General features: G+C 39.7%; 3 protein-coding genes across 3 annotated transcripts in view; 2 read left to right on the forward strand and 1 right to left on the reverse strand.

Annotated features, from left to right (window-relative positions):
* Positions 1–8,416: 8,416 nt before the first annotated feature.
* On the reverse strand, positions 8,417–23,731 carry LOC139736010 (MPN domain-containing protein-like). Its single transcript, XM_071646757.1, has 12 exons — positions 23,559–23,731; positions 22,225–22,371; positions 21,769–21,840; positions 20,899–21,085; positions 18,013–18,097; positions 16,148–16,244; positions 15,157–15,229; positions 13,304–13,549; positions 12,600–12,670; positions 11,080–11,169; positions 8,936–9,028; positions 8,417–8,510 (listed from the first exon to the last, which is right to left on the reverse strand). Exons 1-12 carry the CDS (start codon positions 23,724–23,726, stop codon positions 8,433–8,435), a joined length of 1,407 nt encoding a protein of 468 aa, XP_071502858.1. The 5' UTR covers positions 23,727–23,731; the 3' UTR covers positions 8,417–8,432.
* An 11,313-nt stretch (positions 23,732–35,044) lies between these two features.
* Positions 35,045–51,188, forward strand: LOC139736011 (COP9 signalosome complex subunit 8-like). Its single transcript, XM_071646758.1, has 7 exons — positions 35,045–35,127; positions 39,678–39,748; positions 40,883–40,931; positions 43,784–43,919; positions 48,341–48,448; positions 49,602–49,664; positions 51,053–51,188. Exons 1-7 carry the CDS (start codon positions 35,071–35,073, stop codon positions 51,130–51,132), a joined length of 564 nt encoding a protein of 187 aa, XP_071502859.1. The 5' UTR covers positions 35,045–35,070; the 3' UTR covers positions 51,133–51,188.
* A 4,951-nt stretch (positions 51,189–56,139) lies between these two features.
* Positions 56,140–72,089, forward strand: part of LOC139736001 (disco-interacting protein 2 homolog C-like) — a 149,799-nt gene continuing 133,849 nt past the window's right edge. Inside the window, exon 1 of the mRNA XM_071646750.1 lies at positions 56,140–56,375. Within this exon, the coding sequence (XP_071502851.1) occupies positions 56,285–56,375 (91 nt within the window). The 5' untranslated portion in view covers positions 56,140–56,284. The remainder of the gene's footprint in view (positions 56,376–72,089) is intronic.

Raw genomic sequence — 72,089 nt, forward strand, 5'->3', positions numbered from 1 at the left:
CAGAAATATTTTTTGCACCCCCCCCCCCCTTACCAGAATGCCGTTATCGGTTGTGATTGGTAGACGCTTCGGCCAATCAGAGGCCAGGACTCGTGTGCTAAATTACGACAGATTGTCGTGATTGGTCCTCTATCCTCATTCTCCTTTCCATACGTAACATCAATGAGGTGGGGACGAGTGGCACTTCCCTCTAATGAAACTTTGGGCTTCGGCGGTGGCAGTGCACCCGCGGAGACATGAGAAATATGGGTGCAAGAAGCGAAGTCGTGTGCAGTAATTTTTTCCCGTATTCAGTCTTTCCAATGCTGTTTCGTCGTGGTAGCTCATATTCTTCGTGCGCAATAGCCACTGGTAATAGCCGGAGCTCTCTATACACAACTATAGAGGGCACTGATAAAAGCCAGTGTCAATTTCATTGGAAACTCGGTATTACGAGATCCTTGGAAGCAAGAAGATGTATTCTTTATATCAGATACATGTATCTTGTTGTATCAGTAGTCAATATACAAAAAAAAAAGAGATAAAAAATGGAATTAATTGGGACCGGAGAAATTAGTTCATTATATGAGATATTTTGTTAAATCAGATCTCTTTATATCGAGTTTCCACTGTATACCGTGACCGACAAGTATGTCTAATTCCGCGAAAAACTTGTCATTTATAATAATGACATTTGCTGGGTCAGTTTTTCGCTTCATATACCATCTCAGGTATCAATGGAATTAGGAACTATGGGCATTCATAGATTCAATATCAATGCGAGAAACCAATGGTTGTTTTAATTGATATGTGATTGATAAGAATTTTTTTTTAATGAGATATTGGAATAGTGATATGAAAGTATTTGAAATCACTATTGCGTGGAAAGACCAAGGAGCTAAAGCTAATGAAAAATTAAGGCAGATTTCATTGTTTTTTAAGTTGGAAGCTGAGCAACATGGCATTCTGACAATTAGTATATGTTCAGTGATTCAGGAACTTTTGATAATGAGATATAGTTGGTCGAGAATTCATGCTTTGAATGATCCCTTAATTTGTGTGAAGTTTTGTCAATGAACAAATTGTTGACTATGACGATATAACACATAGAGCGGGGAAGTTATAACTATGCTTGCTAAAGCGGGGAAGCTCATTTTTGTTAGCAGTGAATTCTAACATTCCGTTACTTCACTTTGTTTTATATGTTGCATTTTGTGATAATTGTGTTAAGAAGCGAAAAACTGACCCAGCAAATGTCATTATTATAAATGAGAAGTTTTTCGCGGAATTAGACATACTTGTCGGTCAACTGTATACGGTAATGGTAAAAGTGTAAAAAGAGCGGCACCTCTAACCGATAATAAACAAAGCCCATTCTGAAAATACTGATGAAAGTCTTGACCAACTTATCACGATGGTTGACATCAGGGTAGCCATGAAATTGGAAAAAGGCCAAAAAGTGAGTAGAAGCTGATGATCCAGCAAGCTGTTCCTGGTAAGGTTGACTCTGTGGCAATCGGAGTTCCTTTATGGGTTATATGATTATTGTATAGAGTTAGTTTCATTTCATTTTCTTGTAATTGTTTCAATATGTTTTGTTTCGTTATAGCTTCTCTTTTCATTTCATAGCTGACTAGCCTTTTCAAGGATAGAGTCAGGGTAATTAGTCTTGACCATATTATGGAGATGGTATTCAATGTGTCAAGAAAGGCTGTGTTGAACCTGTGTTGAAATCTTACGTATGTCCAAGTTCCTAACATGATGAAACTGGCCACGACAATTAAGTGCCCAGAATAGGGACACAACTGCTGCAGATATGGGATTTGAACCTTGGACCTCCTGCTCAGTAGTGTGTGGGTTAATGGAAAAAGAAAATTGCACAAACACATGAAACAGGTCTGTAGCTGCGTGCATGTATCGGTATTTACGAGTCATGTTTCATCACTGTCACATTCACAAGACAACAGATTAGTAAGCGACACGGTAAACGCAAATCTACTTTTGTATAATTTATTTATGTTTATTCTTGCCTTGCATAGGAACACACGACATCCAGAAAGTAGTACTGTTTGACAGTAGTTTCCAGGAATGCATAATTCTACACAAAAAAAAAAATACAACAAAACTGAAATGTACCACAGTGAATTAAGAGTTCAATCTCCGCATGAATTTGTAAGAGTAGGTTTATCCTCTCATCGTATGATCACTGGACTTTCCTATTCAATGAATACTAAATCAAAATTGCGAGTTTACAATAGAAAGAATACACTGGTATTGTAGCAATGCCATACAGAAGCTTGAAACTTTGCAAACATTAAATGGAAAAAAAAAGTTCAGATGTCAAGACACTAAAAGAAAATGCAGTGATTAAGAATTTAAAAAAGCAGCTTGAAATTTGCAAGTGATTATTGGGATACACTATCCTTCAATTCAGGTTTGTTTGTTGTTGTTTTTTAAAGGGATGGTATAATATTGGTGGAGATGAGGACAGGGCTTTCAACTTTTTGCACGATACCACAAAACCACTTATGAAATAGTACAGAGCATACCATTCTAAGAGGAATTCAAAGATTATTTGATGAAAATCGGTTTTTGAATGGCTGAGACATCCAAAAACAAAATAAAGTGATCTTAATAAAAGGTGGGTCCCACCTATTACAATGTATTACGATCACTCTGTTTTGGATATCTCAGCCATTTCAAAACCAATTTTCATCAAATAAACACTGAATTTCTCTTGGTGCTTCATGCTCTTTCACATTTCATAAGAGATTTCTCATTATCTCACCCAAAAATGTTAGAAACCTGAGGTTAGGACCCAACCAAAACTATACAATTCCTTTAAGCCCTATACCTCTTTCGGTTGAAAGGCACAAACTGTTATTTCAAGCAATTTAAAAAAAAAAAACACCAACAGTTTATTGGGAGAAATAGAAGTAAAATGACAAAGTGCAATTGATTTTTGTTTCTGGACAATCTCAGTATGGTCAATAAACCACTCGGGTAAAATAACACCATACACATGTATTCAATAAGATCCACATCTGGCCATAACATCCTCATTATGTTTTTTTGACTTACCTATCCATCATACCATGCTACATTACGTTAAGGGGACTACATGCGTCAGTTGTAAAGGACGTTAAAACACACACAAATACAACAAGTTTATTCTAAACGGCACATTTGGACCCCCTAGTTTTGTATCAAGTTTTCTCCCAGTGAGAATTGTATTACAGGTAGGGAATCCCATTTGCATGCCTTAAATGAAGAGTTGTATAAATACAGTGGTATGTTGAAGAGAGTATCATTTTAGAAACTCCCATAAAGTATTGAAAGTGGAAGGTAACATTTATAGTACATTTTTATTGACCGTTAGATTTTGAATTGAATTTTTTTCGGGGCTCACCGCAAATTCCAGTACATTACTAGGCTACCTTTGCAGACCCATGCACTGCATGTGTGTCCATCATGTATATTTTGTGAAGAAAGTTCATCAAAACTTACACACATTTCTATATACATTCTTGCCACACACTCTATATGTTATTACATCAGCTCTTATACTTTTAGATTTGTATTTATAGATAAAAAATACAGAAGACTGCAACAAAAAGGCTTAAGTGTGGCTGACACACAGAACTACTGAGTACTTGAGTTTTGTGCATTATTCAAATTGTAGATAACTGTTGACTTCCAAATTTCTCAGCAGTGGCCTAAACAAGTCCCCTGAGGTTCATATTTAATGTTTTGCTGCATTTTGGGAGGTCTGTAAAAGGTATTCCCTACCTTTAATGTAAGAGAGCATCCCTACTATGTTATGGAGAGCAATCATTTGGTATTATGAACAGCTTTATCTCACAAATGCAAATAGGCCCTCTGGCAGACTGGCAGAGAAACCAACATGTCTTGAGGCATGCTGTCCGACGGGATGCATGGTATTACAAGCATTGGAAGTGGAATGAAATACTGTACGAGCTGAAATTTTCGTGTAAAGATATTTTCGCGAATTGCTACTTGGAGGACATTTTCGCGTGTTGTTAATTTCGCAGTTGCGTGGGTCTAACTGAACTTAGTTATTCCTGCGTTGTTATTTTCGCAGTTAAAGGTGATTCCCGAAATTCACGAAAATAAAACCACCGAGAAAATTTCAGCTTGTACAGTACACTCTTTCAAAAAACAGCTGTATTCTTCCGAGTTCATTTCCTTAGTTTCAAATACTCTTTGGTCTGTTTACAGAGGAAGATTTGTCTACTCGTAATAGATTGAATAGAATCTTTGGAATTAAACCTGTAATGTCAGCATAATGGATTGGACACAGAAGACAGAAGAAGCAATCTCACCTTTTCACACTGAAATCAATATTTCTCAATTCAAAAATCTGAAGTGCATCATTATGCACAAGAAAACGAAATAACTAGGCAATGAAAAGGAAATTTCCAGACTCAGCACCTATACATGAGAAACGCTGCAATTAACTCTTAATGTGCCATGGTGTAAACACCATATGTGCCACATTATTCTGAGACAGCAATGTAGTCATCCTTTGGGAAAACATTCTGTTGTTCAAATCTATGTAACTTGTATAGATTCGTATTACCCTGGACACGATGCGAAGAGCAAAGTGGTGAGAAAATGCCAAATCTTACTGTGATGTAAATTGTATGACAAATTTATGATTGTTTTTTTTTTTTCAAATGACCAATAGCTAGAGGCATGACTTTTGCACACAAAACAGTGACTGAAACTTAGAATTTACTTGCAAATTCAGGAGGGAACACCGCTTGATAGTCAATCACCACATAAAATGCATGCTATATGTGACAGGAATAGAATTGTGAGAAACACATTCATTGTACCGTGGCATTTGGTGATTTATCACTTACTTTGAGTGGGATTGTGCGTTTGAGCAGAATATGCAAACTTGGCATGCTGTCGACCGAGTTGGGCGTGCCAACGTGGCACATAAAGAGTTAAAGCCAGAACAACACTAATCGGTTCCATTGTTTTGCTTCTCTTACATCATGTCTTGATTACTACACTGCTTTGGTTGTGCTGCATGGTCAGAAGACTTTTTTGAAGAACAATGTGAATCTATTCCATTTGTTGATTATAAAGAAAGGCACATCTAGTATAGACGTATAATAAAATCTCATTTCCTTTTGAGGCAGAGCTACATGTACAGTTGTACTAAGTAAATGTGGAAGTCCCAGTAATCAAGATTAAAGGCAAATCAAAATATTACCAGTACTTTGAACTCTCCCAAAATAAGAAATGACTTGTATAAAAAAAAAAAAAAAAAACTCTCATTCAAATGAAGTACATGTATTGTGTTCCTGATTAAAATTCAATAGTTTCACCTCATTTTTTTCACTGCAGAGTTAATGACAAAATAATGATGAAACACAAACAAGGTATGTATGTTCAGGAAGAAGGAAAATACTGCAGTGCAAATCCACTCTGTATCATGATTATCCATTAACCTGAGAACATAGCATTAAAAAAAATAATAATTGATATTAGTGAAACGAGCACAATGCCAATCTCTCAAAAGCCTATTATTTTGCCTTCTCCAGAAAGTAAAAGATTTGCATAATACATGTATATCAATGCATGAAATAGTCTAATCCATTACCTACATTAGTTATGTTCAGACCGTGATCCTTAACCTCAAGGATAAGTTCTATGGGGGGCCAAGTGTGGCACGGTCCATTTTGTTACTAAATCGACCATGCGACACTTGGCCCCCCATAAAACTTACTTAAGTTAATGGATCACTGTCTGATCGTAACTAATATCTATGATGCCAAAGGTGACATTGTGTCACTGTGATCAGGATGTGTGCTGCCTCTCTTATTAATGTTACAATTCCTGGCATCACAACACTTACAGATCGCCAACGCTGTGTGTGCCATGCACTATTTAAAAAAAAAAAAAAAAGAAAGAAAGAAAGAAAATTTGTCATGAGGCCATGGTATTGTACCGGATACAGGCAATGCAAGATTGTTAAATATCTTGCTTATACCCATAATGCTGTACACATATGTACAGGTGTTATGTTTGGCGCATATGCTATTAATGTCAATAATTTTCTCCCTGCATAACACTTTATCAAAAGTAACAAACAGAGTTTACTGAAAGACAAATCACAGGCTTTGACACATAAATGGCACAAAGGGTCTCCATAGTGACGATCTAGATATTTTCAACATTTCAAATCAACCTGCCAAGCAGGCTTTACTTCTTTTCTTGTTTTTTCTTTTAATACAGAAAGTTAGAAACAGCCTTCATAAAGATTGTCATTACATTGTAGTTCCTAGGACATTTCTGAGAGTGCTAGTTATGACACAGGGATACAATGGCACTGTCAATATGTGGGACTACGGGGTGTCAACTATTTCTGAAACTTTGGCCCTTTAATGAACTATTTCTTGAACTATTCAGGGGGTGGATCTACTTCATAAATGTAAATGAATACTTTCTTTTGGTTTCCTGAAAAAAGAAATGTAAGAAACTACGGCACAGTATCAAACTTGTGTGAGAAATTCAACATTAAGCTATTCGGTCACACACACACACACACAAAAGGTGTGCCAAAACATTATGTGACTGAATAATCTTAAAGTTAGCATAAACATACTTAAAGTGTACAGTACTTCTAATTCTTTGAATGCACTTTAGGCTTATGGAATGAAATACAATATCAAAGACAATGTTACAACATTTATAATACATTCCACTGCACATCACCTGGACTTTAAATGGAATGACTTTTTTGAAATTTGAAGAATTACATGCATTAGCGCCAGCAGTATGGAAAAAAACAAACAACCAACACACACTCTTTGTTATAATACATGGATTTGGAAATCATAAACTCAATTATTTACACAGTTTTACAAGATATATACATAAGAAGTTGCAAATTTTGTATTTCATACAAACATTTCTCTCTTTGCCATTATTTCAGACACGCATCCTCTTTAAATTTCTCAAGGCTTGGAAAGAGTATCGAAGAGTACTTGATTCAAACTTGTCACACACAAACAAAACAAAGGCAGATTTTACAAAGGTATAGAAACAAGGCAAAATAAAAACAATGGTCATCAACCTTACTTTACAACAGAATACAGAATAAACTCCTTGAATGGACTCTCACGAGGAATGAATGGAATACATGCCAAACTCAAAAGACATACAACTATTTCCATTTTCAATCACTTCAAAGTCCCCTCCCACCCCCTTCCACATTATTTTTTTTTCTCCACACAAAAAGTGCAGACTGCTCTTTTACATTCACTTGTGAATAAGGAAAGACAATGCTTCATATGAAAAAAAAAAATACGAGTTCGAGCATCTCTCTCTCAACCCCATAGGAGTAAAACAACAACAGCAACCCACAACAACATTAGAGACATACAGATGCATACCATGGCACTATCACTTCATTCAGGCATTAAAATAAGGCAGTACGTCCATTTAACAGATTAGACCTGTACATCTGATGGACATTCAAAACACACACATGCATTACTTGAATGTTAGTACTTCTGGCATTTATGAATACTCTTGTTGTGATCTCGAAGCTCCGCAGCTTCATGTCGAGATTACATTTAGCAGTGTTTGATTTTCTCTTAAATTTTTACATTTTTTTTTTTCTGTCTAGCTCTTCGCCCTGATCATCTCCTCAAGTAAGGTACATACTAGCATGATGGCATCATAAAACGATGACAGTAATTCCCTTTTGTCTTTGCAGCAGTCTGAACACAGCAACAGTTCATCTTTCAACAAAGATAGAATGCTGGGCATCAGAGTTAATCAAAAGCATACCGGGTCATGGTTTCACACAACCAATTGAACAGAGAGAAGAAAAAGGAGAATTTGCTGTTACAAAACAAAAAGGGTAATAAAAGACAAATGCACAAAGTCTACAGTTTATTTGGTTCATATCTCATATCGCCATTCCCCCCAAAATAAGTCTACTGACGCAATCACAAATCTGGCACGGGAGAACTCATAATGCTTAGCCTCACAGTAAGGAAAATTGCTACTTGCATAATTGACAGAAGACATCCTCTCTTTTCAACCACTACCCAAAGGAATAAACAAATAAAGGCAGTAGGGTAGCAAATATTATTTTGGAGCTCAATTATATGATAAACGTGAGGTATAAGCAGATTGAAACTCATCTCAGGTCTTCCAAAATTGCTCACATCACATGTAAAAAAACTTGCCTAGAAAAGGAGCATGGCATTTATGCAAAACATTCTGGCTCTCAAATTGAGGAAACTCCAACTGGGCTTGACTGGAGACTAACAGTTCTGGCCTCAGGTGCATTTCTACACTGGCAAGCAGGTGCCTTTCCATGTTGTTGTCATCCTCAATGACTTCTTTGTCAACTTCTTAAAGGGGTACATCACATCGCGCCCTCACAACATACCCTGAACCCTCTGCTATGAAAGAATGCTGTCGATGAAGTCCAGCAATCTCTTGTCCGACCGATCTTTGGGAAACTTCTTGGAGAGGGAGCCCTGGGGACAGATATGAAGACGTGGGAAGGGATCGTCATTTAATTTTGGGTCATGTGGTTAGCAGACGGGGAGTCAACAAGGAACTCCATTCCCGCATTTACAGTCATTATTAAGCAAGATAAGGACGACAATGCTATTTGGATATTACCTTCTACTAAACAACCTTGTAGTATTTCTTTTCTGACAGCAAACTGTGCCCTGAAAAAAAAAAGGGTTTGTACAGGAAAACCCTGAGAAAAAAAGGGTCTGTAGAGGAAAACCCTGTTTTAACGAGCTAGCTTACAATGATATTCTGCTTTCCATGAGGTTCCTCTTTTCACGAGGTAAACTGATTTTCTATTACTGTATCTAGATGACGTCTGTTTTTACTATGCTTACAAGATACCAGTTATAACGAGGTGAAATCGACAGTCCAGATGCCTCACCTTCAGTTTGTCCAGGAACGTGTCTCCTTCGAACCACTTTTCCTTGAGCTGTACCATGTCCGAGCAATCCTTGTAGTACTCTACGAGATGTTTCTATCACACCAACAGACACAAACATACTAATTAGAATATGTAGGAAGGGCATGATAAGCAAATATCATGGGCAAACAAAACAGAGAGAGAATAAGGGGGGGGGGCTCCTTTCTAGAGTCCTTCACTCAAGAACAACATGTTCAAATATATACTTTTTTCTTTTTTCTTTTCTTATTTGCTTTGTTTTTTCACAGAGAAAAAACAAATATCTGACTTTATGGCTGGCAAGGCTCTAGTGGATACCAAACTGCAACATCTTAAAATGTAAGTACAGTTTGAACCCAATCTCTAGATTTTAATGCCCTTAAAGAGTGACAGAGACTTTGCAGCTGATCTGCACTTTGCATCATGGAATAAAAACACAAGGAAAAGTAGAAATTACGCGGTGCGTAAAATATGTCCCCGCCGGAAGTAGCATTTAGTAGCAAAATGTACAATATCGGTAAAAAATCAAGGTCAAAGGTCAAAGAAGTCAAAGGTCAAAATTCTGTGTAGAAGTTTTGAAGCCCTCACCTAGTGCCATCACAAAAAGCAAACGGAATCGAAATCGGGTTAGAAATGGCGAAGGAGTAGCATTTTGTAGCCAATGTACAATATAGGTCAAAAATCAAGGTCAAAGGTCAAAATTCTGTGTAGAAGTGTTAGCCCTCACCTAGTGCCATCACATAAAGAAAACGGAAATGAAATTGGGTTAGAAATGGCAAAGGAGTAGCATTTTGTAGCAAAATGTACAATGCAGGTCAAAAATCAAGGTCAAAGGTCAAAGAAGTCAAAGGTCAAAATTCTGTGTAGAAGTTTTGAAGCCCTCACCTAGTGCCATCACATAAAGCAAACGGAATCGAAATCGGGTTAGAAATGGCGAAGGAGTAGCATTTAGTAGCAAAATGTACAATATAGGTCAAAAATCAAGGTCAAAGGTCAAAGAAGTCAAAGGTCAAAATTCTGTGTAGAAGTTTTGAAGCCCTCACCTAGTGCCATCACATAAAGCAAACGGAATCGAAATCGGGTTAGAAATGGCGAAGGAGTAGCATTTTGTAGCCAATGTACAATATAGGTAAAAAATCAAGGTCAAAGGTCAAAGACGTCAAAGGTCAAAATTCTTTGTAGAAGTTTTGAAGCCCTCACCTAGTGCCATCACATAAAGCAAACGGAATCGAAATCGGGTTAGAAATGGCGAAGGAGTAGCATTTTGTAGCCAATGTACAATATAGGTAAAAAATCAAGGTCAAAGGTCAAAGAAGTCAAAGGTCAAAATTCTGTGTAGAAGTTTTGAAGCCCTCACCTAGTGCCATCACATAAAGCAAACGGAATCGAAATCGGGTTAGAAATGGCGAAGGAGTAGCATTTTGAAGCAAAATGTACAATATAGGTCAAAGGTCAAGGTCAAAGGTCACAACTGAAATTCTGTGTAGAAGTTTCAAAGCTCCCATGTAGTGCTATCATATAAAGCAAACAGAATCAAAATTGGCTCATAAATGACACAGAAGTAGCAAATTGAACATTTTGATCACACACGGACGCACAGACAGACGGACGGACAGACACACGGACACACACACGTACGGAGCCCGTTTCATAGTCCCCTGCTCGAACTCGTTCGGCGGGGACAAAAAACACCCTTTTCACTCGAGTAACCATATTGCAAACATTTATGCTAGTCCCCACACACAAAAAAAAATAGTAATAAAAAAAAATTATGGGATCTGAATCACAATGCAAATTTAAATGCTTGCAAGACTTTTACATCCAAACTAATAAAAATTGTAGGATTTTGAACTTGATAGACCAACCAGGATCTTCTATCAATGACCTGACACATAATACGTAGTTGATTGAATAAGGTTCTTTACTCACGTTTGCCCATTCATCAATTCATAACACAATCAAAGCAACAAGTCTAACTTGGAAATTATCAATGACACCCAACAAATTTGGAGGAAAATGAATCGCAAACAGACACCGGCGCCTGAGGACGGCTAAAAACAGGTATGGCAATAAGCTCATCTATTACAATGAGAACCTACAGCAAATGGGGTCTAACCGACACTCACCATCTCAGCAAGAACTTCCTGTGTGAGGAAGATATCTTGCTGGCAGGAGAAAGTCATATCCATTGGCATGCCGTACAGACTGGCTTTGTCCTGTTTTTTGGGAAGGACGAGGAGAAAAGGGGGAGAACTCTCAGTCAATGTTTGAAGGTGATAAAAGAGAACATTTGGATGACCCCCGTTGTATACTGAAGCCCTCGGGGGCCAGAAGTTTTCTTTCATTACACTGAAATTTTGTTATAGCCAAACAAATAAAGTATAAAAATACACACAGATAATAATTTTTGGCCCTGAATCTTTATTTCATTGTAACAAAATTTCATTACAATAAATGCAAACAAAGGAAAACTGACCATAAATGTATAGAATTTGTAAGTGAAAAAATGAGCAAAGAAAATGGGATTCCATCATCCCAAAGGAATCCCATTTTATTTGCTCAATTTTTCACTTATAAAATTTCATTATAACTGTATTGGGTCAGCCCTTGATGAATACCAAATCTTCAGTATCTACATTTGCTCCCAGAATTCTGGGTGAAACACAGGATAATCTTCCTCTTTTCTTTTCTTTTTTTATTTTTTAAAGTGACAATAGCTCAGATCTTGATGAATCTACATTTGCTCCCAGAATTCTGAATGAAACACAGGATAATCTCCCTCTTTTCTTTCCTTTTTTTTTATTTTTTAAAGTGACAATAACTTGGATCTTGATGAAACAAACACTAACAGTTGCCTTGTTTCATCTAATTGCTTTCCTCTGGAAAGGCATCCTGCTCCTATTCATCTGTGGTACCCTCTGACAGATATGCAGGTCAATTAATTTTGTGCAAAATGTTCTGCTGGCCACTTCTATGTGGATCAAGGATTGAAGCTAATAACTTTGGAGTGCCTACAACTTTGGAGTGCCTACAGCTTCATATGATTTCTACCTTGTGGCAGTTTTGGTTACTGCATGAGCACATTATGAACCAAGGCCTACAAGATTAACCTGTTGCTACGCAAACAGTCACTGCAGCTGTGATGGGCTGTTGCCTCGAGATTTTTTTATCACTCAGCATATATCCGTAAGTGCTAGACATGGTATTGGCTGAACATGAGCTGCTCTCTAACCATCGGAAAACACCAGATGCAGTTCTATTCGGCACGTCGTGCTGAAAAGGCAAACGGAACATCTCGTCCTGACTGGATTTGTAAATGGCAAGAGATCACGCGGACGACAATGGCTCACTTTCCTTTCCACAATGGCTGGGATAGCTGGTAAGACAGCATCCACCTTGCTGCACTCATGCAACCACAGAGGGAGCTGGAGGAGGCTTACTGCATCAGCAATCGCCAACATGCAGTGACGTCCATGGCAGAGCAGACAGAGATGCAGCCACGATCATACCACCACAGGCACTATCTAAACTAAACTGTAACGACAAATCCTACACTACTTGCTGGGCATCAAGATAGACGAGCAATTTATATTGAATACCCCCCAGGGTTCTTGTGAGAGAGAAATGATGAGGCTTTGTATCTTACCTCAGCAGGTGGCATGACCCAGAAAGCCTTCATCTGAGAATCTTTGGTAGCTTTGTGCAAGTTGTATGGCGCTACAGGAAGAAGAAAGGGGAAAAGAGGACATTAAAACAGATATTACAATAGGCATGAATACTCTTAGCCATATTTTCTCTTCAATACTGACTGCCATACTTAAGCATGGATAAAGGTACTGCCCAATATACATAGATGTTATTATTAATAAATCCAAGAGTCATGGCTGATTATCACACCAGGATGATGTCTCATACAATATTTGATGTAAGTGAAATCATAATCAAGTTAGGTGTTTAGTTTATATTTCCTTTTTTTTCTCTCTCTCTCTCCATCTATCTATCAATCTGAATATCTATCTATCTACACATATAATTATATTTGTCGTGTGCATGTGGTATGCATGCCTCACTATTTACGTGTATGTACATAACAAAGTATAAATCTAACATATCTCTCCACATAAACATATCACATTTCATCATCTACCAACCTTGAATGCGATACTGGTATGTATTTATGTATTAAAGCAGAAAGAAATACATACACACATAATATACATGAGTACACATACAATGCACAAATATGCAATCGTATAAGATATCCCATTGTACATACACACACACAATTTATGAATATACATATACATCATATAATCATATCAAAATACATCTCCGCTCAGAATTTCTCACCGCAGATCAGGGCCACGCAGGGCTGGTAGGACATCCCGTCCCCCTTGAGCTTCAGCTGGTGGTCCATCTGGCTGGCGATGTCCCGCAGTGAGGGCTGGGCGGGGCTGCACGGGTGGCTGTGGTACCAGCCCACCAGCTGCAGGCCGCGGGAGCGCATGGAGCGCTGGATGTCCGCCTCCACCGACGCCCCGCCGCTCTGGTCCCCCAGGCGGCAGCGGCAGGGGAAGGCCTGGAGAATGCTCATGTCTGGGAATGCAAGCATATTCAAGTCGTAAACAGCATATTCCTGAGGCAATTTTGGGCTCGCCTGAATGACAACACAAGACAATGTACTGCATACAGCACATATATATGTGCACATCATACTCGTGTTAGGATCAAAGTTAAAACACTACAGTATAAAAATATTGCATGTTGTAATTCATGAATAGCACCCGACTCGCACTATTTCGTGAAAATAAAAATCCCACAGAATATAAGGCACATACAGTCTTTTGTTATCGCTAGTTTACACTACATGCACACCATAATGTAATCAGCTCCCGTGCAATTCATCTCTGATTTTTCTGCCCCTGTAAAGGAAAATCCACTTCAGCTAATCATGCATTTGCACCCAATCTAGCATAGTGCATTCGATCTAGTGCGCTATTCATATGATGTTGCACGTCCAATCTCTTTGCACTGATTGAAGCAGGGAGGTGTTAGAAAAGGAGAGACAACTCCTGCTCTCCTTTGATGTCATGCGCGGCACCGCCGAGAAGTTATGCGCTTAACTACAGGTGGAAATCAGGTGCTTTGACAAAAGAGAGCATCAATAATCGGGACTAGCGCTTTCACATCTAGAAATATTTGCCCCTACTGTATTTCGCTCTCTCTCTTTCAATGTGATGGCAACAATGAATTTGTGTACCTTGAATTGGAGCAGCGAATCAAAATGCAGTGTAAAACTGACAATTTTAACAGCAAATAGTTTAAAAGCACGCTGGTGCACGCTTTTGCGGAGTACTTTATTTGAAAGATCAAAATATCCCAGATTAAAGGATAGAAAACTAACACGCGGAAATGTGCGCATTATAGAAAAATATTAGGTTTTTAAGATGGCCTAATTTTCATTTCATTTCAATTTGCGCATTACGAAGAAACTAGAAATACATGTTTATAATATTGAATTCTTTCCTAAACTACGCTTAATCAATTCGAGTATTTCATTTAAAATTTTACGGGAAAATACAGCTTGTAATTCAACGAAAGGTGAAATGCGTTCTTCGTCTCCGAACTTCGCCTTGCAACTAGAGCGGTGCAGAGCATGACTTCAAAGCGTATAGTGGAATGCTAGACATCCCATTGCAACGCTTTGAACCAAAACATGTGTTTGCATGAATTACGAAGAGTTGTCTCTCCTTTTCTAACACCTCCCTGATTGAAGCACGGTACAGCAGCATTAAACCACCCCTTGAAACACACTCTCCCGGTTACACTTGGCATACACAGACAAAATTACACATTAACAGAGAAAGCCTTGCAATCAAGGGTAGATGCTTTTGAAGAGAAAGTTTGATATATATTTATCCGGGCTGAAGCATTGCCGTTTAAACCTTCCACTCGTTTTTCTCCACATCAAATTCCATTGCGCACACCTCTATGAACATTAGCGACATTAACAAGTCACTACAAAGCTGAGAACATACCTCTTTCAAGTATACCCCACGGTGAAATTTATACGAAAAAAAATATGACATGACTTACTGCATCTAACTTTCTCTTAAAGCAAAATCTGATCAACATTTCTTGCTCTGCTGGAAGCTTTTTCCATGTGGCAGAGTAATAAGCATTGTTTCTAAGGCTGTACTCACGTTGTGACTCTGGATCCCATTTGCCGGCCAGGTAGCCCAAAACTTCACTCGTAGTGAGATGGCAGTGGAAGTCCTACAGTAAAATCCAATAAATAAACAAACAAGCAAACAAACAAACATCATAGTCAATCAAAATCAACAACTATTCAAATTATAAACTAACCCCCCAAAAAAAGTGAATTATGTCATCATACATTTTATGGCACGCTCCCATCTGGTCATATTTTCAACACTTTATTGTCTAAGCACTGCAATGATTCATGCAAGCAAGTTGTGCAAGCTCTAGTTTCATATACATATGTAGTCCATCTGACTAGAGTAAAAACTAAGCAAAAAATGTGGAGAATACTTCTGTTATACAGTACACAGGTACGAACAAATTCAACAAGTGTTTTTCGTAAATTACAGGTTAAAGCCTTACAATCGTGGCGAGTGGTTTGTGCGGCACGGAAACGAACGCAACACACTGCCTCCCCCACTCTGTATCAAATGTCGTGACACCGAATGAGAACAGCGCTGGCTCAATGGGTCAGCGAACACACACTGGTCTAAAAATCACCTGACCCAAAATGGCTGTCCGAGCGCGAGCTTCTGAAGGGATCCGAATATGGACGCACACTCACAGTGCGCATGCGCATGAAGAGAGGCCAAAAGAGCCAAGCGTCTTCTGGCCTCTCTCCTCCAATCACTGCAGCTCGCGGTCACAATGTTTGTGTATGATGCGTACACACACACACATGTCTCAGTGGCAGCATTGTCCCACATGTTTATGGATAGCACTGCAGTCTGGCATTGCGCAATTGCATGCACAAATTTCGTGCGTTCGGAGGAGTTACGCAATAACGTACCATTAGGGGTGACGATCGTCCGACTTTAACAAGATATGTGAGTTGGCTAGACTGATGAACAATCTGAAAACATGATGCCTCTGACATGAGGCTGAGGCATTAAAAAAAAGAAAAGTACTACACTGAAATCTTGCATCTCTTACCACGATCAGAAGACAATTGGTAGTGATGGAGAAGGTGAAAGGCTGCATCTTTCCCCGCTCCTTGAAAGACAGACATTTGACGAGAATACTGGGATCCCTGTACACAGAGTTTGGCAATCACATAAAGAGAGAAGGAATGGACACATTGACATGAACAGACAAAAATATGATGGAAATGGGTCTGCCATATTTCACAGACCATCAACCATACTTGTTCTCAAATGAAAATTACAACTGAAATACAAAAAAAAAAAAAATGTTCTTAAGACAAAGCATATTTAAGTAATGAAATTACGAAACTGAACATGCATGAAGCATGTAAAATCAAAGTTTTAAAAAACCTCAACAAACATTGTTTAAATTCATAAAATTCTTCCGTCGAGATGTTTTCATTGCAACTGATTAACAATTATTTATGTCGATGTAGGGCAATTTGTAAATCAGTTGCAACAAACATTGCTGTTATGAAGCCACATTTTCTTATTTTGGAGGGAGAAAAAGAAAGCTAATATGGCTCAGTAATAAGAACAAGACATGATAAAAACAGACTATGTTGGCAGATTTGCAGAAAGCTCTAAGGAAGGACACAGAGACAAAGAGACAAATCACAATGCCATTGTAGGAGAAAATGTGAATCTTCAAAATCAAATCATACGGGGGGAAATTAAAAGGTCAACAGTAATGGAAAACATTGCAATTAAAAGCACAAAAGACACCTTCTGGAAGACAAAAAGGACCATTAAAAATCATGACAATAACATGTGAAGATTTGGCAAATTGGCCGAAAATAGTAGGCAATTAGCAAATGGCTGCTACCACTGTATTCTCTCAAATTTGTTTTCTCAGGGGACAGAGTGGGACTGTCATTCCCTGATGACTTCAATGAAACATTTTAAAATGGACGGCTTGTTTAACCCTCTGTGAACGTTTATTCCCTGTCCACTGATATGTCTGTAAAATTTGTGCACATTTGACTAATTGGCATAGAAAGGGTGTTAAGGACCATTATCTCCTCGAGGACTTAATCATTACAGAATGCAACCCACTGTTTACTCTCTCTCTCTCCCTGGCAAAGGTTAGGGCAATTACCTGTGATTTCATCACAAACACTGGCCTGTATTTGTTCCCATTCTCCAACTGCAACAGGCTAACTGTATCTACCTTTGAAAAGGGCTAATTTACCAAGGAAACAAACTTCCATCATTCCCATTCCTTACATAACACACACTCACCATCTTCAAGAAGGCTAATTCATCACAAGGATACACATTCACTCCCACCACCCCCCCCAACCATGGTAGGAGCTCTAGTTCAGAAAAGGCATTTTTGTAACAAAGGCAGACTTATACTCTAAACGTAAATGTTTTTGCGCCATTAAGTTTTCTCACCGAGTGACTCAAAAAGATGTTTGCAGATTTTTGAATTTGTGTTACACAATTGCTTTCTTGTACATTTTTATCAAATTAACAAACAAAAAAAGGCAAAATTTGATTTGCCATTTCCCTGTATGAAACCCAAAGTGCTGCACAATCCTTTTGAATGCACAGCCTACACAGAAACTACTAGCATATGCACATGCACTCAAATGAATCCTGCTAATCGTACCACCTCATAGGGCACATGCACACACGCATACCACGGAGGCATTACTAATGAAGTGCACAATTCCACCCATTCAAAATGTACACAGAAAATTGTGAATACATTTCTGCTGGTCAAAGAATTTGAGCGAGCCAAAAATACTGCCAAATATGCACCATGAATATTTCTGCATTTCCAGTATTCATTCTTTATTCTGACTGTCAGTGCAGCTATATATACACTGTAGGAGGAATAGAGAAGGCTAATTTATCACAAACACTGACCTGTTTTCACTCTTCTTCCCCAGGGAAGAATACTGAACGACTTTGGTATGCATCGGATAGCCACCGCTCCTCTTCCTGTGGTGGCCTGTATGTGACATACGACATAAACATAATAAGAATCACGAGATAAGAATCACGACATAAACATAATAAGAATCACGATAAGAATCTTCTCGAGATCTTTCTAGTGCCCTAGGATTGGAATCTTGCAGCAGTATCCATCTTACGTCAGTAGATATTGATGAAGCTATCAAGCGACTCAAGATGGGTAAGGCGGCTGGTGCTGATTATGTTTCTGCAGAGCATCTTAAGCATCTGGGTGAGACTTCTCGTCGACTCATTCTTGCCCTGTACAATGCCATCTTGTGTCATGCACACTGCCCCAAAACATTCAAGGAAGGGCTCATACTCCCTCTACATAAAGGGAAAGGGAAAGACCCACACGATCCATGGAACTATAGAGGCATAACTTTGACATCTGTCCTATGTAAGCTCCTTGAGCTGTCTCTTAAGCCTCATATTGAACGTCAGCTCTATATTAGCAACATCCCAGATGAACTTCAGTTTGGATTTAGGAAAGGATTCTCTTGCTCTCTCACATCCATTTCACTTGAGCTTGTTATTGAATTGAATACCATTTGTAAACAACCAACATACTTAGCTCTTCTCGATGCGGAAAAGGCTTTCGACACTGTCTGGCATAGGGGTCTTTTTTGTAAGCTGAAGTCTTCGAAGCTAGAACCGTGTATTCTGGATATGTTGCAATCAATGTACAACGGCTTAGAAAGCAAAGTATTCTGGAAGGGTAAGGTCAGCAACCCGATCCCTGTCACCCAAGGTGTAAGACAAGAGGGGTCTTGTCTCCATTACTCTACACTACATTCGTTGATGACTTGATAAAGGAGCTAAGAGAGAAGAATCTTGGATGCTCAATAGACTGCCGTTTCTCGGGTGTGGTAGTTCTTGCTGATGATGTAGCACTTATCGCTAACTCTCCAGATCAGCTGCAACAGATGTTAGAGGTCACCTTCAACTACGCAGAGTATTGGCATTACAAAATTAATCCCTCCAAAAGTGCAGTGATTGCTATCAACAATGCTAAGCAACCTACGAGATCATCTTGGTGTGTCAATGGATTCATTGTTGAGGAGAAATCCAGTCATCCTCATCTTGGGGTCATTAAATCAGGCTCACGGTATGATCCTACAGACAACATCATTGGAACTGGTCTCCGTACTTTTTATGCCTGGACTGGCTCTGGAGCTTATACGGGAGGGCTTATTCCTACACTTGTATCCCAGTTATGGAGGATTTTTTGTATCTCGAGAATGTTGCATGGCTCATCGACCACTAAATTCACAAAATTGATGCTGCAGAAGTTGGATGGGGCACAGTCCCATCTCTTCCAGCAACTGCCGTACTCAACTTGGAAGAGGTTGACTAAATACAGAGTCTATCAGGCTGTAAGACATCTTACCATACAAGGAATCCGCTCCAAGTCGTCTCTCAAGTTCTGGATAGATGACGTTCCCCCCTCTGCTAATCTCCTATATCCGAAGAACCCCCCGTCTCCTACCATCCGTCATGCTTTAATAATTAGAGCCCAACTTCTGTCATCCACATACTTGACACAACATCGTCTCTACATACTTAGAAAGTCTTCCAAATGTACTTGCCCCCTATGTGAATCTGAGGATGAGACAGTGGAACACTTTGTTAGATCTTGTCCCAGTCTTGTTCATCTCCGTCAAGAGTTCATATGCAGAGTCAAGGAATGTCTTGTTGATAACCCGAACTGTCTGGACTTGTATGACACTGATTACCCACTGCAATTTTCTCGTGCTACCTTATTAACCTTTCAACCTTGCCTGCAATCTGTAATCCAAAATAGCCTGCTTCTTCTATCCCTCTTCTTTCTTCATAAAATCCATACTTGCCGTTCTACTTATGTTTAATACCATTATCTTATCTTGCTGGATTTGCATATTTGGATTCCAGGAATCTCCAAAATAGTGGAGGGATCAGCTACGCGTGTAAGAGAGAGGTGGGGGAGATGCCTTTCAAGAAGACCATCATTCACAATTCTCAATTCGTTGTACCTTGGTCTCTGGACATGCACCTGATCAAATGTGGCAAACAGAAAGATTCACCAAAAATGTTCACATTTTTGCATCTCTAACTGGTACCTCTATCACACAGTTTATTCCTGAAATCCAAGTTTGCTTGTGATCTGCCCAACAGAGGCAATAACCAATGGAGTCATTTAAAGTCCAAAGTTCAAACATATTCACAAGAAACAGGGAAATTATTCGGCTAGATATAAGGCCCATGGGGGGGGGGGGGGGGAATGTACCCATGCATCCCCTTAGTCTCATCCCCATCCCATGGCATGCTATCATTTGAGAATGATGAATGATGAATTCACTTCCAGGAGCTGACACTTGAGAGACTGTGAGACTGTAGCTAGTGACAGGGGTGATGATGGCTGTAAAACACACACAAACATGGTTCAAGTGTGTTTGCAGAAACCTCAAATACATTAACATCATTCACATCACACATTCACAGACACAAGTCTTCTCTGGTTCAGTTTTGGTGAAGTGGTACAGCTAAAGCACACACCACTACCCCCTACTGTAAAAGTGGACATTTTTGTAGTGTTGAAATTTTTGCACATTTTGCGCAAACCAGAAACAGCGCAAAAATAAAAGCACGCAAATATTTTTGCATGCCATATGTTCCAGTAGTTGCTGTCTTGATTCCGTAAAATTAAAAACACGCAAAACTCATCTTACCCGGTCGAGCACAAAAAATTAGTAGTGCGAAAATATCCACTTCAGCATCACATAGAGACCAAAAAAAAAATGGTTATTTCAGAATGTTCACCTGTATCATTGTCATTTTCATCTGGAATCTTTCGCTTGAGACGGCGAACGACCTCTGACACAGGTGGGTGTGGTCTCTTCTCGTCGTTGCCCAGCGCCTCCTCGTCAGCCTCACTACCTGCTAATCTGCTTGGGGAGTCGCTGCCATTTTCAAGCAGGCTCGAGTTGTCATGGGAATTCTCATCATCCTGGATAATTAAAGGAGATTCCTGTTGTTTACAAATTGCTTCTTGCATAATGATGGGGTATATTGCGAATGCTTTTAGCATACCATTACAGCCCTGAACCAGAGGAAGATTTATTTTAAACATTTCTTGATTTTGGTGCTTTGGTCCCCCTGGGGTCCACCATGGGTTTTTTGAGAAAATGCTGAAAACATTTATAAAACGAGCTTACGCAAAATACACAACTGACAACAGATGACACATTTTGGACGTTGGACGATAAACGTTCATGATAGCTAACTTGAGTGTGGCTGAGGTTAGCTAAGAAGGGTGTCAGTAATCTTTTTTTAACAGAACTTGAATAGTTTGAATAACAAACTATAAATAGTTTGAATAACAAAGTTTGAATAACAAAATACATTGTGACTTATACAATTACTGTCAACAACTCAATATTTGCTTTGAACTCTTCACAATCAAAACCTTGTACTGGTCTTTCACAATAATTTTGTTGAAAACCTGTCAACCTGTCAACCTTATCCCACTACACAAGTCATGTATATTGGTACCAACAACTGATGGTCATATCAATTTCTGCAGGGCTTTTACACACAAAAGAATTTGCACTTTCATTTTATTGTTTTGCTTTTGCATATTGTTTTACTTTTGGTATTTTCTATTCAACTTGAATTGAAGATTAAACTCACCAAGTAGGGAATCTTCATATTCCTGAACCACTGAGATTTGACCATGTCCAGTTTCATCCCTTTGTACTTCACCTGAAAAAAAAAAAAAGAATTTAAGTGAGCATTCAAATGTCATTTCCATCACATTACTGTCAAGCTCTTGTACAATTTTATATCCAAGGGTATGCATGGCAAAATTAATCAGACAAGAGGAGATACTGTTAGTTAGATTTTGCACATCAACTGAAGTTCATAAAATGGACGATAAGCCAAACTTGTACCCTGCGCTACACTTATTCCATGTGCATCGTCTTCTTTGCGGGGTAACTAATGCCTTTGCTTCTTGCTGAGGGATAGCACTTCATTTTCATTCTGTCACTGCAGTTCTCATTCCTAAATTTAAAGGTACTTTTTAACACTGGGAGCAGTGATTTAAAAACAAATAGATAATGCGGTGGGATGTTCCATCGATCTTACCGAAGACCAGCCGCACCCAGATCGCTTTCCAGGGTTCAGAATGGACTTGATGTGGATGGCCCACGCGCTGGGCGAGTTGAAAACCTGATTCTCCTGGGGCCAGAAGATTTTGCCATTCTCCATCAGGTCTGCTGTGAATTTCCGTCCCTACATAGAGACAGCGGCAAGATGATACAAACAAAATGTTACACGAGACGAGCTAAGTCTTGACATAAATTGCACAAATCTCCTCTTCATTGTGCTGGCATTTCATTGCTTTAGGTTTCTTTGCAGCATCTTGGTACCACAGTGCAGGTCCCAAATCAACATGGTCCAAAACTGCTGTAAAACAAGTAAATACTGCATGATATGTCTTCATTCTGCAACATTTTTCAAAATAGCACAACCGCAATTTGAGGAAAATTGTTTTAAAAATACATACAGTATTTTTTTGATGAAAAATTATAGTAACAGCATTGAGAGCAACAGCTCAATGACATTTTCAGCAAGGTTTATAAATATTGATATCATAATAATAACTGGTTTTTATATGGCACATTTCACACTTGTTAAGTATCTCAATGCGCTTTCCAGACTATTATTACCCTGGTCACTGGATACATTATTTCCAACCAGCACTGACAGTGCTCACTCTCCACTCCCTGGGGAGCATTCCAGCCAGTCGCAGCTATTTTACAGGTGCGCACATGCTGATCAACCAACAAAAGCTTTCTCATCCTACCGGGATAAAGAATTATATAAATGTCATCTCCTTTGATATGCTGCTAAGACTCCACATAAGATAAGCAATCCTGCTTAGAATGCTAAATGGATCAACCATTCTGCTTTTGTTTATCCTCATGTTTGTAATAAACATCAATTGTATTCTTGTTAGCTCACATGAAATCAATTAAGTAAGCACATAGGGGTAACAGTGAACAGCTACAAATAAAACCCAATGCTAAACAAACATACACGTGTATGAAATACATGTCCTTCCAGGGTTACCTACAAGAAGGTGTACCTGTCAATTTTACTATAACCTGTATCTCTGCTTCGCTGACAAACCGCCTTTGAAATAGCTTCCCTACAGCCTGTCTCATACTGTGCGAGTTTGACTGGCGACAGCTTGTGATGCGTCTCAACACAAAACTTGAGCTCAATTTCATGCACTGCTGCATTGCTCTCCATTGCAGGATGTTTAAAAATTGCCGGCTGTTGTATCTCCAGACTACCAGTTGCACTGTGTGTCATCTGGCAATCTTCTGTAATGCAACATTGTATCACAAGAAATTGCAGTGGGAATGAGGCAGGCTTAATGGGATAATTCTCTTGATGTGAATTATCATACTTACCAGGTACTCAATGGTCAAGCACCCCTCTCCCGCCTCCATCACTCCGTCGGCCATCAGCATGCCGAGGGTGACGCCCCGCCCCGTCACGGCCTTCTCCTTCTTCGGGGGACTGGTGGAGAACGAATCTGTGCTGTCCGCCTCAGACACCGTGTCATCGTCCTTCAGCATTGACTTGCGATCTGCATGGAGTGGAAAGATTAAGTACGGTACTGAAATTAACACTTGCTGGTTTCATCTGAATTTAATGGAACAATCTAGACTATCTAGAGAAATATCCTGTAACCTTCCTATCACTTGATGTCTTTAACAGGGTACCGTATTTGTGGGTAAACTTGGCCCCTATACCAAGAAGACGCTGCGTTGTGTACAGTGACAGGGCTCTGTATAGCTAAGTTACCCTATAATCTGAGGCTGTGTACATATAGTTACTTACGATAGAATCTAGTTGACTCAATTCCTTCTACAAGGAGTTTACTTTACCCATTAGGCAGAGTCGAGTTTACCCACAAAAACGATACTGGGCATGTTGAGTGAGGGCAGTCCTTTATTTTAGCCCAACCCAGTGAGACGGCGTGTGAAGTGTTGTGTACAGTGACAGTGACAGGGCTGTGTGTATAGACATCCAGCTAGTTAGATCTCTAACAGTTAGACTAGAGTAAACTCTACTACTGTCCCTACCTTATTCAGCAATACAATTTACAACATTGGACATGTTGCACATTCAGTGCACAAACAGCTGAGCTTGCCAAAAGAGCTAATGTCAAACTTGGAATCATCAAGAGATCTTTCTCGGTGCTGAATGAGAAGGGATGGCTCAAGTTGTACAAAGCACTAATAAGACCGACACTCAGTATTACAATATGGTGTGGTCTCCTACTTTCAAAAAGGATGAAGACCTAATTGAGAAAGTACAACAGAGGGCAACAAGATTGCTACCCCACCATCGTCATTTATTCGGAATATATGCAGAACGTCTGAAAATCCTCAAGCTACCCACCCTTGCATACAGAAGGCAACGAGCCGAGCTCATTCAGATTTTCCAGATCATAAAGGGAATAGATCATCTTGACAGTACTCAATTCTTTGACATGGTTGAATGCAGCAACACCAGAGGCCACAGCTTGAAACTGAAGAAAGAGTTATTTTGAATTGATAACTGTAAAAGAAGACAGGAGGAGATCTCCCCGATACGCCTACTACAAGGGAAAATATGATCAGATGAGGAAGTTCACGGAAGACAATAGATTATTCGATGTGATTTATCATCTTAACCATGTAGAGGAGAAGTATTTGGCTTTTATGAACATCATTAAAAAACTGTCTGAGGAGTTCGTACCGGCGGTTCCTGCCTCTAGGAAGCCAAGGCCTTTATGGATGAATGCGGAAGTAAAAAGAAGTATTAAAGAAAAACACAAAGCATGGATTGTGTACCAGAAGGATAGATGCAAGGGAAGTAGCATTCTAGAATCAAAGGCAGTGTATGCTAGAAGGAGGAATGAAGCCACAAGAATGATAAATAACGCTAAACGTGAATTTGAACGGAAGCTTTCATCAGAAGTTCAACTTAACACAAAGAGTTTTTGGAGATATATTCATAGTAAGACAAAGTCTAAGTCAAGCAGAGGCCACAGCTTGAAATTGAAGAAAACAAGAGTTAGACTGCAGCTGAGACAAAATGCCTTTGCTGTGAGAAGCATAAATAACTGGAATGCTCTACCAGAAGCAGCAGTCTCAGCCACCAGTGTAAACCAATTCAAGTCAGCACTAGAGAGACATTGGGGAAACCACCCATTGAAGTACGACCCATACTAACCCCGGGACGCTCCGTAGACAGTTACACACTGTGGGAGCGTCCTGAGTCAATAGAGTGCTATATCGGTAAGCTTGAAAAACATACACAGTCTGTCACAGATTTTCGCACCTCCGTAAGTTTCGAATATCACGAGGAAAAAACGTACTTTTATAGTATACATAGGATTCTTATCTAATTAATACCCTTCGTTCACCTTGTTCTTGTTCACACTGGTCCAATGATCTTGAAAAAACGTTTTTTTCACGGCCATATACGGGTCCGTAGTCCTAGCTCCCCATCCCATTCACCATTTTCGAAATCAGTATGCAGTACACTGCGCACGTAAATATTCATGTGCTGGCGGAGTCGCAATGCGTTTAGCCTTCTGACAAGGCCTGCGCGCGCGCACCCACCCAGAAAGCAACGCAATATACAGCGAGAGGGTTTGCCAACAGTATGATAAGGCCTTGCCACAAAGCTACACGACTTGACGGCCAGCGCATGCGCACAAATCTCAAATCCATTGACTGTATAAGATGTAGTTCTCCCGAGTTCTTCTCGACCGAGTCGCATTTAACTCATCAAACCGAGCAGAAAGGGACTATTGCCAGAACCAAAAGTTGAACGCAGTCAGTCTTCAACATTACATCTTCACCTGTAAGTCTTCATATTGCAGAATTTTTGCGATTTCATATTGATTTTTAGGCGCTATACTTCGCCTGTCATGATCATGTCTGCTACAATGCGCAGCCCCAACACTGCGTGTTGGGGCTGGTCGCAGTTAGACCCATACCAGAGACAAACAGTGACAAGGGGCACATAAGCAGATGCTTTACGTCTCTACACCCAAGTTAACCCCGTCGCAGGGCGCTATAAACATAGTACGGTACGTATTTGTCCATATGGGGTCGCTGCTACGGTCACACCCAAGTAAACCCAAGTAAAGTAAGAATTTTGAACGCAGTCGCGAACACAACTTTAACTCAGTAGACAGTAACATAACATTGCTGCAAGGTCAAATCACATCAAAACAGAAAGGTTATTGTATTGTGTTAAAACTGTTAGTGTAGAAACCTAATGTAAGCTCGACCAGGCCAGCACTAGCAGAACCCATCATTAAAATCAAGCTCAAATGCTGCTCAGCACAGCTAGCCACAGCCTTTCGTTATTGTCGCGACTTGCTGTACTACAAGTCAAAAGGGAACATCATTTCATATGAAAACCCTCTCCACACTCACAATATGAAATTATTTGCAAAGGCTTAACTCTAGACCTAACTAGAAATCGTTCCGTTTCATCAACTAGTTTACGCCCAGTACCCTGCCCACCCTGTTGTAGTGTTTCAAATAGTGTTACTTTTGTTAGGATTTAACGTTAGGTTAGCCCGCATGGCTGTCAGTGTCATAAACAAGACACAGAATTAGGCAGCGGTGCCGGGGGAAGTGCAGTGGCACGAGCACTTTTCCCGCACTAGCGAGTGTTCTATTGAACCCACGTCCTTCTCGTGAAGTCGCTGATCCTCCATAAATTACTAAATTTTCGTTAATATTTACGATACTCAAATCATATGCACTGCTCAGAAATGTCACTTCTCATTACCCATCTCACAAAATACACTTCCGCGTCATCTAGGCGATGAAATGATGAAATTTCCACGAATGACAGACAACGACCATCGACGACAAGCATGATTCCCCTTTGTTTTCCTTCGTGTAAGGAACATCTGGTGCCCATTCCATATTGTTTAAGGGTTAGATTGAAGAATATGATTAGGGGAATTATGTGAGAATACGAATAAGATGTATTATTCGAGGAGATGGATACACAAAATATGTGTCATTATGTATTTTTATCCATGTACATCCTCAAAATATGCTCAATAACTGCCAATGATTCAAAGGTTTAAAGAACATAGGATTTCATGCATCCCTAATATTAAAATAGATTGTTCCTACTTGACCGTGTTGTCGACTGAAGCAAGAAACCACATTGCATGTGTGTGTGTGCGCGAACCGGGGGTCTAGCGATAGTGCCGCACTAGAATGACATGGGTCGGTGCAGTGGTCAGTGTGAACACACCCTTCGCTACTGCAAAAGTCTCGAGACCACGACTGTGGGTAGACTACTAGTCAGTCAGCGTAGAAGTAATACCAATAATAAGAGGGTCTACTCAGGGCTGGTCTACTCTCGCAGGTGTAAGCCATGGAGCGAGCCCAACAGCGGCCATTTCAGGAAGCAAACCGCTGGATTATCGCGAGCGTATAATACGTGACCTATATAGGAGTGAATTCTGCCTCCCTTTGATTTTCTCCGTTTTAAGGGAGCAAACAGCGGTACAGCATTGTTTAAGTCCTCCAAATTCCATTTAGAAGCGTCATTGTTGCCTAAAAAGGCGAAAAAAAGTGAAGAAATGTCCACTATTTTCGAATCTGCAGTCCCTGAAAGTTCGAGATATAGGCACTACTGAAGCGGCCTTCTCGATCTCTCCATCCATCCCTTCCTAGCTCTCTTTCTCTCTCTTGTTTCTGCTCTTTTTGCCTTATATCACACCTTTGGGAGGGGGAGGGGGACACGTCCCCCTGGATTTTTTTTTCCGGGGATCATCCCCCTTTATTGTCAAATTTAGTATTCTAACTTTGTCTTATTTTTTTAGTACTATTGATAGAGCTTGTAACTGCAATGCTAGCATGTTCAAAAGATTACAATTTTTTATTGAAAATTCTCAAATATTCCACCAAAGACGCGCATCATGTCGTTGAATTTTAATTCTGAAAATGAATAGGCTCCAGTGGCCTCCACGGCCCCTTCAATCCACCTTTCATAAACTTACACATGCATTGAAGACGCGCATCGAATATAAGGGGATATCATTATTTTTTAATCAATAAACCATACCGGTAACTGTTTATTCTAGAAATTCTATTACAACTAGGGGCCTATTGTTCATCCTTTGTATACTTAATGAAACGTAACATCATACTGAGTAACATTTTTACATTGGTTGTTTCTATCCCTAACTCACATTTTAGAACTATTTTGAAGCACTAAAGCTGGGTTTCTGTTTCATCCATCTGCAAATGGTAAATAATGCCTAGTACGATTTTCATTTTTGTTAAAAATGTAAAACTGCTTTGACTTCGCTAGTATTTTTTCGTCGAAAGAGCTTATCCAATTACAATAAACAGTGTGAGCATACCGGGAATAATAAATTAATTTTTGTAAGAACGGATATACACGTAAAAATACACACAAACAATAATATAGAAACGATGATGAACCTTCTCGGGAACAGCGCCACCACACGGATGACGCTGACCAAGGCAAAGCAGTCGATTACACTTTCTGACCTGTTGACTCAATGAAAAACCCAATGGTTATACTTCTTACATTTTCTTGGCTATTTCTTAACTGCACACACACCTTTTTACTTCAGTTGAAAACGTTTTCTCTCTCTCTCTCTCTCTCTCTCTCTCCAAGTTGAATGTGCATTTATACGAGAATGTATCAGTATTTCAGTTACTCCACATTCATGGACATAACATTTACAATGTAGTTCCTGCAGAACCTTCTTTTAATGAGGGGTGTGGTTCTCACTCCTGTAAGTTCCCTCCGTGAATGTTATCTGTTATGTAAATAACTGTTATTAAGGGGCTTAGCATTTCTTTTGTGTCTGATGCAATCTTGGATTGCTGTTTCACGTAACGTGGAAATTTATAGTGCGCATAGCACAGGCCGCGAAACGGGGAGGGGTTGGGGAGTCCAAACAACCACCCATCACACACCCACACACACCCACACACACACACACTTTTGGCTCTACCCCCCCCCCCCCCCAAAAAAAAAAGGAAAAAAAAAGTGCCGGGCTTGAGGGGGAGGGGGGTGGCAGAAAACCAACGACTTGGAGGGCTTCATCCCGATATACTTCCAGGCGAAAGGGGGGGGGGGAGTGGGGGTTGACATTGATCCTTGACCAAATCACAATTACGAGCATTATTCCCCCCCCCCCCATAAACACAAATAATAATTATTGAAATGTAGGTGTAGTGGAATCAAATACTCTTCTATCATTTAATGACCAACCACACGAGTGACAAAGAGCAGCTCACGCCCACAGTGAATGATTTATTTGATCTGTGAACATCTGCGACTTGTTACTGATATTGGAATCGTGCGAACGGTTATCTTCGTCGCCTAACGTAATCTGTAACAACCAAATCGTAATGGGCATCATATCGTTCGAGACGGTTTCACGATTCCCGCGATTTTTGATCAGGCTGAGAAGTAATCGAGTTTTATACATTTCGTCATCACCTTTGCATTCTGCCTATTAACAGAGGTCGGTAGAGCAAATCTGCTTAAAGCCAAAAAAAAAAAAAAAAAAATCTTGAAATCATGGGAGTTCCTCGCAAGGGACGACTATGTTTCGCTGTTGCGATACTATTCATGACTATAGTTGCTTGTGTTGACTTTTCTATCATTAATCACCGTCTCCACACACCGCTTGGGCTATCATCAGAAACTCAGAAAGTTAGCAGTCGGGTAGATTCGAGAAATCGGGAGCCTGAACATTTGGGGAACGGGCAAGATGATCAGAACCACGAGTTGGTAGCACCTCAACCGCTGGATTCACAAGATCGTGAAGGCATCCAAGAGATCCAAAATGACGTCGCAGAGGTCGAGAACGGACGCAAGGAGACACTGGACTTGAAAAGGACCATTAGGGACAATACGAGGCAGAAACCGTCGGCCGAAATTCATCAGCATAATGGTTCCGAGCTGGAGAGACCTCGAAACGAGACACTAGAGAAGGTGAGAGACCCGTCTCAAGTTCGGAAGAAAAGTGATGGCGTCCTGCACGGCGAGGATAAGAGAGAGATACCACTATCAGATGACCTGGTAGATGCGATTCTGGCGAAGATGGAGGCCAACGGAACGCTGTTACGCAGGATTGGACAACTTATATTTGTGGAAAAACCCGTTGAGCAACCGCACGACAATCCGAAAGAGCAATCTGGGGGACAGATTTTAGGTCAGCTCAAGGATCGACTGACGGGCTTACAGCCAGGGGGACAAGTTCTAGGCCAGGACAAGGGACTGATGGATTCACAGGTAGGCAACCAAGAGAGAAAAGTTTTCGAAGTGAACGCAGTGGGTAATGATACCGGCGTCGAACACTCAAACGTGCAGTCAGAGCAGGCGGCTCCAAAAGATGTGCGAATTTCTAAGAATATGACGGTGTGGAAACCTCGCATAGATCAGCATAATTACAGATATCTCCTCAATCCTAAAGAAACGTGCAGCAAGGACGTGAAACCGGGACAGAACCTGATCCTGTTGATAGTCGTCGCCACAGCGCCCTCAAACAGAGACCGACGCGACGTCATCCGCCAAACCTGGGGTGGAAAGGCGAAAGCTTACAATGCGTCCGTCAGGAGCCTGTTTCTCCTGGGCTCTCCTGACTCAGCAGAAGCCCAGAAGACGATCTACGAAGAAGCTGCAAGGTACGATGACATCGTCCAAGAGGACTTCCGCGATTCTTACTTCAACCTATCTATAAAGACCGTCATGGGCTTTAAGTGGGCGAGGACGTTCTGCCCTAACAGTGACTTCGTGATGAAGACGGACGACGATGTCGTCCTGAATATCCCCAACCTCGTGCATGACCTGGCGGCGATATCGCAGATATTCAGGACCAACTTCGTCGTGGGCAAAATGACCATAGTATCACCGATAAGAGATATCAGGAGCAAATGGTATACTCCCTTAGATCTGTTTCCCGAAGATAAGTATCCCGTTTATCCTCAAGGGCATGGCTACATCGTGTCCTCGGATGTCGCGGATAAGCTATTCCGCGCTTCCCAACAGACTCCCCTCTTCCCATGGGAAGACGTCTACGTGGGCCTTCTTCTCAGGAAACTCCAGGGCGTCAACTCCGTGGACAGAACTTCCTTCGGCTTTTCCGACTGCATTCGTCACTCGACTCATGGGATCATTCAGACGAATAATACCCTCCTGGCGCTGCGTCGGGGCTACCTCACCTGGGATCTCGGCATCGAGCAGATGAAACTGGTGTGGAATGCGCTAGAGACTAACCGATGGCCCGGAATCAATGGAAAGGACAAGCTCAAATGCAATCAAACGTCCATTGAAAGGGCTAGTCTTCTGACAAATGGATAGAAAATCAATTAATATGTGAGTTATACGTTATGGAATCAGAAAGAAAATCATATCACAGCCACCGTAAGAGCAGCATTTGATGAGAAACCCCCATATGTGTCCAGGTTGAATATTCAAAAGTAAGAAGTAAATGAAATGATTTTGATTAGAACCCATCAAGAGGTTGGGCGACGAAGAACGCTAACTGACTTAAAGAAGGCTATACAAATATCAACGTGATTTCATGACTTCCCCGACATTGCTAAACGGGAGTGCGTATAAAAGTTGCCCAGGATTATAAACAGATAACCCTCTATCATAATAATTATCAATCAAGATCGTTTAAGGGAGAGGAGCAAAGACATCCCCCATGCTCTTCCTAAAAATTTTTGCGATTACAAACTATTTTCTTTATTGAAAATAAACAGTTCATTATAATCTTCTAGCACATTACATTTCCCCTAATTTTGCATAGTGATACTTTTTATTACCTGATAAAAAACATAATATGAAAATCGCTTAGAGTAACAGTGTCCCTACTACCATTCAGCTAGTACAACCATCAATAAGGCATGTCGCAAATATTTATTGTCTTGTGCGCTCCGGTATCTAGACCAAATCCGCCTTTAAAATTACCCACAATAATTTTTAAAGGCGTATAAAGTCGAGATGCGCGATTTAGGAGAGGAGAGTCTAAGTGCAATTCATGATTTGTAAGAACAGAATTGTTGATCGAGATGTGTCATAAACATGAGACGGAATCATGATACCGCGCAATTCAACATGATTTCAAGCAACAATGCAAGTTACAGTCAACCCCTCGAATCCAAAGTGACATGTGCACATAATTTTGACTTAGGCATTAAAATTAACACATGTTTGTATTCATTCAAGGTAGAATTTCTTCTTCGACTAAGGTAATCATTCGACCTATGCAAGGTTGCCTCCAAACTCCTCCTTGACATTAAAACTGGTTACAAATCGCCATTACAGGCATCAATGAACATTCAAACGAAGAAAGTGTAGACCCTATCCATCGAGTCAAAACTAACGATTGTATGGTTGCAATAATTCATACGGCGACATTAAAGGAGAGTTGGTTGTTGATAGTTCCTTATATAAGATATTGACTAAGGATATATGATTTCTGTTATAAACGTTGTGAGTATATTATAATGCATTATACAGGCCAAGGGGAGAGCTGTATAAGATGAAAGCACCATCTTATCATGGTTTTTTTGTGTGTGTGGATTAGGTCTACTTTTGATAACATGCATTCTTTCGTTAAAAAAATGTGAAATGTAATAACTGCACAACGTTCTTGTTCTATATCAAATCTTAATGAAGTTTTACAGTAAGTTCTAAGACTTTAGTAAGTCAACTCACAAACAAAAACTACTTTGCTCTTGAATTTGGAAGACTATAAGACAGACAACAGTGATTATCGGTCAAAGATTCGTCGATGTTCATTATAATTGTTGTTGAATTCTTGAGTTTTTATTTTATCGTATCATTTTCCCACCACTTTTTTTTTTTGGGGGGGGGGGGGGAGGGGGAAGGTGGTGCTCATGTGTTAAACACACAGGACGACTGGATGTCAAAGGCTATACATGACTTACACACACCTGTTTTTCAATTTCTCGTCTATTGATTCTATCACACAATAGTGCAAATTTTCTTTGGTCATCACTGACTATTAGCATAGCTGTGACAATATCGGTCTGCTTGTATCATAAAGCCAGTGCGGTCACAGGAAACGCGAGCAAACAAGATTATGATATTGGCATCTAACGATCGATAATTCTTCTGCCTTCTCAAGCAATACAAGATCTTTTTTCTTTAAATTTCATTATCATTCATATTCATGTGTGGCTTGTAATCTATATTTCCATTGCATTTATACTGCCGTATGATTCAATAGCTCTCGCTGTACTATTTTTTTCAACTGTGAGATGTTCCTATCGAACAATAAGATACTCATCGTCATTAAATTGGTTTTTAAAGGATATCTATAATATGCTTTATGAGCGTCTTTAGCTTTGCTTTGCATTCGTCTGTTTGTTAAGAGTTTGAGGTTAGCTATTGACCTCATGGGCTTTTGGGTTAATATAAACGTATATATATAATTGTTATCACATCTATGGGTGTGTGTATGTGTGTGTGTGTGTGTGTGTGTGTGTGTGTGTTGAGTAATTCGTAGTCCATGCACGTGTTGGTACGACTGATATCAAAAATAGAACAGAATTCAAGAAATGTATCATGCTGTCAATACCAGCAGCTTATTTGAAGAATACACAAATTTTCGGCCTCTAGAGCTGTCCTTGGTCAGTCACTTGAACTTAATTTGTATATCAAAAAAATTATTGCATAATCTTGTATCCAATCTGTTTACATATTCAAAATTATTGCGTATATTCAGCATGTAGTACATGGAATCAGAAACAAAGATTACTGGAAAACTTAAAAAAGAACAGTGTTTGTATGTGTGTGTGCGTGTGTGCGTGAGCGCGCGTGTCCAGTTGAATCGTACATTCTCCCAAGATGAAGATTGCTTAACCATTCTGCTTTATTTTGTTACCGCATAGGCCTACAAAGTAATGGACTAATGAGTAATAATGTGTTTAGCAAATTAAAAGTCTAATTACACTTGTAAAATCAAATGCTTGTTTCATGTTTTAGTTCCCCTCCCCCCCCCCTCTCTCTCTCTCTTCTTTGTATCATTGCCTGCGACGTCGATCCATCATTCTATACCAGTATTTTGTTTATTTTAGAATTGATGCTTGAAAAAAATAAAGAGTAAATAGGCCTACTCCTATATTTTTATACTTGAAAAGGAAAAGGCAGTAATAGTAAAACGGGGGTTGCAATGACTAGCAAGCTTTAGGACTGCGACGCGAACGCTAAGACGACGCTAATTAGGCTGTTAGGGTGTTTAACCCAGTGAAGTGGTCCTACCTCACATCCCAGGGGCGGCGCAGCCGTGGGGGCCGTGGAGGCTCGGGCCCCTACGCTTTTTGTGCACCATACAAAGGAATATATAAGGTGTCATCACTTTGGGCCCCCACACTTTTTTCAATCCGGAAGTACGTAAGAGGCACTACAATGGGAGGGGAGAGAATGAGTTCAGGACCTTTTTTTTTTTTTCTTTTTTTTGCTTGTCAGCTGAAGAAACACGGAAGTGGACGGGGACGGGGAGAGATGAGCTGAAGTGGGCCCCCACACTTTTGAAAACAGTGCGCCGGCCCTGCATCCAACTGGACCCCCATGGATGGGCTATCCAGCCATCTTCTCAGATGGAAAACGAACAAACAAACAAACAAACAAACAAACAAACAAAAATAGGCCAAGTTCTATCCAGGTCTGCGTCGTCTTAGCGTTCGCGTCGCAGATATAAAGCTACGTTCAGCGCGTTCCAATCTGCGCCGCTGCACTGCTGCGCTGCACAAGCGTAGGCATGTTCACACTCGATTACCAATGCGATTGCAATCAAAGATCGTACGCTTGCACGGGCACCTACTGAACTTGTCCTCCAATTTCAGGTTGTTTGCCTTCAGCAGAAGCAAAATGGCTTCCTTCGACGCTCTCGCTCTCGTAGAACAGTGTGAACAGCAAGAACTGGAGGTATGTATCGTGAACTGTTACTTTGTCAGCGATGTGAAATGCTGCCGTCCGTTGTGTGCCGTGACTTTTAGTATAGCAGACAGGAGAGATTGTCAATAAGCACCATTTTATTTGTCATACGGGAGCAGTGACAAATGGGTTCGCACGGCCATCTTCTAGTCCCATATACTGATTTTTGTGTATGCCTAATACATTGCCATTGGATGTGATGGCATGGCATTGCCTAGCCTGACCAGACACTGTGCTGCGCACAGGGTCTGACATGTGTTAGTGTTTCAACGTTGTAAACGACCGTCACTATTGACGGCAAAATCACATAAAATACCTTTTATTTTGTATGATTTTAAGAGTAATATAATTTGCAACACTTACCTACAGCGTATTTTCCTGATGGTTGAGTTGAATTCGGCGTTTTGTTGGTATCCAGACCTTATTGTTGAATTTTTCGGAGTAGATCGTGCGGTGGCATCTTTTCCTTCGAGAGCTTCACAAAAGCAACAAACTACCACGCATGCGCATTCAGAAGTGGTTGCTTTTTACGTACGCCCGTGCGCCCGTGAGTTTCATGTGTTACGTAAAGCTTGTAGTAGATCCGCGCGTGCTGCACCGGCAATGATTTGAACTTTTTTAGTCGGGGTCATCCGACTATCTCATCACTTCCGCCCCGACTACCTACGTTGTAGTATACAAGAGTGAATGCCATTCATATAACACGCAGATGAGGAGTGAAGCAGTAAGGACGTTTACAGACCTGATTTCAGCCATAGATTTCGGTAAGTTTTAGACGTAATTAAACAAAAAATCGCATACCGGTTATTGAATGATGGTCATAGATTACGATAATTCCTTATATTTTAGTTTTCCACGATTAATAAAGATATTCATGAAGGAAACAGTGAACGATAACAACGTCCGCGAAGGAATAGAGGTGCAGCGCTGTCGCTTCGCGACAGCGCTGCGTGTAGTTAGGCATTGCCATGCATTGTGCAGTGGCATTGGGCATTGCATTGCTGGCATGGCATGATTGCCCTATCTACGAACAACTGCGGGGAAAAGTAGATTTATACATCTAGCCATTATACCTCAGCAAAGTCCAATATACAAATGACGCACAGGTCTGAGTGCGTCAGTCGGAATTGTGTGCACAAGATAACTATGATTGGATAGCCAGACCAGACGCTGTCAGGGATGCCAAGTTCAAAAAAGTTCTATGAGTGAGATTTTCATGACTCGGCATCTCGGCGAGCGAATGTGCGCACAAGCGAGGGTGTGGGAGGGGTCCCGGCCCGCCTCCCCCCATGGCGCCTCCCATGGTAGGGAGCTTTTTCAATTTTTAGCTCTTAATGGTGCGATCATGTGCATACATAAGTGACTATTTTTTACTTATTTTGAAAGACAAAAGGAAAATATTCCTTCAATTTGAGCTATGCTCCTTTTTATGGGCCCAAATTGCAGACTTTGCCCAATGCGTGAGAAAAATGGGTGCCATGCGTGAGATCGTGAGACTACCCCTAAATGCTCGAGTCTCACTCAGAATGCGTGAGACTTGGTAGCTCTGCGCTGTTAATACGCTGTGCGAATACAGCGTCTGACAAGCGAGCGGGCACCTTCAAAGTGGGGAACCCCAACACAACTAGGGTCTACAAAACTTATGAAAATTTACACGTTCTTTATAAACAATGTACACGTTACCAAACGTTACTCACCTTAAGTGCATGCTTGTATTATAGAAGGTTTGTAAGTCCATTGAGAGCCCTCGCGATAAGTCCGTGGAACAAAAAAAAAATGACACTTTCTGGCGGATTCCCTTACACCGTCGGGTTCATCATTGCAGAATTCAAGATGGCGCCTTGATCTCTGCGGAGATATCTTTTGCGTGCGTGCGATGCGTTCCTTGAGTGTTGGTGTAGCAGCACCGTTGACAGCGCGACCTTTTGAAAGGGCATTCAGATCATGTGACCTCCCGATATTCGGAATGGCCTGGGCCCTGGCGTGAAAGACGATGCTGCATATAACCATCATTTTAGGTAAGTTGTTAAATTCAAATTTCAATATTGATAGCATAGATATGAAGTTCTATTATCATTTTGTTTGTCAGATGAGTTTGAGGTGACAAAAAAATGGTCTAAAGTATCAAAATTCAAAGCGATCGCATGCGATCGTTGAACTCTCTTTGTGTTTGGAGGTCCGCTGGTACAACCCTGTCGCGCTACGTACTTACAGCGACTGGGCTGTGCATAGTTAAACTATGGAATGCTTACCCACGAGGCGAAGCCGAGTGGGTTTATAGTTACCACATGCACACTATATTCCACCTGACGCACGAAAAGACATACAGGGAATAATTTCAAAACTCCAATTTGATTAGCAATTTCAGCTGATGAAAAATATCTTCAAAGATATCCTGTACACTTCTATGGAAGAAAACTGCTACACAAAAGTTAACTATAGCTATACACAGCCCAGTCGCTGTAAGTAGCGCGACAGGGCTGTACCAACGGACCGACAAACATGAAGAGAATTCAACGATCACATGGCGATCGGCTTGAATTTTGATACTTTGGTTCATTTTTTGTCACCTCAAACTCATCGAACAAGCAAAATAGTAATGAGACTTCATATCTATGCTATCAAAATTGAAATTCACATTTTACAACTTACCGAAAATGATGATTTAATATGCAGCATGTGCAAATGGTACATCTGATAATCGGCAGTTCACTCGATCTGTCGACCGTGCATGCTGCTACCATAGAGCGCATGCACGCAATAGATCGCTGCACTTCCAGCCACGCACGCGCATGCTTAATTTGCTGAGTAGTCACTCGCCATTTTTGAATTTTTGAATTGACGACTGGCATGTGTTTGCAGGGAGTGCAGTAGTGTATTCCATATAGCCTTAAAATTACTGCTGTTGGCATGAAGGAGTACCTGTAGACCCCCTGAGTTGTCAGAGGTTGACACTTGAAAGGATGATAATTTCGCAGTCTTACGTCAGTCATCAGATAGGACTAGGTGTCTTTGTTGATGGCAATGAGATCATTGGTGATTTTGTATATCATTGCCTTGATGGCAGCTTCCCTCCTGGATTGTAGTGTGTCCCACTGCTTGCATTTTCTGCAGCGTAGCTGTTGTGCTCTCTGTGCGCTGGTGCACATTCTGCACGAACCTGGCAGCTCTTCATTGGATTGGTATTGTTAGCTCTGAGAGCTGTTGTTTTGCGAATCAAAGTTGGGTCGAATATGTCTCAACGCGCTTGGGTGATAGTGTATTAATGTTAGCGTCGGTGTCAATTCGCGAAAACAGCCGTATGATCTCCTCATTTCCTCATTTGCGAAAATATCTGCACACGAAAATAACAGCGTATACAGTAGTTGCATGATGAGGGTTCCAGAGAGTAGAGCAGTAATTTAGATAATTCCAGGTAGGGCCAGATGAAGAAGATGTATGCTTTTTCTTTGATATTTAGGTGACAACGTTTCAGGTTTCTCTTGATGAATCCTAACATCCGTTTTGCTTTCAGGGTGGCATTAAGGATGTGTGTCTTCCTTCAGGAGAGTTTGGATGTGAGAGTGAGGCCTAGGTATAGGTACTCATTCATTTATTTATTTAACTTATCTATTTGGTCTTGTTTTCACAGGGTGGCTTCATCAGTGAGTTGAACACTGTTGTGTTTGGAGGCCCTGCATGGACAATACACACATGTATTCATAAACATCAAAACATCATATTATCAAGTTCAAACACAATTACAGTACATGTAACATGGATACATAAACAATACATATAGTACTACTTTTCATTACTTTAAAATGAATTCACAAACAGAGAAGTCAAGCAATATGATTGTATAGTATTTAGGATGATAAGCAGAGTAAATAGCAATAATGTGATATTGCCTCTTGAAAGTATGACTTTTCATCTGTCAAATAAAAGAAATGAACAAGTGGAGCCAGTATAAACTGCCGAAAACTCTGGAAAACCAGGTCATCATATAAAAAGGTGTACTACTGAATTCTTGCAACCCCTACAAAAATGTTAAAAGACAAGCCTAAATGGGTGTGAAAAGTGTGAATGCTATGCAATTTTTCTCATCAATGTTGATGAAGTAGCGACATTTTACTTGTCCGTTCTTACCGGAGAAACATTTTTTTTTTCCTGAAATTTCACTTGCCCAGGGCCAACGGGCTAATGATGGTGTCAAGATTTCATGAAAATCTGATTTTCCTCTCCAAAATTTGATTTTGTAGAAAGGATATTCTGTCTTAGTTATGTCAAGAAGTTGGCATCTCTGCAAGAAGCACGCCCCCCCCCCCCCCCAAAAAAAAATACATGTTATATCCCTGGCATAAAAAGTTTTGTAGAGTTATATTGTAACATATAAATTATCAAGCTTATTTCATGTCCAATTCTATTACAGTTACTATAATTCTTTTTTATTTTGGAAAAAAAATATTCCTCAATTTATCTGAGGAGCTGTCCGTAACATGGATCAGCTTTGATCTGTAACACACTTTTCACTTTCCATTCTGTTCTGCTTTCATCTCCAGGCCCCAGGTGGGGTTGCTGCACCTGAAGTTTACAAGAAATTGCTAACACTCTACTTACTTCAAAATGATCTGTGAGTATTGTACAGGGGGTTATCACATAAATGACTAATTTATAGGTAGCCCATTTGTATCAAAAGGTAAGTCCTTTTTTTTTCTTTTTTTTAGTATCGATATGTCACATCAATACATGTAGTGCACATCAAAAAGTTCGTTTATGTATTGAAGTAAAAAGAATTGTGTGTAAACTTTGACCTACCCATAGCAACTGCAAGTAGCATTGAAACCTGTTTTTTGTTGTTTTTTTTTAAACAGAGGCTCACCAACTCTTGTGAAGTCATTCTGAGAACAAACAAACAAACAAACAAACAGGAAAGTGAGAGGAAAAGGTTACTGTAATGTGTATAGTATGAATATGATTTGAAAAAGAAACCGCACAAAAATTTTAATTTTGAAATAATAGATTATTTGTTGTGGAAGAGTACTATGGGAACATGAACTTTTCTGATATCAACAGCCACCAACTTGTACACTTTGTGAATGACATGAAATGGTTGTCTGTAGAGAGTTAATTTGATACTGGTCACATGGCTGTGATGTAATTTTCAAAGTGCTTTCTTACTGCTCCTGCATAGATTGACATTGGTCTATAATCAAGTATGACCATGTTTTACCATGTTTTGAGTGCAGAAATGAAGAAAAGCACTTGTACATAAAATTTGAGTTCATGGTAATTTTCCAGTTAGATTGTAGACCATATATTTACCATTTAAGTGTAAGAAGACTGTTTATTATGATTGTAATATCTGTATTGTTATTCATGTATTCATCGTGTATGAGTATTACAGCCTGTATATATTCATGTATTCATTGTGTATGAGTATTATTCCAGAAGTGATTAGTAAAGAGACATTTTGTGGATAGGTACAATTGCAAAATCTCTCATGCAAGATATTTGTGAGACAAAGTTTGTGAAGTTCTTTGTGTAGAAAAGCTCTTATAGTGCTACTAAACATAGACTTGTTAAACTGTCTCCTGTTCATGCAGTTATGACAAATTACTTCTTTTCCTATTTGATTGATTGGTGGATTTTATCTATTCATGCATCTTGTTGTCTTTTAATCCATTGTTTTATTGTTATTTTTGTATAGTAATAACAAGAATATCCTGCAATTTCTGACTCATTCATTCTTTCCTCTTGTCTGCAGAAATAATGCAAAATTCCTGTGGAAGAGGATACCACCTTCAGTGAAAACAGTAAGTTCCTCTCTACAAGACAAACACACACACCTGATATTCTGAGAATTGTTATTATTATTATTATTTTTTTTTTTTATTCGGCAGAAATCATACAATATATAATCAATTACAAAGCTCAAAATAATCAATCAATACAATAACACAAAAATACCCAAACACTGAATGCACCTGACAGGGCTGCCAGGCATTGGGCAAAGTTAACTAAATAACTGTAGTCCGCTGATATCCCTTCCAGGCGCATCCAGCGTTACAGATTTATGTGCCACTGATTATCATAATACACTATTCATAACTGTACCTTTTAAAATCTCTTGCATAAAAATACAAGCTATGTATCATTGTATATTACACAATATCAAATCACAATTTACAAACTCATGATCACACCGATAAAAGGGTGACATAGTTACAAAACAGATTCCTTTACTCTCCCAACCCTCCCCTCACACACTCCCCAAATTAAAAATCTGATCCAAAAAAAAAAAAAAAGTCAGCCACCCGTCGCCCCCCATATTACCTCACAAAAATATTCAAAAACACAAACTGACACTACAAAATACAATATCTGCGAAATTGAAATAAACAATAAAATAAGACTTTAAAAGAAGATCTGCGGCCTGCCTCACAAGAAGCGAAGTCGATCCCAATCCCAAGACTGACCAAAAACCATGACATGCTGTGTGTGTCTCCAATGCTGCTCAACCCTCCAATAAAAATGAAAACGAAAATCCCGGAGACCCCCTTCATGCAACCATTGACACAAAACAAACAAAAAGCAAAAACAACCATTCTGCAAACATTAATGACAATCCAAAGTGGGTGGTAACCAAGCCGACAAAACTGAACAAAGAAACAAAGAAACAAAGAACGAAGAAAAAAGCAAACCAACTGCATTCAGAGTCCAGACATACGTTGTCCACACAGAAAAGGGGTCAGCCAAAAAACAGAACAAAACAGAATGGCATTCCAATGTGGGATGAATTGTACAATATGTAGGTGTTTATGAACCAACTGTATGGTGATGTCAGATGAGCACTATATTTTTCATGACTCATGATGGAGTTTTTCTAGCCTTGAAGATGGTGTAGTGACAAGGTCAAGCAAACCTTGTGTAAATCCCTGCAAATTTTTGGCTGTTAGGAATGATCCAAGGGAAAGTGAAATAAATGTAACAAAACCAAGCCGAACCTTTTATGAAAGTTGCAAGTTACGGCATTGGTGTTTTCACATGATCACTTTTATGTTTCAAAAAGTTAGAACACATTTTGAATGTCAGAAAGCCTTCTAAAATGATGCTGCTTGGGAAAATAAAGACAGTTGCCACCATCACCCAATCATGTAAAAGCTGCGTTTACACCATATTCCTGGCGGCAAAGGCAGTCACATTTCGGGCCACTGGGGACAAAACGGGATGGACGTGAGACAGCGTGGTGAAACGGGAGAGGCAAATGTGACAGGCTGTAATTGCGGTGGATGCTGTGTCAGATTTTTAAACTGTCAAAAAAATTGCCACGGCAATCCGTGTGCTTATGAGAAACCGTGTATGCCGTAATAAAATGAGGTGAATGCAACAAAATACAACAGCATGTAATAGGCCACAGACAAAACTTGGTGGCAGTCCGTAACGGAAAATATTAATAGTCTAGCCTGACCAGATGCTGTGAGAACAGCATCTGATAGCTATATGTTCACCGGGGTGAGTACTGGAATGACATATGTAGAATACGAAGAGGGGAAACGGGAGAATGTCTCATCCACCCATGGCGGAATACGCTTTGGGCAGACAGGGCTGCAGTGGCCGCCGGGAACATGATGTAAACGCAGCATTAAATTTTGTGCACATGAAATGTCACAAATTTCTTGTGCTTAATGGAAGCATTCTCCAGATGGCCTACTGATACTAAAATATATACTTCTTTGATATTATCACACAATGGACATGTCATCTTTTGACTGTATGTTCATCATCTGTTTGTTTGTTTTTTTCACTGTTCTGTTGAAGGTATTTTCCTGCTCATGGTCGAATGTTGAAAAAAAAATACCCACGCACACAGTGGGCATATTGGGAATCAAGCAAACTTTGAATGAACCCCCAAACAAGCAACTACTTTGGCAAAGAATTTAAAGGTGCATGGTCCCCGTGTTTTAGTCAAATGCGTACACGGGTGCACGGCGCAAGTTTCCTATAGAGACCTACGCTATCGACTTCTTTTGGCGCTTACGCTTTGGCCCACTTTCCCGAGTCCGAAGAAGTCCGATTCACTGTAGTCAGTGGTCCGATCACAGTTCGGCTCATGATTCGGCTGAGAGGGATGACAGATTTAGCAAACTTCTTTTGTGATGTCATAATAACAAGCACATATGCACGCACCCTGACATTACTACAGACTGCGCGATGCGCAGAGAAGACAACAAAGGCAACGTTACTTAGCAACACCTACGCACTTTACTCTTGATGACAGCTCTACTTCGGTAATCTTCGGCAGTATCATCAACAGCGCCATCTACACTACCGGGACTATGTCCCTTTAAGTTGATGTTAAAAGTTCAAATCAACTTAAAAATTGTGTTATATCACTGGTTTTCCTGCACATTAAGTGTTATCAGCCTTTCAGAATCCACTTCAAGTTGTTGTTCAAATTCACAGAAAAATTATTTGTCACTTATTTCATTTTGTCTATCAGTGGCCACATGAAGAAACCAATTTAAGACACACACAGAATACCATGATTTTTAGTGGATCTACTTTTGAGATAGACTTAAATCCAGTGTGAAACGCTTCCTGGTATTGTAACACAGCATCATGTGCTGACTATGCTCTGTCCAAACCACATCACCACCACCTGTAGGCTGATCCAGAGCTTGGGTACATCTGGGAGATTGGCCAGAACATGTGGCAGAGGGACTTCACCTCTTCAAAGTTGTATACCGCCCTCAATCGGGAATGGTCAGACAGTATCAAGGAGATAATTTCTTCTCTTCAAGGTAAGTTGGGGATGAAAAATCAACAAAAAGAAAGCTGGTGAAAAAAGAAAAAGGATGACAGGACTTGCTATGTCTCAGACAAAGATGTGCGTTCTGATGGTAAACCCCTAACCACCCCCCCCCCCCCCCCCTCATAAATTTTGATTTGATATGTACAGTCCTTTGCAGGGAGCATGAAAATACTTTTTAGATGGTAAGATATCTAATGTTTTATGTATCAAATTTGCTCCTTTGGTTTCAAGTTTTGGAAAATTTCCCCTTCAATATTGAGTCCTAATTTCATGTGATAACAGGATCTTATTTTATCAATTTGTTTTTGATGTGTATCGATTGAGGTATGGCACTGAATGGCACTTAAATTGAATGTAAACTAAATGTGTGAGTTGATGGGTAAAATTATTGCAATGAACAAACTGCAGCAGTTAGTGTCTCTACCTTCTAAACTTGGACTACAGAGCGAGTAAAGCAACATTTGCAAGGCCTGGGAAATCATTTCAGTCCAAGTGGTGGCAAAATTTACTGCAGAAATACGATCATCTAGTCATCAATACATTGGCAGACTCTTCAGTTTACTGCGTATGTTACACTGAAGAAGGCTTAGAGTGAATGGATTGAATTTGGTACATTTGCTCAAAATGAGGAAGAAATTTACAAAAAGTCTGCCAAGTTCAAACAGAAATAGGAAATGAAACCTTATACAACATGTCACAAATTAAAGACGTAGTTATCAAGTTAGCAATTAAGAAGGAGTGGAAGATTATGCAATGCACCAAACAATTACATGTGAACTATTTAAGACTCAAATGAATGCTTTTTTGTTAACCCTACCTTGTTAAGCATGAGCAAGGAATAGTAAAATGATATTAAAAAAAAAAGACAATAAAAATGGTTTTAGAGTGGGACTTGAATGGTCTTTTTTTCCCCACTAATCACATGTTTTGATATAAGCCCTTAACAAGATGCACTGGAGTTTGTTTCAACGAGATCTGATTCATTTCGTCAGTCTGTGCCAGATGTGGTTAGAACAATTACATGTAATTTTGCAGCCGCCGAAACAGACAGAAGACTTGACTCTTGAATACTATTAGTTATCCCCTGCTTGTTCACGAAATACGGGCAAATATCTACGGTCTGGTGCCATATTCCATGAGGCCGAAGGCCGAATGGAATATGGCACCAGACCGTAGATATTTCCCGTATTTCGTAAGAAAAAGCAGGGGGTAACGATTTTATCTTTTAGTGTAAGTGCTAACCTTCTTCTTGCTGATTTCCCCTCGTGAATGATGTTGAAATCGCCGGCTGTCAGCCATGACCATGTTGACTTAGGCCTACGTCTCGCGAGCTGATTACTGTATGCGCGCATACAATGTACAATATACGTACAAGCCATAAGATACTGCAGTAGCCAGTGATACGTAAGTTGCTGTTGTCGTTTATCAAGCGTCTAGTGGTCTCAGGTTGTGTGCGTAATACGCTTGAGGACCACGCGCTGTCCATTTGTTTTGTACAGGATTAACGCGCACTTTCCTATAAGCGTCTTTGGTACACGCGCAGCTAGCTGTGTAATATGACGTCATATCACGGAATACAAAATATATTCAGTGGTGGATTTAGCGCATGCGCACAATATGACCTTATCACGGAATACGGGATATATTCAGTGGTTGATTGACCAATGAGATTACAGAATTCACGATCACTAAAAGTTAAAATAAAATCCCCTGTGCTCCTGATACTTTAATAACTCAATATTTTTGTAGCATTTTATCTCCTTTCAATTTACTCCACGAACCAATACCTTTTCCTCACTAAGTTGCTCCATTCCCTTGTGTGATCAGTTTGTGCCCTTTCCAGGGTCAGCAATACCAACTTCCTGTTCTTTTTTTAAATTTTATTATTGTTAATTTGGTTTTGTTTTGCCTAATATTTTGCTTTGTTATGTTGTGCTGCGTTTAAAGAGAGAGTCTCCCACCTGTGTTCATGTATTATAAGTATACCATCAATCACACAGGAATGCCAGTTTTCAGGCAAAAAGCCTGAATTCAGGCCCTGGCAGTTTCAAAGTTCAGGCTTTTTGATGTACAAAGGAGCTTCATGTAGTATGTATTTCATAACAAGCCCTCTTTGTCATTTCAACTGGCATCTCAAATCACAATCCTCTAGTCTTTGAAACTTTAAAAGACTCCGGACAGACTTGATGAACTCTGTGGAGAGCAAGTGAGAGCTATTTAGTCTAAGGACAGGAAGTTAAGTCTTGGCACATTCTTTATTGATACACACTGGCAGAATCATTCCCTCCATTCATTGATGAAGTGGTAGCTTGGCTACTTAAAGCAGATCAAATTGACTCTAGTGTCTACTGTTAATTCATTGAGCAGTCTCAGGTAAGGTGAGCTCCATGAAGAAAAGATTGAGGAGAATTAGGAGGATGAAATAGAGCCTGGGTTGGACTTTGTCCAGAGCAGCTTATCAGGATCAGACCGGGTGTGAAGTAAATGGCATTGGACTTCCTGTGGCTGTGATATTGGTAGCCATGCTGTGCTTCTTTATGTACATCAGTAGACAAAGGATCAGCCACACTAGCACTGCTTTGGCTGTGTCCCAATCAGTGCTATGAAGAACAATGAGGCTATTGATACCTGACTTAGTGGCTCGTTGAGGGATGAATGGGTGGGGGGGGGGGGGGGGGGATGGAGAAGGAAGGAGGTGTAACAATAGGAGATAAAGATTAATGGAATGATTGCTCCTGCTTTCAAAGTATGTACATGTATCAAGTAAAGATGAGAAGGGGATGGGGGAAGAGGAAGAAAAACAACAATAATAACAACAATGTCTTTGTGTGTGTGTATGTGTGAATACAGTGGGTCCTCAGGAGTCAACAAATCAGTTATATGCTTGTGAATTGGGGTCGGCCAGGTCACACAATGTTAACTGTGTCTGTCCTTTAACCCGTTGAGGATAAGCAGATTTTCCTATGATGACGCGCACTTCCCATAGACACCTACCCAAGTACGCTCAGAACTAGTCTTCAGTGGGTTAAAGGTTACCCCCTCTTGAAGTCACTCGGGGTGCCAAGTTGAGCTCAACATTACCCTGAGCATGAAGTTGTGTATGACAGGCAGTCACTGTCTTTCCAATGGATGAAATTCTCGTGTCAATTTTTAAACGACTGGACGCAAGAATTTCCATCGAGTTGAATAATATACACGCCATTAAAACCAAAACAACAACAACAACAATCATCCAGTACCTGCAGCATTCTATACAGGATTTCTTTTGTCATGGCTACTTCTAAAAACACTGATCACTTCAATGCTTACTTCCATCAATGTAGGGCAAATTGTCGGTCAATTGCAGTCAGTGTCTTTCTCAGATAACATGGTGCCTCCCATGTGTTTTTTCCTTTACATACTTTGTCTGTTTGGATGGTTTTACCCACTTACTGTATTGTACAAAGTCTGATTTTCTCATTTGTGTGTCATTTGACTATTTTTGAGTCTCTTTGTGCATGTGAGCATATTATGTGAGTAGCTCTATTTTGAGATATTGCAAGAGATAAGAATGCACGCTTCAAAAGAAATCTGCGTGCTCGTGTATCCCCCCCCCCACACACACACACACACACACACACACACACACACGCACAGATTTCCTGTATTGTTATCATTCCAAAGTATGATGTAAGTACCCGGACAGTCGGTATCAGCTGTCGCTACCTCCTCTTTTATCTCTCAGTTTCTAGTTTCTATTGTTCTTCTGTTTTGATACTTTGCATAGAATGTTGTGTCCTTGCTTACATGCTGGGAATCTTGCCTTTGGCTCTAGTCTTATTCAAAATATGTTCCAGTCCATCTCTTGTACATTTCTTTTTCTTTGAGTTCTTCCCCTGTATATCTGTTGTCTCTTTCTCCTATCTTCCTCCCTCCTCTTCCTCTTTCACCCTCTCTTCCTTTTGATCCATCACTCTTTCATTCTGAAAGGAATTTTATATTTAGTGAGTTTGTCTGAAAAGTAGACTAGCTTGGACTCAAGTCTTCCATTGTGCAAGTCATTTTGCATTTCATGAACATGTCTGAAAGGCAGACTAGCCCACAGTCAAGTTTTATCCACAGCTAGCTAATGATGCAAGTTGGAATACTTGGGTTAAATAGGGTGCATACTGTTTAGGTCACTTTCTAAATTTCTTAGTAGCATTTTGAACTGTATGAATTGCCAGTAGGTTAAAATCATGACTTTGTATGCCATAATCAGGCTAAATAGTTACATTGAAAAGATTTTTTTTTCTACTGTGTGCATTTGGATTGAAGTGTTTGATGCAGAATTTGATACCTTTTACTATTCAAGTGAAATGACTGACTTCAGCCATGTTAAACTTATACTTCTTGCATGGTAACATTGTTTTCCATTTGCTCTTGTACTAGATTCAATCAGACAGAGACTATTCCACTTGATAGGTAGTGCTTACACATCCATCGAGGCTGACCAGTTCGCACTCTACCTTGGGATGTCCAAGGAGCAAGCCATAAATGGTGAGTGTGAACAGGGCCAAGTTTGGAATTGGCATGTGCAAGGTATAATGTTGGGTGCATTCATACCGCAACACTTCTACGCCAGAGAAGACTTTTCTGTGCTATAATTCATGATCAAAAAATCATTCCTTTTCAGTTTAACATGGACACTTTTACTTTATCTCCTCATAGGAAGTTTTGGGAAACCATTTTGGTGAGAATCTGTCAGTTTCTGTATTTATGCTACTGAATTTTTCACATGGCATCTTCCATAGAGATTAACTTTCATGGACATGTGTGACTGAAACAGGAAATAAATTCCAAAGTGTGTTATTCATCCTGTGTGCACATAGTTTAATAAATGGTTTGTACTTATCTCCATGTACAGGAAAAGAAACTGAATCAGACCCCCCCCCCCCCCCCCCCCAGCTAAATACCGGTTAGTGATCTATGGGGTTAGAGTAAAAATTAGGGTTAAGGTTTAGGTGTAGGGATGGAATGTGGGTTTAGGGTTAGGGTTAGGGTCAGGGGAAGAGTCTGGGGTACATGTAATTGTCCAAGGGATAATTGTCTTAAAACCCAGGGAAATCCCCTTTTTTTGAGCTTGCATATGAGTTAGTTCTTATGAGGTGAATCTGGTGGTCTTGATTTTTCGTCACTCTATTTGGCTGGTCTAGCATGTTATGGTTGGCGGTCCTGGCAATCTCATTGTACTAGGGTTTCCATTTTATTCCATTTGATAGGTATCTCGGTTATCAAAACCGAGAAGAAGAAAAGAAAGTAGAAAACTCGGTTATCAAAAGCGAGTTTTGAGTCCCCCCCCCCCCCCCCCCCCATTCTAAGCATTTGGCAAATATGGCCTATTCCAAATTGCCTAACTGTCAGAGTTAAACCATAACTGCGATATGATTTGTTTTCAAGGGTACATTCTGTTTTAACAAGCCTCTGGCTTTCTCTGAACTGTACCTGCTACATTATGTAAACATTTTATATCTGAACGATTTTATTACTGAATAAATGTATTAATGGAATTGAATAGAATTGAATAATACTCAAGAGATTTGCTTAATGTGAAAATGTTAATGACTGGACCGCTGTTTCACAATATTTAGCAGTGATAATATGAAATGTTTTGTTATCTTGCTCCCTCCTCTCTGTCTTTTTCTACTTTCAGCTGTCCAAGAGGAAGGATGGGCCTACAACTCAGAGAGTCAAATGATTCTGCCAAAGAAGCCAGGTGAGATCTCTCGCTGACCACTTCTCTTGTCATTAGACTCTTTAGCCTGGAGAGACTATATGTGACCCGCTACAACAAAAAGGTCCTAAAGTCGCGCACGGTCGAAGCCGTGAAAATCGAGTTTGAGGTCAGAGTATTAAAATTGGTCAAAACTTACGATTTTCTGATTTTGATATATTATTGGAGGCTAACATGTCTTCTATCATCTGTCGAAATTTTGAAGCAAAATGATCAAAGGAAAGATAAAAAATAGCGTTTTTCTGAGCCATATTTTTTGGCGTTTCAACGAAGCAGAAACTGGTTCGAAAATTTGGATAGAGCGCCACAGATAGGTTCCGCCCCTAACAATGACCAGAGTGATCTCATTGGTCAGTTTGCTGCTTGCTGCTAACCGAAGCGTGAAGCTCGCACACTTCGCGGGGTGCGCTATGCTCAGCCGCTTCTCACATCCTGGTCACTGATTGGTTAGTGTGGAGACCGCCGACGCTGATGTGCTTGAATGAACTCTATGGGGGTTGCTAGGGCTTACCTTCTATTGTCCAGAGGTGAAAACTGACTTGCGTGTCCCTTGATCGCGATTGCGTCAAAAGGAAGACTTTTAGGGCACTTTTCTCGAAACGGTGATTTTCCAGATGCTCGACATGCTCTCTTGTAAACATCGATATCTCCGCAGCCGATTATTTTTATAAAATGTGTTATGTATCAATTTAAAGCAGAAATATTAGGGGATTATATCATGCAATTTTCAAATAATCGACCTCGCCCGACTTTAGGATCATTTTGTTGTAGCGGGTCACATATATCCACTTTGTTCATTTACTTTACACAATACTTGTGGGAAGACAAGTACCCGCTAAAACTACCCACAGTGGAAAAGATCAACGTTGAACAACAGCAACAGCAGAAATCATGGACAGCACTACACTCTGAGAAATTGCACTAGTAACAGTGATAGAGAAGAAGGGATTTCACGATTACGCTATTTTTAATTTAATTTTTTTTTTTTGAGTGCTGCTAGCTTGTTAGACATGTGATAGAAAAAGGCTCATCAGACGTTTCTTTTGTACTCTAATGTTAAGATTCTTAACATTATTCCATGATCAAAATGCTTTTATTAATGCTTCATTACGTTATAGAAAAGTGTTTGATATCTGCCATCTGCATACATTTCTATATATATTTGTTGTGTTGTTGTTGTAAGATTTATTATATTTTAGAGTGTTGTGACATGAAGTTAGAGCCACAATTATGTAATTAGTCATTGACACACATATTCATAGTGATTCACGCACTTCATTTGCCCTCAGTATTCTATCTCTGCCTAAGGTATCATTTCTCCATCTTTATCATCATTTTCTTGTGTTTCGTTTCTCCGTCATATTTTGCAGTGCCCAGGAAAGAACAGCCCGTGCCCAGCGAGCAACAGATCGCCCAGCTGACGGATTTTGTAGCCTTCCTAGAGAATTAATTAGCTGTAGATAGTTATTAGTATGAAAAGCTGAAGGGAAAACTAAATGTGTGTCATTTAAAAACATTGCCCGTTCAGGGAAACCCTGTTATAACAAGCCTGCTTACAACAAAGTACTGCTTTTAATGGGATGAATTCGGCAGTCCTAATTTTCCATCACTGTTTCTAGCTGGTCTCATTTTTAGTACATTTACAACCAGGTACTTGGTTTTAGTGAGGTATCATAGGCGGTCCTGGCGACCTTGTTGTAGCGGGAGTTTCCTTGTATTCTCAAAGCAGATGAGATCCCAACCAGGTCTAGATCTCTGTGAGTTTGTGAGTTAGTGCACTTCATGTAATTCACAGATTCACACAAGATCAAGTGCCGCCCTCTCCAGTCCAAAGAGAATCTTCAAATTCTGCAACCCTCACCCCCTTCACCATTCTCCACGAAAGAGAATTTCTTTAGCTGTGAATCTTCTAGATACAATGACTCTCCATAATGAGCGGAATTTCTGTTGATTTGAGGTCAGTTACGGCCTTTTGATAAATTGGTCAAACATTGAAGGTTGATGCCTGTTGTCCCCCCCTCCCGAGTAGTTCAGCCATGCCAAATGCTTTTGAGACTATTGTAGTACTTTCGTCGTAATCAAAAGTCAAATAATGTGTGGTGATTGATGATGAATCGGCAGTCTGGAATCACAAGGGGAACCAGCTCAAGACATGCTGTTGCAATATTTGGGCCAGAGATTTGTTTCTATTTCCCTCATTAAAGGTACTTTATTATCCACAAACACCAAATTTCACACTTTTATGATTGCACATTATCCGCAAATTGAAATTCACCTTGTACATTGTGCATGCATCAATGATTTAATGGTTGTGATCAAAAGTACACTACTGTAACTACCCTCCCCCCCCCAAAAAAAAAAAAAAACAGAAGTAAACCAAGCTCTGCACATAAATCATGCAAGTCATGGAGCTTGTCGTAGAATGTGCTTTGCTACGTCACAGTCAACGACTCTTCTTTTATTCTGACGCAAGTGGAGTCTTTAGAGGCAGATAATCATGAGATTGTCTCTCAGCCAGGTTTCTGTTTCGCTTGCATAAAACTTGTCTCATTGTTTGGGTTGCGTGTTTAACTTAATGACTTGCGGGTTTAATTATGCTACCCATAAAGTCCTTGCACTATTGTCAAGTAGATAATATCATCTTGTCGTTGTCCCGTAGATGATATCATTTTGTCGTGGTTTAGACGAGTAACTGTAAATGTTACTCTCTATCCACACTTCTCAACCTTTTCTAACCCGAGGCCCACTTTGGCTCCTACAAAGTTTTTTTTTTTTGATGCCCAGTGACATGTGTATATCACATGATATTATGGGAAGACATCACGGCGCACGGTCTGAGAGGCACTGCTCTTTTTCCTGTAATGGAAAGGTAACTGGTTATAATGATTAAATATGTATGAAATGAGGTAAAAAGATACTAAGTTTGCCAATAGCAAGAAACATTAATGGTAATCTTGTAGAAAGCACACAAGTATTGCTGATTTCAGGATCAAATATGAATTAAGCAATGTAGAGGCTTTGGTGATTCTGAAGCAAACAGTGGTATGTGACCAAAACTTGGTTCAAAAGAGAGAGAAGTTTTTGTATTCTGTCTTGAATGCTAGCAGATACCAGCAATTAAGAATGGAAATACAAGCAAAGAAAGATTAAATGCAAGAGTTAGCAGCATCAAACCATAAAATGTGTTTCTTGGGGCTTGATTTGATGAAGACTTGGCATGCAGTCTGGTCCCTCCAGAATATAATGATACAGGATCTCCAGGTATTGGCATAGGCAGATCATGTTTTACAAGTGTTTTGTGAAAGGCCCAAAATGGATGGATAGATTTATTTACTATTATTTTTTTAAAGCTACTTTACAACCATCGTACCTTAAGGCCACTGCAAACTATACAACTTTTGGTCGCGTGACTGACAGACATTGGATCTGAAATGAACAAGCATTTTTGTTCCAAGGCTGTTGTGATTTATCTCAGATCCAAAGTCAGTCGTGCGACCAAACTGTATAGTGTGTGGTGGGCTTTACCCATCATAGATCAATCGTACTTGGCCACAAATCTGTAATGGTTTAACTCTTGCTATTTTTTGCTTTTTAGCCAGAAGTAAGAACTTTCTGTACTGTAAGTCACACTCGAGCTAGCTTTTGTGCGTCGGTAACTTTTTTTGATGGAGCTCTTGAGATTCCCAGGGCCCCATTTCATGAAAGATGTTACGATAAGCAACTCTTGCTAGAATAGCAACTTCCCGAAGCAACAGCCAATCAGGAAGCTGAATTCTTGTCATTACCATGGCAATTGCCATTCCAGCAAGAGTTTATGAAATGGGTACTCTGATGCAAATGCAGCTTTAGTAATGGCTTACAACAGTGCAGTGAATGCACTGCATATTTTTGTTCAGTACGTAATACATACATCAGCAGTGGTATCCCATGTGAAGTTTTGAAAAGTGAAACTTTTCAAAGTTGCAGTGGTAATCATAATGATGAAGAAGCAAATTGTGGTCACTCAACAGAAAGTCTGAACAGCGTCATGATTGCAAAGCGAATGCATGATTGGTGTTCTTGCAATTCTTATTAACTTAATTCTTGTGAACGCTTGTTTGAAAAATGTATAGAGGAGGAGGAGAGGCAAAAATGTTTGCGTTATGCCGTTTTTCTGTTCAAGCTTCATGAAAAAGTTAATTGTAGGAAAAAAAAAAGCAACATCATTATGTGGATATTTTGGCAGAGTATATAAAGGCATCTGCTCATTGTTGTGTAAATAATGAATTTTATATATTTCAGTTGTGAGAATTAAAGTATGAACTGCTGTAAACTGATATGTTGCTTCAGTTTCATTCCTGTTCCTTCCTGTGCATGTTGGCAGAGATTAGAAGTGAATCTTTTTCTATCTCTTTTTTTTTTTTTGACATTGCCTCTGGATATGTGGCCACAGATTTGAATGTTATGAATAAAAACTAGGAAATGTAGAGGTATACGACTGCAATTGAACCACCCATTGCAGGTGTTGATCAAAATCCAATTTTTTATGCTGATGTGTGTGTGTGTGTGTGTGTGTGTGTGTGTGTGTGTGTGTGTGTGTGTGTGTGTGTGTGTGTGTGTGTGTGTTTGTGTGTGTGCATGTGTTTATGCACTGTACTCTTTTTTGGGGGAGGAGGTGGGATTTGTGTTGAAATTATATGTGACTTTTATCAGTGCATATTTGTTGGTTGAACATAAGAAAAGAAAATATACTTCCACCGAGATACTGTATAGAATTTCTTGAAATTACTGATGTACATTTATATTTTCATTCAGGCCGCAACCAGAGGTGATGAGGGATGCACATGTGAAATCCAGACTGCATGGATGAATATACAAATACATAATACACATCAATGAGGGCATAAGTAACAATTTCCCACACAAGATCCCCTTGGAGCAGTCCAACACAGTGATGTGTGTTATTTGTTTTATAAAATGATGAAGCAGATCCTTGTTTAATAAAATTCCACTGCAGCTATTTTCGTGAGTAAAGAAATTAAAATCTCATTGATACCATACATTGCAGCATGAAAATACTGATGACTTGTCATTTTACTTTACTAATGGTGATCACAAGCAAAATTACCGGATTCAAAGCTAAATGCCTGGTCACATGTATGCTCTCAACCAATCATTTGTGTGGGATCCGCTTCATCATTTTATAGTATTTTCTAATGATGTGCTTGGGGAATGACTATGTGGACAGCATGTTCTGAAACAGGGAACTGTCTGAAGGGAAATTTACCCACCAAACTTTAGGGAGTCAATAACCCCCACGATAAAATACTCCTTATACGCAATTTAGTTTAAGACAATACAGTCTACACATGTATTTCTCTTTGTGAACTTAGATTGTTCGAGTTTTAGTACTCCAGGCAAACTGAAATGGTCCAAAGACCAGTGAATATCAGATGAAGTTTGATCTATGATAAAAACCTAATGATATAGGGTGAGGAAAGGGCGAAGGAGTACAACGTACAGCAAAAATGTCAGAAAGATGGAGAAATGTGAAAATCAGAGAGAAACATGGATTATGAGGAATAAATTTTATTTGAAATACACATTTTTCTGGGGCCTCCCCTTCATCAGTGATGGAAAGTGCTTATAAATGAAACCCAAATATGACAGATGGATTGAGGAAATGCAGCAATATTAGTAGAACACATCAGCGAAGTTTGAGGAAAATCAGACAAGTCGTTAAAAAAAAAATCATGAATTTTAAAAAGTTTTGTGCTACCATTGCTGGACAAGAAGACTACTGCAGTCCATGATGTCATATATAAAGATGTAATGAAAATATAAGGAGAAAATGACAAAATTTCATTCTTTTTTCTTAATTATAAGGCACACATTCCCTTCACTTGTTATTGACAAAAGTTAAGGATAAGAATCCTCCTGCTTTCTGCAAGAGGTAAATCGAGAGCTCTTTCATTTAATATGCCAGAAAAGTGAAAATATGTTGAATTTTCTTTAAATTTTCTTGATATCGTTGTCCATTATTGACTTTCACTAAATGTTGTAGTCTTCTCATCCAGCGATAGCTGCACTAAATCACTAGAATTTCCTAATTTTTCAACGGACTGTCGAACTTTCCTCAAACTTTGCTTTCTACCGATCCTAGCAAAAATTCCCTCAATTCACAAGTTATATTTTTGTAATGAACATTCTCTAATCTTTTGGCACAGTCGTAAATAAAAATGTTCGTGAGATAAAAGCGCACAATAAACAAACCGCGCGCCGTCTGTAAAATTGTGAAGCGAGCTCGTATGTGCCATCGCAATGCAATGCATAAGCACAGCAGGGAACGCGCGTACAACGAGCGAGCGAGATGTGCATGCTTTGCATGCACGTACTGTGCCGTGCTCAAGTGTGTGTGTGTATTATGTGAGATGAGGCATTGCATTTGTTGTGTGTAATAACCATTGTACCAGTGTGCGCAAAGGTTTCTGCTGGGCGTACATCAAATTGAATGATAAAATCGTTGATTTCCTCATTGGATTTCTTTGGATATTTTTTCGTGTACTCCATTAATTCACGTCTACGGAATTTTGGCATTTTCACTATCACGGTGGACCGCCAAAATGGCCGAGAGGGGCATGGACGTTTCCCAGTTTCAAATACCAGCCCACGTTCAGGTGTCGCTAGCTGAACTGGAACAGGAGTTGGCCGAAGGTAAGGGCCCAGTGTACCAGCGTCGCAGTCGAATAGCCAGCGCTGCGCTTCAGGCGCTGTGTCTTGTTTCGCAGCTAGAATTTTGTTGTTTAATTTATGTCGATATATCCGCCTTGTTCCTTTGTTACTCTGGTTATGTTAAGATACATGCACTTACTCATGTGTGAAGATCTTTGTGCAATTTCTCAAATTTCGACTGTAGCATAGTGTATTATCGTGCTAGATTCTGTCAAAACAAAAGTTGATTCTGTTGCATTTCCTGATCCTGTGCTGTGGCCTATCGATGACGATGTATCACACCAAGCTATTCACTCTAGCAATCTACAATGTAGTTTATAGTTTTTGTTTTTTGTTCTTTACAGCATACAATGGTATAGAGTTCTATAGACAGATAAGATAGTACCTGTAAATTACCTGATTTGGCAATCCATGGCTTTTTTTTTGAGCAATGCACAGTTATGACCTCACAAAACAACACCTCTTGTTCATTTTCAGTTTCTCCCTCGGATCATGTTTCAACTTTCCCATAGTAGATCTATGCAACTCTCCTCCTTTTTTGTCCATAAATAGTGAAATTGATTATTGCCATACAGTACACCATAAACATTGCATTGCCAAATGAATATGGGAATTGCATTTAAGAGTATCTAGCTCTATACATTACAGGTCTGGCCTACTTGTGGCTCGCTACTACCCTTATCTATGATTTGTATGTGTGCGTGTGTGTGTGTGTGTGTGTGTGTTTGGCTGAAAATTAACCATTTTAAAGTCATTGTCACAGTATTAAAGGTGGCTGTCATCTCTTTCGCATGATGTACATGGATAGATGTACAGGAGTTGACTTTGTTGTTGTTTTCTTCTGATGTACAGAAAAGAAGTAGTTCTAATGGGGGGGGGGGCAGGGCTACATTTTATGGTAGCAAATATGCAATGTACAAAATGTGTATCTTCTCCAGAGTGACACACACACACACACACACACACACACACAAACAAAAATAAGGTAAAGGTAGAAGTAGAACCGACTGAAGAGAGAGGGAGAGAAAAAAAGAATATGAGCTGCAAAAGAGAAAAATATGGAGTTCATGCTGTTTAATCTTGGATTTGATGGGTACATGTCTGTGTGACGTTTTCAGACCACATTGTGCAGTCCAAGATATCACTGATTTATGACAATATAAAGGGCATGAAAAGTGTGCATGTCTCCATGTTTACATGTCTGGTTATTATTTTGCATTTACATGTAGCTCATTCTCATCTTGTCTTTGCTTTAATTATAATGAAAAGAGTATAAAATGAGTTAACACTGTAACAGGACTAGGAAACGACAAATTGTATTTCCTATTCATTAACAATGCAAATATTTTGTTGATCTTTAATGTTCTTTTTTTGTATGAAAAGCATTAAGTTGCTGTTTTGTTTTGTTTGGTTTAGTTTTTAATTGTGATGCACATGGCAAGATCAGGCTATGCAGTTATGTTAATACCTATTGTATCTTGTACATGTTATACACTGTAATCACTGTTTGCCCCATTTTTCTCTCTTTCTCTTCTTTCTTTAAAACAACAAACAAATCACTGTGTATCTAGCACATGAATTCATTCAAAATTGGAAATCACGATTTCTTTTTTTTCAGATCTCAAATTTCTGTCATTTAGGGCTTTCAATGTAGTGGATCTACATATGTACACTGTACCCCACAATAAATGTAAATACTGTACATAATAAAAATTACTTTCTGTTTCATGTACAGTACATTCCCGCATACTATCCACTAATTTGGTCTTGGACTATTCTTAGCAGTTGTGCAATTACAAGCTGTATGTCCATGTCTGCATTTCATAACATATTTTGTATACTAACATACTAACATATTTTGTATACCTTTGAATACCATTCAATAACTTTTTGGGGGGTGGATTTTGCATGCCTCATAAGGTTACACACTGTAAACACTAATTTGTTGATGCTGTGGATGAGTAAAAGATATGGAATGCCAACTGATTCATTTTCACTTGTGATGAAACCACTCACTGTAACATGCTATTGTCTAAAATAAAAGATAAGAGGAAATGTGTGAGTACATGTGTAGATCAGATTTGCATGAGTGAACAGAGGATTCTTCCATTAATAGACAATAAGGTGAATGATGAGATTATGGGTTTCGCTACATGTACCTTTCTTTGGTATACTCAATAGCTACTACAGTATATGCAGCTTCTTTTGGCTGGCTGGCTGTATTTCTGACCAAAGATCCCTATTCAAACCTCTCTCCAAATTTATGAGCAGCTGAGAATAAGTGTAAATTTATGATAGTGCTGAAAGGAAATTGTGTAGGGGTAGCCTTGATTCGTGTAATCCCAATCCTGTGTTGTGTGGCTGCATGTATACACCTGTACATTGTAGCTTCTTTTTCCAATTTCTTTGCTTGAGTGTTATGTTAGCTTTAAGTGTTGAAATGGAGATTTGTGTTTCAACTAAATATTGGGACTACAAAGATGTACATAAAGTACTTTTGAGTGTTGAATAGAACTACAAAGTACGAGAAACTCTTCATTCATGTTTCCATCATGAATACAATTGTAATTAACAAAAGTATCCATTGTACATGTACAGTCTGGACAGCATAGGATATGCAGGGTACAGATAATCACCTTCCAGCAGCCAGTGCCTTCAGATATTACTTCTTGTGCACCAGACAAACAGCAGACATTACACATACACAGGAGAAAGTAAGGGCTTTGTTACATATGATAACCTGTCTGGATGGTACTTCACAAGTATCACAGGCTCAAATCAGCGCAGACCTAGAAAGGAAGCCCGACTTCCATCGAGGGAAGGTTGATAATTTCCTCTCTCTCGCACTAGCATGAAGTCCCCAGTGCACAGGGTCGCCCCGGGTGCAGCGCGCGGACATCACACTGTAATGTGCAGGATATCGAGGTTAACCCACTCAGTGCCGAAGACACGGTATGCAAATAAGATGCCGATGGTGATCACAGCTCCATAGGGGAAGGGGAGCCAATCAAAATACGACGGACGGAGTACAATTTGTAGTCCTTGAATTTTGGAAAGGGCTTAAAACTATGGGATATTATTACACAAGATTTGTTTGTGATTTGAACCAGTAAATGGGTAACATATAGTGTGTGGTTCCACGGTACATACAAATTATGCATCCCTGCCTGTGTTTAATTGTCCTTACAGCTGTACATGTATGTCTCAGACATTCACAATAGCTTGTAGCACCAGATGATGCGATATCAATCTGCCTACATTGTACATTGTACCTAGATGTAACAGAGACTCCAACTCTCCCGTTTTCGACGGGAGATCTCCCGCCGAAAGCCCATTTTTGCAAAATCTCCCGTTCTCCCGTTTGAGATTTGATTTCTCCCGCCCTGGCTCTGTGTCTCCCGGTGGAAAGGATTTCTTACTTATTTCTATTGTATGTTGAAAAAATAAGCCTTAGATAGCACCAGAGAACACAGGTCTAGAACCCAAGGAACTTCGCGCCTCGCATACATCAACTTAGAGTCTCCCGTTTGCTAGGGGTTTCGGGCGGGAGAATCTCCAGATCAGAAGGTGCTTGGGGTTGGAGTCTCTGATGTAAACTTATCTACACTCTGTGTATTATAATGCTCATATTTTGCTATTCTTCCATCTTTCTTCCTTTTTTTTTTTTTAGCCCACTGACACCTGAACATGATAGCTGTTCAAGTAAATCTATTCCCTCTTTGTTTATTAAACTGTAAACAGGAAAGTACAACTGTATGTTGTTCGTTTTGGATGTAAGCTACAGAGTACAGTACATACATGTACTGTGTATAATGTTTTAAAAATCAAGCAGTATGAAGACACCTTACCAGATGAAGATGTAATGAGATATTGAGAGTGCATCACGGTCATTTGATCGTGCAGAATATTAATGAGGGGAGGCTTTCTCCGACATCATTCTTTATATTACTGTACGTGCATCATGGCAATGGGCATCGCCAGCAAATCCCACCGCTGTGTTTGCAAAAGGTCACTGCATTATGAAAGATGGTTTGGGAGTTGGGGATGCCCAAAAGGCAACTGTGCAGTTGGCGTATGTACCATTTTAAGAAACATTTGAAGGTGTTTATGGCCCCTGGGGTGGCTGATGTTGCTTTGTAATGCTTTGAAGAGGAATAGATTTATAATTTGTATAATCGGTCACCAGAAAGGTACACACACAGTGTATTATGTCACATATATTTTTTCTTTGTCCAAGCTGACTATTGCTGGTTAAATTCTGGGAAACTTACATCCTGTACCTTCACTGTGTCGTGCTCAAAAATATGAAGAAAATTAATCTAGAATTATTGCTCGCAAATGTTTTCAAACTCTCCAGGTTCTGTTTGCATTTTTGTGGAGTGACTGAGTTCAAAAAGTTCAGGTTGTTGCATGATAGTTTGGGTTGTCAGTCAGCTGCTTTTGTACACTTTTTGAAAATATCTTTCCACAAGTGGCATCAGCATGACTATAAAAGTGGAGGGATGCCCCCTTCCCCTTGTTTTCTTGCTTTTCGCATGTTACATGGCACAGAATACTACACCATAGTAAGTGCCTCGATTGAAGACACACATATCACCATCTAATAATTTCTTTTTCCAGTTTTGTCATATGGGGTGTTGGTTCGCATTGAGAAGAGCTTGTCACCTTCACTAATGACGCACATGAAGAGCTAGGTAAGGTTAGGTCAGGTACAGGTAGTGCTGGAAACAACACGGGACAGTTGTGATGCACATACACGTAGTGATGAATATTTTACATATCCAGTTTAAAGGTACAGTACTGTACCTGTTTAAATCTACATTGTTGTAGCAGGCTCCAATTGGCGGTGTATCCTCTGTTCCTGATGCTCTTGGATTTCTTCGTCTAGACTTTGCCACCTTCCTCTGGCTAGAGTTGCAATGTGGTTTCACCTTCCCCAGAAGAGTGTGTTCTTCTATTTCATGTTAACTAACTATCTGCGATAGTATTATCATTATTTCTTTTTTCCTTTTTGTTAATTATTCTTTTGTACAATGTACTTTGGGGTTATTACTATACGTACATGTGTATGCAGGGAATAATTTTCCTGGTATCGCATCGCAATTTGCTATGCACTTTTACACCACTGCTACACAAACTATCTTTTGTGTAGCAGTTTTCTTCCATAGAAATGTACAGGATACCATGTGAAATATTGTTCATCAGCTGAAATTGCTAATCAAATTTGAGTTTGAAAATTATTCCCTGGTATGTAACTTAACACAGTGGTAAACCTTACAGGTATCAAGGACGTGGGAGTGAATAAATTTGATGTTGAAATGCAGTAGATACCAAATAATGTATTGTAAAGGTGGACATTTTTGCAGTGTGGAAATTTTTGTGCATTTCGTGCAGCCAGAAGCTAGCGTGATGATAAAGGCACGCAATGTATATAAACTTGCCATATTTTCCATTGTGTGTTGATTCCAATTATTCCATAATTTCAATCTAGTGTTTAGGCTCTCATGGGCAAGCTGTAAACTGTATCACAGTTCAGGAAGATAAACTTCAAGCCAACATAAATTTAAATGTGTGGGACTGAGCAGCCTGTCTGTATTGACAAAATTGAAGACGGCATATGGGAATTTGCAAAAAATTAATGTCCAGGGTGAGATCGATTTGAATATAAAAGAGCTTTGAGGTAGCAAAATACGTCGTACAATCCGATTGTACAGCTCTGTATTTTAGGCTAATACAATGGGTTTGCTGGCACAGTTGTATTTCTCCAGTCTGACTCAATAAAGCTGCGTAGCATAAGGGCATTTATAACCCGATTTATAATGACAGTTTATTTTATGCATTTGCCCTATGATGAATTCAAAGAGGTCTGTATGAATAGCAGATTTATGCAAAATCAATGAAGTTTTTCCCCACTTCATGGTACTGTGAGTTTTTCCACATGACTACCCGCCTTTGTTTGGCTCCTCTGTGTCAAACACACTGTGTCAACAATGGCATACAATGGCACATGCACAGAACTGGTCTACAGTGTACATCTTTTAACACACTTCTACTTGGTTCTGTTTTTTGATAACAAGATTTAGCCAAGTTGATACCCCACCCTCCAAATTTACCTCTGTTATTGTCAAGTTGTAGGCATAGCCAAAATTTGAATCATTTCCAACCGTTAAAAAAGTTGGTTTCACCATATTGTACATTGTAGAGGTGTCATCCTGTTGGCTGGGCAGATAGTGTGTCTGTGATGGAAATTCTTCATATTTGTTTGTGAGTGAGGGTTAAAATAAGATACAAAATAAGGAAATAGAGAGTTTTTTAATTCCTATTGTAATCATCTAAAATCAACAGCACAAAGATGATTTGTAGTATCTTTGATGATTTGAAAACACTGTGATAGACTATACTGTAGCCTGTCGGACCACATTGTCCTTGAATTGCTGCGAATTTTGATGAGGGAAAAGATTGGGGTCTGGTAGTAGTGGTAGACTATTCGCCGAAGATACCTCTAGAGACCAAGTAATGGATCGATTTGAACTGCAGATTCATTGTATACATGTGGCTCTGTTTATGTGCGGAAACCTGATCTTGGCACGAGTCAAAGTCCAAACTCATATCACAACATGCAAGGCAGTACCGATACAGATCAAAGTCCAGGTTGGGGCTCTAAAGTGTATAGAAATCAGAGAACTTGGTGTGAACTCTTTTTTTTTTTTTCAAATATGTATCCACCAAGGAAGACAAGGCAAAATTGCTCCAGAAAGATACTGGTGTATAAAGGCAGGGAAAGAAACGTACAGGGCCCATTCCACATTGGGAATATGTGAGGACAGTAAACTTTGCGTTTCCATCCACACTGCAATGAAAACGTACAGTGCTACCACACTCTAGAAATTTTTTAGTGTTTTTTCGCTATTTTGGGCGTGTGCGATGGACTCAGCAGTCTCCATCCATGCATCTAGGAATGTTACATTAACAGTTCACTGGCCATGTCATGGGGGGGGGGGGGGGGGGGGCGGGTCTGCGATAGGAGAAAATCAATTCCATGATGTAAAATGATAAATTATACATTGTGTGCATTTTCTCACTATGTGTTCATGTCACTGGAACAGGCTTCAGCATATCACATTGTGTATGACCCTGCCAAGTTTAAGAGCATACCTCCTTTAGAAAGCACGCATTGTACCTGTAGGGTATTTCACGTCTGACCTCTGACCTCTGACCTAATGTACACTGTACTTGTCATGGAAATTCGCATAGTCGGCATGCAGCATGCAATGCATGTACAATACATGGAACAGTTATGAATCACCAACAAATGCTACAGTATGGGACCGTGTCTGCACAGTAAACTTTCTAATTAATATAAACCCCAAAATGTGCTTTGCAAATACTGAGCGGATATTATACAATTACTGTATGTAGGCCCATCATGTCTGTTTGTAGGAAACTGTTACATTCTGCATAGCCAAATGATATAAATGTACGCTGTGTAGGACTACACTGTACATGGTACGTACATGATGTATGTAGTCATGTTGGCTGTGATATGAGGGAGGTTAATCACTACATAATAATTGCTACACTACATGTACAAAATGTATGTGTGTGTGTGTGTGTATGTGTGTGTATGGTGTCCTTGCTAGCAGGTGCATTTTGTAATGTGAGCCTCACATTCTCTCGAGAGTCGGGTGTATTCTCAGATTCATTAGCTTGTCTGCTGGAATCGATTTATGCCCACATCATTAATCTCCCACTGATCACAGCCAAACTCTCACTTGCAATGCTTGCAGAGAATACAGTATTATATACAATGTGCCATGGAGGATGGTCGGAGAAGAGGGAAGAGAAACATACATGTCGCCCAGGTACACAACTGTATGCTGAAATGAATAAATTCCATTATGCCTTCATGAGAGATTTTTGAAAAAAAAAAAAGCCTCTGAAATGGTGCAAAGCTACAAGATTATGTAAGCTACAGTATAATGGGCATCTCATAATCATATGAAAGAGGATCTTGTATAGAATGTGAGCAAACAAAAATTAGACTAGAAACTTGCTTTTTTGTTACAAAGAACATTTGGTCTTTTTTGAAGACGTTCTGGTAATTCCTATGAAACTAATTTACATGTACCCTCAAATACCTTCGAAAAAAAACCAACAACAACATATTCGCATGATCCCCAATATTAAGTTTTGAACACTTTTTTTTTTTTCTTCTACTGTCAGTCAGTGGTCAAAATCACACAGCCATGTGGCCTGTTCATCATAATACCATCACATTGAGCAAACAAATTTCTGCTGGTCTTTTGCCAAGGAAATCTGTGGTGCTCCCGCCTGGAATCATTCACACTTGCTGGTATGTTCGAAGGCCATATCTGCAGGTGTGTTGCTACTTTGTTGCACATTATATCTTTTGATTACCATGCCAGCATATTTGCAAGCACACTTGATAGTTGTATATTCATTGGGTCGCTTCACCTCAGTTGGCCTGGCATAGTTTGCCATTGTCACCATGGAGATTGGACCGAAATACATCTGTACAGTGTACGCATGTGGAAGAAAATATTAAAAACAAATACTTTGTGAATGCACAGGCAGACAATTAGTGTTATTTCCAGTTGATGGATATCATTTCTTTGCGGATCTGGTAGCAGGCTCTTCAGTACACCTTTACAATACAAACTCAGTGCATGTGAATTCTCGGAATCCGGTTTGCTCGCATTGGTTGATATTGCTATGCAGGGCAAGCTACTGGCAAGCTTCCTGGCTGCCAGGAACTTCCCTTGTTATGAAGGTCTGCGTAACGTGTGAATATGATTATACCATGTCATCAAACTGGCCTATTCACCAGGCCCAGACTGTGAAGGTACAGTGCACGATTTGTACAAATTTGAATCAGCCCTTTGAACATGTTCAAAATTTGTTTGCAACAAGAAAGACTGTTTAAGACAATGAAGACTGCAAATTTGATTGCAACAGTTAACGAACCCTGATGAAACCTGAAATTCCCTAGAATTTGCTATGCTCACAAACATTTGCCACCTAGCCTTCTTCACACCAACAAACATTTCAATAGTATGTATTTAACATTCAAAGAGAGGTCTGAATTAATGGTTTGAGTTTAAAATGGTTCAAGTGAAAGGTTCTTTGAAATATGGGTTTGCTCAGAAGGTGGCTCTGATATTCTAGAGCAGTTTTTATAGCAATCTCGCCGAATTCATGATAGTGCGAAAGGATATCCATCATAAAGATGCAGCTGAAATCAGTGGTTTCTACAATTATCCAGTTCTTGCATGCACAACAGTAGTTGGTATGTGAAAGTGGAAACAAAATACAGTTCCTGTCTACCATGATTTCAAGACACTGTTGCAATGACCGCAACGCCACAGTGCAGAATTCTTGGTAACTTCTTGATACAAAGGTATTGAATTCCTGTATTACATTCAAGTTACAACAGATGATACAACATAACCATAAAGCTTCTCATGTTCATAAGTCATAAACAGGTTGATGATAGGGGATATCCCCAATGGAGAGATTGTAGTTGAAGAAACTCAAGTGAAAGCAATTATCACCGAGCTTGTGGCCAAACCTGACACCACCAGTGTGCACTGGATAATTCCAGGCAAGTCATTACCTCAAAATGTTCGAATACAACTTACATGCCTAGTCTCATACATCAAATATTATAGCCGTGCGTGTTATTAGACAAGATTGTGTTTACAGACATTGTGAAATGTGGTTGCGCTGTTCATTTCAAGACAGAGAATTAAAGTTTCTTGTGAATACAAGCTGCAGACATTATATAAATGCACAAAATGGGAGTTGCCCCAAGCCATGCTATGAACTTCTGACTTGAATAGAAAGGTGCTAAAAAAAAGGAAGAAAAATGTGAGTATAATCCTTGATGATATGCGACATGTGCACAAGCTTCTGATGAATAAAGCAATATGTCCAGTCATCTATGACACAGTAATGTGTGAACATGCCCAATGAGGGCACACACAATGAAATAAGATGTAGATGATTTACAGTGTAGGAAGTCCTTCCCTTCTTTTAATATCTTTCTCTTTTTTTTCTTCTTGTGTAGAAAATAAGATAGCTACATGTAGATATTCTGAGCAACATTTCTCATGGCATTTGCTTTTAGGGACTTGTGACATGAAGTAAACTCTGTGGGAATATCAGATCTACTTGCCTTTGTGATGCCACATATGAACTTTCATTATGGTATTAAAAGTTGTTAAGTAGGTGCTCTATTGTGCGGGGATTAATTGTTGCGTGAGCGTGATACGAAACTAGGAGAAGATCTATCTCTTGAATGCACTTTCGTGCCGCCCGTCTGGCAACCCCCCCCCCCCCTTTGTTTCGGTCAGACAGTGACTGACCATCAAGTCTGCATGAATTACACAGGCGAACGCTTCAGCGAACAAGGCGAAATTGAAAAACCTGGTGAGATGCGGAAGAGAAAGAGGAGGAGAAGGAGGGTGTTAATAATGTTGGATGAGGCGATAGTATATTTTTTACGTGCTATTACCGATGTGAAGTACCCCATGGGGGGCCATCATGCCAAAAGACCAGCTCATCATAGATACAGGGTGCGGCTCACTTCACATCATCTTCATTTTCATCAAATGAGTAAAAGACCGAGCTGTACCTCATTGCATTTTAACCTTTATACTTTATACTACATTTTTTTTGGGTGTTGTTTGTTCGTTCTTGTTTTGCACTGTCCCTGTAACCTCAGAAGGTATCATGGAGGATAGAAAGTGGCACTAGGTTTTGATCTCAGCAGGTAGCCCAGTAGTTTTGATATGAGCTGGCCAGATCAGTAGCCTGCTGTTGAATACTGCTTTATTAAAGAAAAGCTACAAAATGTAGCGCGTTGATAATTACGGTACTACAGTACGCAATCTACAATTGTACATTAATGTGTGTTATTTTTTTGTGTGTGCATATATGTTTCTGTCTGTCTACATGTTTTTGCATGTGTGTTTGTTTGCCTTTGTCTTTGTGTATACATGTGTGCATTTTATATGTTTGTGTGTGTTTATGTATGAGATTGCATGATATCTAGGCATTTGTTAATTTACAGATCAGCAGTTGTGATCTTAACAAATTTAATTTGTAGAGGGAGACAAAGTGAAGAAACTTGCACCTGAACCTTCACCCCTCTGAATAATATCTTTCTTTCATCTAGGCATTATGTTTCATCTTTTAAAAAATTAATGAGATACAGTGATACTTGTAGTATGTACAATGTACAGGTGTATGCCTGTTAAAATTCCAGCTTCATTCTGTTTGGTGTGTATGTGTGTGTGTATGTGTGTGTGTATGTGCACAAATATGTTCACATCCAACACATACTTGTGCCTTGTTTCCTCAAGTTTGGTTTCACGTGGTGTATAGTAGTTGGAACCTGCCTCACAATATGTCCTTGGCTCAATCAGTATTATTACTTGACATGAGGATGCACATTAAAATATGATTATTTTCATGATTATGTTAATTAAGTGCCTGTATGGAAATGGTTTCCATGTATTTTGTGGTAGAGCCAGAATAGTATCAACTTATTTTTATGAGAATCTGTTATGTTTTGGATAGCATACACAGCAATGATGAAAATTTCTGTTTCACAGTATATTGGTACAGTATTTGCGCTGTTGTGTAGGGATTTATACTTGTGTCTCATATAGATCAAAAGCTACATGTATGTTTGCTACATTGTACACTATAGCGCCAGCCTTGTGTGTGTATCAAACATATTAACATTGGTGAAAATAGTGTTATAGAACAAAGCAAATCTAGAATGTAGATATAAAAAGTATACAGAGTTGTATTGTATTTAGTATAAGCTCATGAACATGCTGTGCTATATCTGCATGCTGTAAGATTTTAGTGTACCTCTCTGATGGTAGCAACACTAAGGCCATAGCTCGAATCTGTGCGTATGATATACATGTACTGTAAAGTGGAATGAGAGGAAGTGTGCCCCTTTAAGCGGGCGATACCTCCCTCCCCTGGCAGCTGTGTGCATACCAGGTCATCGCTAGCCGCTGCATAATGTCCGTTGAGTGAGCTCGTTCACTCCCCGTCTGAATTGCGGCATACAGGGATCCGTGCCGTTCGTCTAGTGACTGGATGCCAAAGATAGAAGCATAAAGGGAGGAGGAGGACGGAGAGAAAGAGAGGGAGAGATGAAAACAGAGATGGAGGGGGAGGAGAAAACAACAACAACAAAATCCCAGTCTCATTATGCATGAGAGAGTAGAGCAAGTACACACTCTGGGGTATTTTTGAACATTTATTCTTGTCCGCACATTTATGACCGATGGACTCTTTGTTTAATACTATTATTCTTTTTAAATCATTTCATATTTATATGCCCTAACTGCAAAGCTGAGCTGAGATAATACAGGTTCATGTTTTGTTGTGATTGTTGTTGCGATTTTTAATACCGGTAATCAGAAAATGTCCCACCGAGTGAATTACATACCAGTCGCTGTTGGTGTTCCGCTCTGCAGCGGCATCTTGACGATGACAGGAGCTAAAAACAGCTGCCCCAGTAACCGCCAGCCAGCAACGAAAAAAGAAAAATGAAGAAACCAACGAAGACAGGGAAGCCCATACATCCACTGTGCTTAAATCCGTGGGAGGGGCACGCCATATGGAATACATGCATGGTGAATGCAACATACATCCTGCGTGCACATGTGTCAAGTACATTATATGTTATCTTCTCCCTAACCCCCCCCCCCCCCCCCCCACACACACACACACCACCACCTTTTCTTGATTTATCATGTGACTTGCCCTCAAAGCTATACATGCACTTTACACAAAATGCATACTGTATGCTTGCAGTACAACATACTTGATTATACTCAATGTTTGTGTAATATACAAGTACTATATAAAGGGCATTCCCGTTACAACGAATACAGGTTACAACAATTTTTTTTTTTTTTTACAAGGAGTAAAAATTCATCTCCTTAGATTATTATCACTAACTGTATAGTACAAAATTCCCTTCAGTTATAACAAAATTTTGATACAAAAGAAAACTGTTTGTCCCAAGGACTTTGCTGTTATGTATTAAATTGCCCGTCTATTGTAATGTACGTGTATATGCGTAGTGATTATATGAATGTATACAAGCATCTGCAATGAGAGAGAGAGGGAAAGAGTATACTATACATAGTAATATACATACTTCTTTACGCAGAGATGCATAAAGACTGCTAAAATTCACATTTCCTGTATACAACTGTACATTGTATTTGTGGCCACTGTAGTGTACGCGAGGGTTCGCTGATCACACAATGTGTACAGTTACTGTAGTTTGTGGTAATTGCAAGAGGAAGACATGTGCTACTGATACACTGTAGGATTGGCGATAGCTCAAATATAAAGCAAGAAAAACAAGACAAGGACAAGATGAAAACTGCTAATTTCTGTTTTTGATGTTGTTGCAAAAGATACTGTAACCTCTCAATGTAAGGATTTTGACTTTAAGACTGCACTTAGACCAAATTTTTAGCAACTGAAATTGTATTGGCAAATTTATTTTCATAAACAAGCAGAGAAACCAACAGTCCCACGTAGCCATAACCATGTTTGTTGCCCTACAAATATTGTCCCACATAGCCATAACCACGTTTGTAGCCCTACAAATAACCGGTGTGCATGGCTCATAGTTTAACACGTAGGCAACCATTACAATGTAGTTTGATACCTCTCTTGTTAAATATATCTCTGTTATCAATCCATTGATCCCTCTCCTAACGGAGAATGCTCCCAAAGTGGTCGTTACCATATGGATGGAACATAATACGAGTAGATGGATCACTCAAAATCGAGGCTTGGTTCACCATTTGCATGCGTGAATGTACCTGGGAGCTCATATTGGATTGAAAGCTTGAAGAAAAAAAAAGTAAATATATATACACAAAATCAATGCTGATGCTATTTTTAGTATGACATCTCTCTCATGCCGTTCATCATCCTGGTAGAATATTGAACATCAGGGTCTGCAAATTATGTTGCCCGATATATCTTCACACTGACAGTAAACATGACTGAGCAGTGAAACTGCCATTTGCCTGCTGAATATCACATCATCCTCTCTTTCCTTCATTTTTACAATGAACAATGGTTTGACTTGACCATGTGATATGAGAAAAAAAAAGAATACTACTTGCATGCCTACAATGTGTATGTACAACTGTACAATAGGCCCAAGATGGTACTGTATCCGTCAATGGGTACAGGAATTTCGGGAAGTTTTTATTTTCATGAATTTCGCATGCAGGTGCTGTTTGTGAATTTAAAGAACTCGAGAAACTCCATTGTTTAGACTACAGTGTGTACAAACAGTTCTCCTTCTCCTGTTACAGCATTTTCCACTTTCCTTTTTTTTATTTAGCTCTTTTTGTTGTTTTTGTTTTTACAAATAATTCCTGTTCATCTTTCTTCTTTTTTTTTTAAAGTTTCTCTCTGTTCCTTCCCCTACCTGTGTGTATGGATCAGACTTCAGTTCTCATGTCTATGGATATCACCAGTAGTGCATATGATATAAGGTATAAAGGGACATTGACACCATGACAAATTGCAAGGAGAAGTGTCGAGTGTGTGTGAATTGCACTTGGGAACTGGCAAGTACTCTCAGTATCACATATTGTAATATGCTGTATTGCCCATACCCCTCCCCCACGTATCTCGATGACACCAGACAATCAAGTTCTCACAGAGTTGATTAAAGGTACCCTTTAGCAATACAGTACTGTAATTCCCCTCTGAACAATCTTGAGCTGCGTCATCCTACAGTGTCTGACACCACATTTATACAGGGCATTTGGAGTGTTCTAGCAGCGCTTCTGAACCCCTCTGATCTGTGTATGAACAGACAGTTGGGACTTGGAGCGCTCGCAAGTTATGCCCCTCGCGAGCCTAGGCTCAGGAGCACTTCTGAAGCGCTCTAAAACTGTATAAATGGTCACCATGTGACAAAAATTGGGGATGTTCTGCCACTCTAGGGTTCAGACTCCAACTTGTATTACAGCAAACATTACACAAAGTCTGATAAAAATCATAGTGTTTTGTGTGGTACAAACATGTATTTCTTGCAAAATGAAAGATGGCATTTAGCATGGTTGCCCAAGAACTTTCACGTAATGCTTGCAACAATTTTTTGTTGTGTTGTCACTCTCCTAAACATCCTGATCCTTTTTCCCTCTACTGGTTGTGTGTGAGAAACGGGAACGACGAGCGGAGAAGCAGCCCAAGGTTGAATAATTGTGCCTTCAATAGCAGTAAAGCCAGTAATGATACTGTGCAGGAGCTCAGTAATAACCTCTGCTACATTGCAAGCACATGGTGCCAGCGAAGATGCTACGGAAATAGCACACTCCGCTTGCCAATTAGCATCCGACTTGGCAAAACCAGCCCAAAGAGTATTTTTGGAAAAATTTTTGATCGAATGGTGCGCTATTTGTGTCCTCACTGGCAAAATTGGGTGCTATTCTCAGATCGATCTGTTCCCTCTGTGCGTGGAAAGATTGTGTGCCGTATTTCTGTATGACATATTACAAAACATGAATTGGTGCGGACCCAGTTCAGCTTTGCGAGAGAGATGGGGATGGAGGCTACCCTGGTTTTTTTTTTCTCTTTTTTTTTTGGGGGGGGGGGATGGTTGGAAGA

This window comes from Diadema antillarum, unplaced genomic scaffold (assembly GCF_040938485.1).
Source record: "Diadema antillarum isolate AM-2024a unplaced genomic scaffold, OU_Dant_1.0 seq00000618_RagTag, whole genome shotgun sequence".
Taxonomy (NCBI): Eukaryota; Metazoa; Echinodermata; class Echinoidea; order Diadematoida; family Diadematidae; genus Diadema; species Diadema antillarum.

Excerpts from the sequence above, each read along its gene's own strand:
- LOC139736010 (XM_071646757.1), bottom strand. The coding sequence starts at position 23,726 with ATGCTGAAGGACGATGACACGGTGTCTGAGGCGGACAGCACAGATTCG. Across the intron at positions 16,245-18,012 it reads GGGAAGAAGAGTGAAAACAG|GGATCCCAGTATTCTCGTCA; the intron begins GTCAGTGTTTGT and ends CTCTGTGTACAG. Across the intron at positions 8,511-8,935 it reads CGTTCCTGGACAAACTGAAG|GGCTCCCTCTCCAAGAAGTT; the intron begins GTGAGGCATCTG and ends ATCTGTCCCCAG.
- LOC139736011 (XM_071646758.1), top strand. The coding sequence starts at position 35,071 with ATGGCTTCCTTCGACGCTCTCGCTCTCGTAGAACAGTGTGAACAGCAA. Across the intron at positions 35,128-39,677 it reads GTGAACAGCAAGAACTGGAG|GCCCCAGGTGGGGTTGCTGC; the intron begins GTATGTATCGTG and ends TTTCATCTCCAG. Across the intron at positions 48,449-49,601 it reads CAAGGAGCAAGCCATAAATG|CTGTCCAAGAGGAAGGATGG; the intron begins GTGAGTGTGAAC and ends TTCTACTTTCAG.